Source organism: Grampus griseus, assembly GCF_964374135.1.
Source record: "Grampus griseus genome assembly, chromosome: 5".
Taxonomy (NCBI): domain Eukaryota; kingdom Metazoa; phylum Chordata; class Mammalia; order Artiodactyla; family Delphinidae; genus Grampus; species Grampus griseus.
Window position 1 is genome coordinate 2,050,685 of NC_138998.1, and position 72,089 is coordinate 2,122,773.

Sequence of the window (72,089 nt, forward strand, 5' to 3'; positions counted from 1 at the left end):
TCTCTAGTTGTGGCGTGTGGGCTCCAAGGCACATGGGCTCAGTAGTTGTGGCGTGCGTGCTTAGTTGCCCCATGTCACGTGGGATCTTAGTTCCCTGACCAGGGATCAAACCCACGTCCCCTGCATTGGAAGGTGGATTCTTTACCACTGGACCACCAGGGAAGTCCCAAGACACTACAGTTTTTGATGTGTGCTTTAAAGAGCTTTTAACGGAAGCTTTTGAAATAAAGCAATAATTTCCAAATACTTTTTACTATAGGTAAAAAAGAACCATTTAACTAAACAATGACACAAACTAATTTTAGGTGTTCTATAGAATTGACAGTGTGAATTTAAGAACTACCCTCTCCTTTCTAAGGAGGTGCTAATGATGAGAAGGCCATATCCTCATTTCCATTGTCTATTGTTGGTGCATTCATGACTTGTCTGCTTTTGTCAATTTCATAGAGCAACTGTGCTATGGGCTGAATTATGCCCCCACCAACAAAAAATTTCTTTATTAAAGCCCTAAGCCCCAGTGGAAATGTCTTTGGAGATAACGGCCTTTAAGGAGGTGATTAAGGTTAAATGAGGTCATAAGGGTGGAGTCTGACCCAGTAGAATGAGCATCCTTATAAGATGAGACACCGGAGAGCACGCTCTCTGTCCATATGTGCACCCCAAGGAAAGGCCATGGGAGTACACTGTGCGAAGAAGCCAGGAGAGAGCTCTCACCGGGAACCTAACAGGCCAGCACCTTGATCCTGGACTTTCCAGCCTCCAGAACTCTGAGAAAATAAATTTCTGTTTAAGTAACCCAGTCTGTGGGATTTGTTGTGGCTGCCCACACAGACAAATTATCTATGTTCATAGATTTTAAGTGGAAAGAAATTTATAGTTGATCAGTCCCACCATATCCATTCTCTTCTTATGCAGTAATAGAATTTTGAGTTGGGCCATGGCCACCCAGATAAAAAGTGTATTTCCCAGCGTCCCTTGCAGATATTACCATGACATCAATTTCAGCTTGCATGACTTGAATGGGGTTATCAATTCGACCACCAATTTGTACCCTTTAGGAGAAGGGTGTGCCTTCTGTGTCTGCTCTCCCCTGCCTGATGGCTGGAACACAGAAGTGACCTAGAGAGCTGGAGTGGCCATGCTGGACCCTGAGCAGTAAGTCATCATGGAAGATGGCAGAGCAATGAGCTCCTTTGTACAGGGGAGCTACCCACCAGCTCAGACCTCTGCCTGGGTGAGGAATAATAATAATTAAGAAATCTGCATTTAATGAAGCAACCTAGGGACCATATATTGAGAAATATGGCCATGGGAGATGGAAAGCCCTGGAGGCAAGTTAATAATAGCATTCTCCTACTTGAGTAGGGAGTTTTGTTTTTTTTGTTTTTACCCATTGTTCATTTTGGTTCCACTTTACAGTAACCAAACTGATATTTTCACTAATTCACATAGTCACTCATTGCAAGCACTGTCAAACATTATCTGTATAGGACCAGAGGATAAATATTTTAGGTCTTAGGAGCCATACATTTTCTGTTGCCACTTTGTCATTACAGCATGAAAGCTGCCATAGGCTGCTGTACATAAATGGGCCACAAGGCTGTATTCCAATAAAATTTTATTCATAAAAGTAAGTGGCAGGCAGGGTTTGGCTCCTGAGCTGTAGTTGCCAATCCTAACCTATTGTAAGTAATTCCTTTATCTTGTGAGTGATGAAACTAATACATACAGAGTTCAAACTGTGGTCACACACAGTAAAGGCAACACAAATACCAACACAGTTCCCTACATTCCCAGGTCAATATTCTGTCTGTTGCTCATTATAATGTGAGTCTTACTCTTAATAAAAAGTTTTCTACATCTTTTTCTCTCTATATTATCTTCACTGCATTTTTCTTTTCCTTTTTTGTTCCTTTTTCATTCCAAAACGTGTGCTTTTTATTATATGCCCATGTCCCCTGCTCTCATGGGTCACTTGTATTATGTATTAGACATTAAATTTTATAAGGCCAGGGGCTTCCCTGGTGGCGCAGTGGTTGAGAGTCCGCCTGCTGATGCAGGGGACACGGGTTCGTGCCCCGGTCCGGGAAGATCCCACATGCCGCGGAGCGGCTGGGCCCGTGAGCCATGGCCGCTGAGCCTGCGTGTCCGCAGCCTGTGCTCTGCAGCAGGAGAGGCCACAACAGTGAGAGGCCCACGTAACGCAAAAAAAAAAAAAAAATTTTATAAGGCCAAACATACCCAAACATTGATTTTTACTACTATCAACTGCCTCAGCTGTTTTTAAAAGCAAGGTTTTGAGTAGATAACTTCATTTATAACTACAGCAAAGACATTATTTGTAAGAACAAAAGAAAATCCCTGTGTATGTGCAATCCTAAGTAGAAAGCAAAACACTGTCCTTCCCCTGGCTCTTTGCACTACAACCAAAATTACTTGTGTGCAGTTACAAGCTTCCTGATCATCAACCCACTCAAGCAACTGAGGGTTAAAAAAACGTGTCACTTCTTATAACAGGGACACGTTTTCTACTTTTTACAAAACTGTAATCAACCTTGACCATGATACACAAACCCCTCCTTGAACTTAATATAGGAAAGTATTTCTCTCTAACCAATGAATGTCCTTTTTCTCAAACAATGCGAAATGTCTAATTCAACACAGTTTCTATTTTTCCCTGTGTTACCAGGAAATCGAAAGTTGTTCAAAACTCGTCTCTCCTAACTAGGCATCTAAGTCTCCACGTAGTAGCTACACCCGTTCAGCTGGTTTTACTCTCTATGTAAACCGCTTAATTGCCCCACTGCACACTGTATTTGGTACTGCTCATCAAGTCAATTACACTTTGGAGCTGCTGGGATCTACATCAGCTGTCAAGATGGCAACATGAAGTAGCTGTCTGATGACCCAACTGGAGGGGGGCAGGGGTCACACATGCACTGCAACACTCAGCAGCAGGTTATTTCAGAAGCATCCTTCAACTTTCCCTGAGTCTCACAAAAGGACGGGCAAATCAGAAGAGTAGAGAAGAATACAAAGGAGGGCAAATGACTACCCACATAGATATGTTCTTTGGGCACTGCCATGACTCCCCTCCAAGGCTTTCCATCTCCAGTGGCAGTATTTCTCAAATATGGTTCATACATTGCTTTTTAGAATGCAGCTTCTTTAATCCCATCCCGGACCTGCTGAATCAGAATGGCAAACAGTAGGACGCAGTCACCTGCATTTTCACCTGCTCTCCAGGTGATATGGATGCCTGCCAAAGCAGGAGACCATAAGCCTATAGATGAAAGCCAGATCCCGTCAGTGCAATACCCCCAGACCCAGGCACTACTTTCTGCCGTGACACCCCACAAACATCACCCTCCAGCCCTATGGAATGCCCTGAGGTTTTTGGGATTGTCCTGCGAAGCTCTCTACACTCTCTGCTGGGAAGTTCCTCCCTAACCTCCCCCTTCTGAGACACGACAACTTCTCCTGTAAGAAATAGCTCATACACCCCTTCCTCCGACAAAGTCTTCCCTGGCTTTGCCCAAGGCCCACAGTCAGGACCTGTTCCTGTTTCTTGATTCCTGCTCATTCTTGCCACGAAGCTCTTACATTACATCATGATTCTGTGTTTTCAGGACTTCCCTATTAAACTAAAAATTCCTTAAAGATCTGCCTTGTTATTTACTCATTGTTCCCTCGCATACAGTTTGAGGCTAAGAAAAATATTTTGAGTGATTGAATGAGTAAACAAATATCATGAAGCATGTTCTGCATGTGCCTCATGGCTGATGGCGTCTAATTATGCTCCAAAGTCAAATTAAAAGTCAAATTCTGCCAGCTTGGTCCCCCAGTCCTATACAATCATAAGCATAACTATAAGTTAATAAACTAGTGCATCAGACTCTTTGCTCGGCATTTATGCCTTCTCCATGAAACCACAGCACCTCAAATTTACGAACTGCCACTTTGAACTAACTCCTATTTCAGTTCAAATGGCTCAATGGTTATTTGAATAGCTCTATAAGTTTAAAGCTTTTTAAAAAACGATGTGGCATCTCATAAAACGATGGTTGATATGGTTATAAATTTCAGCAATGAGACCTTGGCTCTTTTTGCAACCACATTTCGGTTCAGGGAACATACCAGCCAGGGCATCTCATCCCTGGGACAGGGTGGAGGCCCCCACTCTACGCTAGTTAACAGGCCACGTTAGAATCTCCTCCTCTGATCATAAAAGCCTTGGCTGCCTTTGAATAAGGCACTTCAAGGTCTCCCTTTCGTAAGATTTTTGAAATCTCAGCCCATTGAGACTGTCACAGCCTGACATGCTTGTGCATTTGTCACACTTTCTGGAAGCCCGCCTCCAATCCTGGACTTGGGATAAGCTGAAAGCTCTTCTACTGATAACACTTTTAAGGGCGGAAAAAAAGACAGCAGATAAATTAAGGAAAAATCACTCCATTTGGCCCAGGAATTTTAAATGTGGAGGTATTTCCATGATATCAGAGGGAAAGGATTATGTCCATCTGAGAAGTTTCTCTGGGCAACGCATTATCAGGCTGCAAATAACAAATGAGTAAGTGGATGAATGTCAGCGTCCTGGCAGGAAACACTAGGGTGTTTGATATGAATTTAGTTAAGATTTATAATTTACAAAGGTAAACTCGGATTTAGGGAAACCAAGTTGGGATGGTACCCTGTGCCTACCTACAGTGAAGGAACCAGTAGCATCTGGCACCTGAAGTGGTAAGGAAAGGGAGTGGCTCCAGAAACCCAGGGAGGTGGTTAAATGGGGCTGACCCCCCAGTAGGAGCTGTGGTCTTCCCCTAGGGGACATAATCATCCCGTAGCCACTCAGCGAGGAGGCAGCTCGGGGAATAAACGTTCCAGCCTCACTCTCTCCCTGTCCTCCAAAATCCTGCCCGTGTTTCCCATCAACTGAACTTGCAGTCAGAAGGCAAGGGAATCCATGGTACTCTCCATGTGGGTCAGCCTCGCGGGCCACAACGCAGGAGGAAGAGATTGTCTTCCTGGGGCACGCAGAGGGTTACAGGCAGGAGTGAAGCGAGAACACTGGAATTTGCTTTGCTCCTGCTGAAGGAAGGACCATCCTCTTTCTCGGTAATAAAGATTTTCTGACCGTAAGAAATTCAGCGATTGATACTTTCTCTGATTTAGGTTCTGTTAAGGTTTTGAGAATCTGGACCAATGACGGTAGGTAGATGCTGCAAATAAATTTTTCAAAAGTGACATGCTGAAAGGTCACAATAATAAATGCTTAACTTGACAACTAACTAGGAATGGACAGTATCAATCTATATGCCAATCATGCAAATATCATTTTTAAATGTACGCAAAACAACAGTGGCTTCTCTGACTCATAAACATCTAGACATGGTCATGGTGGGGATCTCAGGACCAGTTCCAGCACAAACAGAACCAATGGCCACCTACGTGGTGTGACTCCAGCAAGAAGTGAGAATCTCCAGTGCCATGGTTCCCAACACAAAGCCAGCGACTCCTGCCTGGGAGAACCATCTTTGTGCTTCAGGTGCCCTGAATATGCGGGTAACCTTCTTAAAATGCACGCACTCCTAAAGCAGTATCAGGTTAGTTATTGACACATTGAGTCAATGAGTCATAGTAGTAGGAATTAGATTATTAGCCCCATTTTCCCCAACTACCTATAGTTTTAAGGCAGCAAAGTGGATTTGCTGCCACTGTCTGAGGAAGACAGGCTTAGATGAGACGTCACCAGATAGTAAGACTGCAAGACAGTCTCCGGGTAGTGAAGGGACCCCAGGTAGTAGTTGGGAGTCAGGATTAGAGGAACAGTAGAGAAAGGAATCAAAAGGAAAGAAGGGTATCAAATCAGTTCAATAGATTGCATTTGTTCCATGCCACTTATTTTGTGCAAGACATCATGCTAAGCTGTTTACATGCATTGTCTCGGTAATTTTTACATCAACCCTGTGAAGGAGGCCCCCGTTTCTCCAGATGAGAAAAAATGAGGTTTCAGGAGGCTCAGTAATCTGCCCAAGGCCACAGAGAAAGTCAACAATGAGAGAGAGTGAAGGTTCTGCATCCTCTGTCTCATTTCCTCTGAGATACGTTCACAGTCTCTCTTGCCCTCTCTGCCAGAGACTTAAAGAAGCATGAATTGGAACTGGCAGTGGATTAATAAAAGGAACTAGAAAAGCCCTGAGTGCAAAATACATGCACATTGTCCCCCAAAGAGATATCCAGTGATCAATCTGTTGTTCCACAAACTTTTATTGAATGCTTCCTCTAACCTGGGCTTCTACTAAGTTCTGGGGTTTCGAAGGTGAAGTAGTATTCCCCTACTTCATCAATTAGCGGTGCAGCAGAGATTTTTCCAAGTGTGTAGTGAGAACACAATCCAAAGTTGGTTGGGCTGTTACAGACCAGAGAGAAAGAGTTTAGATACATACAGACCCCTTAGGTCAGTATTTGGTGCCAGTGGAGGGGGGAGGGTGGGGAGATGAGGCAGACAAGGAAGCAGGTATATTAATTAGCATAAGCCAGGCTTTGCTGCAGTAACAACAAATCTCAGTGGCTTTACAAGACAAAGATGTGTTTTTCACTAATTCAATGTCCACTGTGGGTCTGGATGACTCTCTAGGAAAGCCACTCTCCAAATGATGACTCAAGGATCAGGGCTACATCCTCTTTTGGGGGAAAGTGAGGGGGGTTCACCATCCCAACACAAGGCCTCCTTCTCCATCTCGCCAGAGCAGAGGACAAGTGAGATGAGAACAATACAGGGGAGTTCTACTGAGTTGGCCTGGAGATGAGATGCATCACTTCTAATATTTTATTGCCCAGAAATAGTTACATAGTCCCATGCACCTATAAGGGTGATGAGAAGAAGAGAGCCCTGTGTTGGGGAACGCTAGTAAGGTCTACTACAGTGCTCTTCAGCAAACACATACTGGCAGCCTGTGATAGCACAACCTTTTGTCGTGCAGAGATGATTATTTGTGGTATCTCAGATTCTGATGTGGAGGAACCCTTCTTCAGAGTGTCAACAGAAACCAGGTAGAAAGTAGATCAGGTCAGGACGTCCCTGGCGGTCCCATGGTTAAGACTTCCCCTTCCAATGCAGGGGGTGCAGGTTCAACCCCTGGTCAAGGAGCTAAGAACCCACGTGCATCGGGGCCAAGAAACCAAAACATAAAACAGAAGCAATATTGTAACAAATTCAATAAAGACTTTAAAAATCGTCCACATCAAAAAAAAAAAAAGGAGACCATGTACTGGAAAGGGAGGCATGCACATAGCCTAGACTAATCTTCACTCCCACAGGACAGAAGGGCTCTTCTTGAGAACTGACACTTGAGACCAAAAACACCAGGGAGGGAGGTGCTTTCTTGTAGCTTCCTGGTTGCCATCAGAAATCGCAGGGCCCCCCTCGGCAGCAAAGGACTTTATCTCCAAGGGTAGCATTTTGAAAGATGGTTTAGCTTTGGTCAAATTGCAGAGGAAAAACTCCAAAAGTTGCAATTCACAAATCAGACACATGCAAGGCTTAAAACACACTAATTAATTCTTAGTCAATACAATAAAGCTACCCTGAAATTATGGCTAAATTGCTTGAAAAGAAACATGCTTGGAACTGAGTGTGGAAACTGAGAATTTGGGAAATTAAACTCATTACTCCATAAACTTCTGTTATGACTCAATTCTTTTTCATTGCCCCTTTCTGAACTTTTTCTGTGTCTGTTGTGCTCCTGAGATGAGTAATGGAATTTAATTTTAGGTTCTTTTTTTCCCGTTGCAGGTGTTATTTGGCCTTGCACAAGAGCAGCAGGACCTTTAACAAGCTACACAAAGAGGCTTAGACAATATTCAAGGAAATGTTTCTTCCTAGCAGGCTGAGGTAGAGCTGTTCACAGAATACTGAAACGCTCTGGAATGTTGCCAGCGGGATGAAATATGGACCAGGAGCAACAGACCAAGAGGCAAAGGGGGAAGGGAAAGAGCACTGAGCTAGGGGCCTGCAGACTGGGTCCAAGGCCCGCCGCCTTGGTAAATCACTACCTATGGTGGATGCTGTGATGTGCTCCCCAGATTCTCCCTTCAGGACTGGAGGACTCATCTCCCCTGCTTCTGGGAGTAATCCCAGGAGAGCATCTCAGTGTGGACCCTGTTAGGGATTGCCTCTGTGGAAGAGCACAGCTTCACCTGGGGAAGTCCAAATGCAATGACTGGTCAATGAGGAAGCCAGGCTGGCCCTCTTGCCCCGATGTGGAAAGACTCAGAAAGGTCATTTTACCTCCAGAGGTCCCCGCGAGGTCAGCTGAGGCCTTTGCTAATGCATTGCCAAAACAAAAACACTAACTAGAAAAGATACATGCACCCCAGTGTTCAAAGCAGCACAATTTACAGTAGCCAAGACATGGAAGGAACCTAAATGTTCATCGACAGATGAATGGATAAAGAAGATGTGGTACATATAGACAATGGAATATTACTCAGCCATACAAATGAATGAAATAACGCCATTTGCAGCAACATGGATGGACCTAGAAATTATCACACTAAGTGAAGTAAGTCAGACAAAGACAAGTATCATATGATATTGCCTATATGTGGAATCGGAAATATGAAAAACTAGTGAATATGACAAAAAAAACCAGATACAGAGAACAAATTAGTGGTTACCAGTGGGGGGGAAGATAATATAGGAGTTGGGGGGAGGGGAGGTACAAAATATTGGGGGTAAAATAGGCTCCAAGGATGTATTATACAGCATGGGGAACATAGCCAATATTTTGTAATAACTGTAAATGGAAAGTAACCTTTAAAAATTGTATAGGGCTTCCCTGGTGGCGCAGCGGTTGAGGGTCCGCCTGCCGATGCAGGGGACACGAGTTCGTGCCCCGGACCGGGAGGATCCCACATGCCGCGGAGCGGCTGGGCCCGTGAGCCATTGCCGCTGAGCCTGCGCATCCGGAGCCTGTGCTCCGCAACGGGAGAGGCCACAACAGTGAGAGGCCCGTGTACCACAAAAAGAAAAAAAATTGTATAAAAATTAAAAATATAAAAATGAAATTAAATAAAAAATTTTTAAAAAGAACGTATTTTGGCTCAACTTCTCCCTTTGCCCAATTCTGCTTTCTCCCTCTCCCTCACGTAGGTGTTGACCCAAGGACACTCCCTAATAAACTATCTGTATAAAATCCTGCTCACTGGTCTCCACCTGAAATCTCTTTCCTGGGAAATCCAATCTGCAATTACACATCCAACCTGAGTCTGTGAATCCAGGACTCAGGTCCCGTCCAGATAAGGAAAAAAAAAAAAAAAGAATCCATCAATCAAACACACAAACCCTGGAAGTTGTAGGCTTTGGATACGAGGCCCACACAGGGACATGAGAAGAGCCATGGACACCCTGAATTGTACATGACGTTTCATGTGCAGGTGGACAGAAGCACATTCCAGGGGTGATGTGTTGATGTTGACAGATTATCTCAAGTGTTTTTCATCCTAACAGGTTAAGGAGTCATTGATAAGAGATGATCCCTTGCAGGGGCTTTAAACGCAATATTCCAGGATTTCGCAAGACACAAGGTGATGTCTTCAATGTGCCACTATGAAAGTCCATTCCTATTTATGAGTCGATGACAGAGGTCCATCCTCAGAAAAGATGTGTGCATTTCAACAGTGTTCTGGAAGCAACTCCCTAGCCTGACTTGTTAAACTTTGAAGAGGGACATTTCAAGGATGGAAAAATGAATCCAAACAGGCTGGTGAGAAAGGCATTTTGGGGCAGGCTTGCATTCCTTGTCCCTGTATATCTAGAACTGATCTAGAACCAATTCTAACAACTCAGTGCCCCTCCCAGCCCCTACTATGGGAAATAGACTTGTTCCCAAAAGGGAAGAGGGGAGCTATAAATTATTGTGTGTCTACTACACGCCAGGTGCTCTGTATTCTGGTATTATTTAAGCCTCAGGCCAACTGTCACACTATCAATAAGATCTTACCTGAAAATTTTGGTTCTAAACTTCTCTTGGGAGATCTGGTGTTCCAGCAGCACTGGGCCTGTATTTTCTCCTGATAACCAAACTCTAAAACTGAGGAGTGGTTGCCACCTTTAAATCAGCTCTTAAAAAAGGTCTCTAGTTTTCTATATCCTTACAATTTTTTTTTTCTATCCAGTTTTCCGTAGGCAAGTGTTAAAAATCTCCCACAATGATTGTAATTTAAAATTTTTTCTCCATAAACCATGTCAGTGTTTGTTTCATATATATTCAAGGCTGTGTTTTTAGGTTCATATACCTGGCTGTAATACATGCTTGGTGAATTGCTCTTTTTATTATGATTTAGTGTCCCTTTAAGATCTATTTTTGGCTTCGTATTGCTACACTGCTACTCCTTCCATTATTACTTGCCTGCTGGAGTCTTTTCTATTCTCTCATTCTCCTTACCCCTCTCCTCCGTTCCAGCCTTGGCTCCTCCCTGACTAACACCCCACAGACCCAAAGAACCAGACCTGCCAGCAGCATCTGGGGCTGCCATCTTAGAGGTTACTGGGAGTGCTGAAGACCCGGTTAACACGGCTTGCAGGCAGCGGGGCAAGGCCCCAGGGGAAAGGCTGGGTCTGAGTCCCAGCTTTTCAAATTACTTGTCTTGATTTGTATCTGGCTATGGTCGTCTCTGTTTTTAAATTTTTTCTTTAGAAAATATTTACCTATCATTACTATGCATGGAATTTGAAGGTAGTTGTGGCTCTTTTTCAAGGCATGAATCTACAAAACATAGACTGAACATCCGGGATATGTGATAAAAATTGTAACAATACAGATAGTTCCTAGCTCTGTGAGAGGAAAGTGAGATCTCAGACCCTTCCTCAGCAAAACCAGTGAGGCTGGGTTCCCGGCACGCAGGTTCCAGGAACAGCCCCTCCTACCATCGTCCATCCATCGCTGGAGAGCAGGCACCAGAATGCAAAGATCAATCCCAGGGGCATAAGAAAACTCAAGGACAAATGTCTTGAAATACGTTGTATACTATCAGTTTAGGGGCCATGTAAGCACACTGGATGGTAATATGCTTAGCCTCAGTGGTATATCTCAGTTCATCAGCACCATTAATGTGTCATTTTATTAGTTAATAATGCAGTGATATTAGACAAAGAGACAGAGAAAAAGCAGAGACTAAGGTAAAAGAAAAAAGCTGGTAGAAAAAACAATTACCATAAAATTGAAAAATGCATGTAGTTTGAGACCTTAAGTTTAAACAATACGTCTATACACTGAGAATTAGCTGGCCCTGCTAAGTCCGTTCAACATATGCTAACATATATATATGGAATCTAAAAAAAAAACAAATGCTTCTGAAGAACCTAGGGGCAGGACAGGAATAAAGACGCAGACGTAGAGAATGGACTTGAGGACACGGGGAGGAGGAAGGGTAAGCTGGGACGAAGTGAGAGAGTGGCATGGACATATATACACTACCAAACGTAAAACAGATAGCTAGTGGGAAGCAGCTGCATAGCACAGGGAGATCAGCTCTGTCCTTTGTGACCACCGAGAGGGGTGGGACAGGGAGGGTGGGAGGGAGTCACAAGAGAGAGGAGATATGGGGATATATGTATATGTATAGCTGAGTCACTTTGTTATACAGCAGAAACTAACACACCATTGTAAGCAATTATACTCCAATAAAGATGTTAAAAAAAATTTCCCTAATCTAACTACTTCAATTTATTGTTCACTAATTAGATAGAACTGCTGTTCAGAACTGAGAAATCACCAGCCCGTAATTACTTCATTGTAAAACGTAATGAACATCCAAACACTGACACACACTGTAAAAACCACAGCACAATAAATAGAATGCTGTTTTCCAACAATAACCCAGCCATGAATTCTGCGAGTGTATTTCTTCGTGGAACATGTTTATGTGATAGTCTTCCAATTTTATGGTGGAAGTTTATCACCATAAGGTGCATTTCATGACAGCCGAATAACTACATTCAGTTAGGCTTGTCACCATGTGCCTTCCGTATCAAGACACATGCTGATTGTATCAAATACTGTTGACTGTCTTAGTGCCACGAATAGAAAAGATGATTATACTGTTCTCTGTAGATACGATGCAATATTATTCACATTGCAAGAAACTGAAGGTCAAGGTTGTCTAACAACATTAGAAAGATTCGGTATTGAAAGCCTCTTAATGCAGTGATGATTCACTAATGGGCACACGACAGGTTTACCTTAATGTGTGGATGATCCTTTATGTGAACAAATAGGATAGAGGTATATGCACATCAAATCACTGAGTGTTGCTGGGTGGGGATACGGGTTATTAATTTATCTTTTAAAAAATAAATCAAAGCAATGCTTTAAGCACGTCCCTTAAAAATGTATTTATTTATCTCAAAGGGTTGCACTAGAGGCCAAGAGATCTAAAACGTTGTCACTGTCCTGAATGGAAGCATTCTGTGATAACACTGGCAAATGAGTTTGCCCTACACCTTGGTGGTCACCTGAGTTTCTGATTTTAGCACAAGTACCACTGACTTTTACTCTCATCTAGCATGTACTGCAAAGCAGATCTTCATTAGGCCACACTATCTCTAAAATAGCAAAGATTATTAACAAATTTATCAAATTTGAAATTTATTTGCACACCATTGTCAAAGAGCTGTTATGGTCTGATTCCAGCTCTGCAACTGATACAAAGTATACGACCCTAGAAATTTAACTTCTCAAAATATCTTTTTGAGCTTTGATATGCAGTAACCTGTGATCTTCTCTGGGTTTTATAGTTCTTTTATAATCAAGTTGTGTAGATCAAAAAAAGAAAAGAAAAGAAATAGACTAGGATGATTTTTACAATAGCCTATTTTCTCAATTCTCCCTTTACATCCACCTACTCATGAACTAACTTAAAACATCATATCATTGTGATTTCAATAATTTACCAGATCAATGCACCATTAATTTACGAAACTGAGCGACCATCCAGATTAAATTCAACCACAGGTTCAATGCTATTGGACTGTCTGTTGACATAACAGCTATGTCATGGGGACTTCATTGGCTTTCAAAGGATAAAAGTTAGTTTGGAGAAACAGAGTCACAGATACAGAGAACAAACTAGGGGGTACCAGTGGGAGAGGGAAGAGGGGATGGGCAAGATAGGGGTAAGGGATTCAGAAGTACAAAATACTACATATAAACTAAATAAGATACAAGGATATATTATACAGCACAGGAAATATAGCCAATATTTTATAATAACTTTAAAAGGAGTATAACCTATAAAAATGTTGAATCTATGCTGTACACTTGAAACTAATATATTGTAAATCAACACTACTTCAGAAAGATAAAACTTAGTTTGGTGTAATTTACAACACACATGTGTCTACCACTTAATCACAGCACTTAAAGGATATTTGCAATTCTCTAATCCACTGCCTTTTCTAGCGTGAGCCACAAAGTGTCCTGGGAAGAGCCTGTTGGCAAGAGTCAAATGGGAAAAGTGAGAGGCGCCCTGATCTGTAATTAGGACAGGACAGATACTGGATAAAGGTCCAGCTGAGAATGCAAATTCTCGAGACTTCCGGGAAGATGGCGGAAGACTAAGACGCGGAGATCACCTTCCTCCCCACAGATACACCAGAAATACATCTACACGTGGAACAACTCCTACAGAACACCTACTGAACGCTGACAGAAGACCTCAGACCTCCCAAAAGGCAAGAAACCCCCCACGTACCTGGTTAGGGCAAAAGAAAAAAATAAACAGAGACAAAAGGATAGGGACGGGTCCTGCACCAGCGGGAGGGAGCTGTGAAGGAGGAAAAGTGTCCACACACTAGGAAGATCCTTCGCGGGCGGAGACTACGGGTGGCAGAGTGGGGGAGCTTCGAAGCCGCGGAGGAGAGCACAGCAACAGGGGTGCGGAGGGCAAAGCGGAAAGATTCCCGCAGAGGATCAGGGCCGACCGGCACTCACCAGCCCGAGAGGCTTGTCTGCTCGCCCGCCGGGGCGGGCAGGGCTGGGAGCTGAGGCTCCGGCTTCTGTCGGAGCGCCGGGAGAGGACTGGGGTTGGCGGCGTGAACACAGCCTGCAGGGCGTTAGTGCACCTCGGCTAGCCGGGAGGGAGTCCGGGGAAAAGTCTGGACCTGCCGAAGAGGCAAGAGACTTCTTCTTCCCTCTTTATTTCCTGGTGCGCGAGGAGAGGGGATTAAGAACGCTGCTTAAAGGAGCTCCAGAGACGCGCGCAAGCCGCGGCTAAAAGTGCAGACCCTAGAGACAGGCATGAGATGCTAAGGCCGCTGCTGCCGCCACCAAGAAGCCTGTGTGCGAACACAGGTCACTATCTACACCCCCCTTCCAGGGAGCCTGTGCAGCCCGCCACTGCCAGGGTCCCGGGATCCAGGGACAACTCCCCCGGGAGAACACACAGCACGCCTCAGGCTGCTGCAACTTCACACCGGCCTCTGCCGCCACAGGCCCGCCCCGCACTCCGTGACCCTCCCTAACCGCCCCCCCCGCCCCCGGGCCTGAGTGAGCCAGAGCCTCCGAATCAGCCGCTCCTTTAACCCCGTCCTGTCTGAGCAAAGAACAGATGCCCTCCTGCGACCTACACGCACAGGCGGGGCCAAATCCAAAGCTGAGCCCCTGGGAGCTGTGAGAACAAAGAAGAGAAAGGGAAATCTCTCCCAGCAGCCTCAGAAGCAGCGGATTAAAGCTCCACAATCAACTTGATGTACCCTGCATCTGTGGAATACATGAATAGACACCGAATCATCCCAAATTAAGGAGCCCTGTGGATGAAAGGCTCTTGGTGCTGCAGCCAGGAGTTAGTGCTGTGCCTATGAGGTGGGAGAGCCAACTTCAGGACACTGGTCCACAAGAGGCCTCCGAGCTGCACATAATATCAAACGGTGAAAATCTCCCAGACATCTCCATCTCAACACCAGCACCCAGCTTCACTCAACGACCAGCAAGCTACAGTGCTGGACATCCTATGCCAAACAACTAGCAAGACAGGAACACAACCCCACCCATTAGCAGAGAGGCTGCCCAAAATCATAATAAGTCTACAGACACCCCAAAACACACCACCAGATGTGGACCTGCCCACCAGAAAGACAAGATCCAGCCTCATCCACCAGAACACAGGCCCTAGTACCCTCCATCAGGAAGCCTACGCAACCCACTGAACCAACCTTAGCCACTGGGGACAGACACTAAAAACAACAGGAACTACGAACATTCAGCCTGCAAAAAGGAGACCTCAAACACAGTAAGATAAGCAAAATGAAAAGACAGAAAAACACACAGCAGATGAAGGAGCAAGATAAAAACACACCAGACCTAACAAATGAAGAGGAAATAGGCAGTCTACCTGAAAAAGAATTCAGAATAATGATACTAAAGATGATCCAAAATCTTGGAAATAGAATAGACAAAATGCAAGAATCAGTTAACAAGGACCTAGAAGAACTAAAGATGAAATAAACAATGATGAACAACACAATAAATGAAATGAAAAATACTCTAGATGGGATCAATAGCAGAATAACTGAGGCAGAAGAACGGATAAGTGACCTGGAATATAAAATAGTGGAAATAACTACTGCAGAGCAGAATAAAGAAAAAAGAATGAAAAGAACTGAGGACAGTCTCAGAGACCTCTGGGACAACATTAAACGCACCAACATTCGAATTATAGGGGTTCCAGAAGAAGAAGAGAAAAAGAAAGGGACTGAGAAAATATTTGAAGAGATTATAGTTGAAAACTTCCCTAATATGGGAAAGGAAATAGTTAATCAAGTCCAGGAAACACAGAGAGTCCCATACAGGATAAATCCAAGGAGAAATACGCCAAGACACATATTAATCAAACTGTCAAAAATTAAATACAAAGAAAGCATATTAAAAGCAGCAAGGGAAAAACAACAAATAACACACAAGGGAATCCCCATAAGGTTAACAGCTGATCTTTCAGCAGAAACTCTGCAAGCCAGAAGGGTGTGGCAGGACATATTGAAAGTGTTGAAGGAGAAAAACCTGCAACCAAGATTACTCTACCCAGCAAGGATCTCATTCAGATTTGATGGAGAAATTAAAACCTTTACAGACAAGCAAAAGCTGAGAGAGTTCAGCACCACCAAACCAGCTTTACAACAAATGCTAAAGAAACTTCTCTAGGCAAGAAACAAAAAAGAAGGAAAAGACCTACAATAACGAACCCAAAATGATTAAGAAAATGGGAATGGGAACATACATATCGATAATTACCTTAAATGTAAATGGACTAAATGCTCCCACCAAAAGACACAGATTGGCTAAATGGATACAAAAACAAGACCCATATATTTGCTGTCTACAAGAGACCCACTTCAGACCTCGAGATACATACAGACTGAAAGTAAGGGGATGGAAAAAGGTATTTCATGCAAATGGAAACCAAAAGAAAGCTGGAGTAGCAATTCTCATATCAGACAAAATAGACTTTAAAATAAAGACTATTACAAGAGACAAAGAAGGACACTACATAATGATCAAGGGATCGATCCAAGAAGAAGTTATAACAATTGTAAATATTTATGCACCCAACATAGGAGCACCTCAATACATAAAGCAAATACTGACAGCCATAAAAAGGGAAATCGACAGTAACACAGTCATAGTAGGGGACTTTTAACACCCCACTTTCACCAATCGACAGATCATCCAAAATGAAAATAAATAAGGAAACACAAGCTTTAAATGATACATTAAACAAGATAGACTTAACTGATATTTATAGGACTTTCCATTCAAAAACAACAGAATACACTTTCTTCTCAAGTGCTCATGGAACATTCGCCAGGATAGATCATATCTTGGGTCACAAATCAAGCCTTGGTAAATTTAAGAAAACTGAAACTGTATCAAGTATCTTTTCTGACCACAACGCTATGAGACTAGATATCAATTACAGGAAAAGATCTGTAAAAAATACAAACACATTGACGCTAAACAATACACTACTTAATAACGAAGTGATCACTGAAGAAATCAAAGAGGAAATCAAAAAATACCTAGAAACAAATGACAATGGAGAAACGACGACTCAAAATCTATGGGATGCAGCAAAAGCAGTTCTAAGAGGGAAGTTTATAGCAATACAATCCTACCTTAAGAAACAGGAAACATCTCGAATAAACAACCTAACCTTGCACCTAAAGCAATTAGAGAAAGAAGAACAAAAAAACCCCAAAGTTAGCAGAAGGAAAGAAATCATAAAAATCAGATCAGAAATAAATGAAAAAGAAATGAAGGAAACGATAGCAAAGATCAATAAAACTAAAAGCTGGTTGTTTGAAAGGATAAACAAAATTGATAAACCATTAGCCAGACTCATCAAGAAAAAAAGGAAGAAGACTGAAATCAATAGAATTAGAAATGAAAAAGGAGAAGTAACAACTGACACTGCAGAAATACAAAAGATCATGAGAGATTACTATAAGCAACTCTATGCCAATAAAATGGACAACCTGGAAGAAATGGACAAATTCTTAGAAAGGCACAACCTTCTGAGACTGAATCAGGAAGAAATAGAAAATATGAACAGACCAATCACAAGCACCGAAATTGAAACTGTGATTAAAAATCTTCCAACAAGCAAAAGCCCAGGACCAGATGGCTTCACAGGCGAATTCTATCAAACATTTAGAGAAGAGCTATCACCTATCCTTCTCAAACTCTTCCAAAATATAGCAGAGGGAGGAACACTCCCCAACTCATTCTACGAGGCCACCATCACCCTGATACCAAAACCAGACAAGGATGTCACAAAGAAAGAAAACTACAGACCAATATCACTGATGAACATAGATGCAAAAATCCTCAACAAGATACTAGCAAACAGAATCCAACAGTACATTAAACGGATCATACACCATGATCAAGTGGGGTTTATTCCAGGAATGCAAGGATTCTTCAATATATGCAAATCAATCAACGTGATACACCACATTAACAAATTGAAGGAGAAAAACCGTATGATCATCTCAATAGATGCAGAGAAAGCTTTTGACAAAATTCAACCCCCATTTACGATAAAAACCCTGCAGAAAGTAGGCATAGAGGGAACTTTCCTCAACATAATAAAGGCCATATATGACAAACCCACAGCCAACATCGTCCTCAATGGTGAAAAACTGAAAGCATTTCCACTAAGATCAGGAACAAGACAAGGTTGCCCACTCTCACCACTCTTATTCAACATAGTTTTGGAAGTTTTAGCCACAGCAATCAGAGAAGAAAAGGAAATAAAAGGAATCCAAATCGGAAAAGAAGAAGTAAAGCTGTCACTCTTTGCAGATGACATGATACTATACATAGAGAATCCTAAAGATGCTACCAGAAAACTACTAGAGCTAATCAATGAATTTGGTAAAGTAGCAGGATACAAAATTAATGCACAGAAATCTCTGGCATTCCTATACACTAAGGATGAAAAATCTGAAAGTGAAATCAAGAAAACACTTCCATTTACCATTGCAACAAAAAGAATAAAATATCTAGGAATAAACCTACCTAAGGAGACAAAAGACCTGTATGCAGAAAATTATAAGACACTGATGAAAGAAATTAAAGATGATACAAATAGATGGAGAGATATACCATGTTCTTGGATTGGAAGAATCAACATTGTGAAAATGACTATACTACCCAAAGCAATCTACAGATTCAATGCAATCCCTATCAAACTACCACTGGCATTTTTCACAGAACTAGAACAAAAAATTTCACAATTTGTATGGAAACACAAAAGACCCCGAATAGCCAAAGCAATCTTGGGAACGAAAAACGGAGCTGGAGGAATCAGGCTTCCTGACTTCAGACTATACTACAAAGCTACAGTAATCAAGACAGTATGGTACTGGCACAAAAACAGAAATACAGATCAATGGAAGAGGATAGAAAGCCCAGAGATAAACCCACGCATATATGGTCACCTTATCTTTGATAAAGGAGGCAGGAATGTACAGTGGAGAAAGGACAGCCTCTTCAATAAGTGGTGCTGGGAAAACTGGACAGCTACATGTAAAAGTATGAGATTAGATCACTCCCTAACACCATACACAAAAATAAGCTCAAAATGGATTAAAGACCTAAATGTAAGGCCAGAAACTATCAAACTCTTAGAGGAAAACATAGGCAGGACACTCTATGACATAAATCACAGCAAGGTCCTTTTTGACCCACCTCCTAGAGAAATGGAAATAAAAACCAAAATAAACAAATGGGACCTAATGAAACTTAAAAGCTTTTGCACAGCCAAGGAAACCATAAACAAGACAACCATCCAAATGGGAGAAAATATTTGCAAATGAAGCAACTGACAAAGGATTAATGTCCAAACTATACAAGCAGCTCAGGCAGCTCAATATCCAAAAAACAAACAACCCAATCCAAAAATGGGCAGAAGATCTAAATAGACATTTCTCCAAAGAAGATATACAGATTGCCAAAAAACACATGAAAGGATGCTCAACATCACTAATCATTAGAGAAATGCAAATCAAAACTACAATGAGATATCATCTCACACCAGTCAGAATGGCCATCATCAAAAAATCTAGAAACAATAAATGCTGGAGAGGGTGTGGAGAAAAGGGAACCCTCTTACACTGTTGGTGGGAATGTAAATTGATATAGCCACTGTGGAGAACAGTATGGAGGTTCCTTAAAAAACTACAAATAGAACTACCATATGACCCAGCAATCCCACTACTGGGCATATACCCTGAGAAAACCATAATTCAAAAAGAGTCATGTACCAAAATGTTCATTGCAGCTCTATTTACAATAGCCCAGAGGTGGAAACAACCTAAATGTCCATCATCGGATGAATGGATAAAGAAGACGTGGCACATATATACAATGGAATATTACTCATCCATAAAAAGAAACGAAATTGAGCTATTTGTAATGAGGTGGATAGACCTAGAGTCTGTCATACAGAGTGAAGTAAGTCAGAAAGAGAGAGACAAATACCGTATGCTAACACATATATATGGAATTTAAGAAAAAAAATGTCATGAAAAACCTAGGGGTGAAACAGGAATAAAGACACAGACTTACTAGAGAATGGACTTGAGGCTATGGGGAGGGGGAAGGGTAAACTGTGACAAAGCGAGAGAGAGGCATGGACATATATACACTACCAAACGTAAGGTAGATAGCTAGTGGGAAGCAGCCGCATAGCACAGGGAGATCAGCTCGGTGCTTTGTGACCGCCTGGAGGGGTGGGATAGGGAGGGTGGGAGGGAGGGAGACGCCAGCGGGAAGAGATATGGGAACATATGTATATATATAACTGATTCATTTTGTTGTGAAGCTGAAACTAACATACCATTGTAAAGCAATTATTCTCCAATAAAGATGTTAAAATGAAAAAAAAAAAAAAAGGTCCAGCTGAAAGAGGGAAGAAAATATTCAGAAAGACCAGTCACGAAGAGTAGGAAATTCAGTATTGTCCACTTGATGGTAATTGGAAAGAGTGTCTTGGGAGAGTTCAGAGAGAAATAACAAGCTGTCCCAACAAGAAGTGGGAAGTGCTGGGGAATCTGAGGAACGCAGTTGCAGTTCCAGACTCCTGACCCGTCGCCATTGCTACAGACTGCTCTGGGTACTAAGGCCTCAACCAGTGCTACAGGTAAAGGGATGGAGAAATCTCAGGCAGAGACAAACCGTACCTGTGATGGTCCTAGGATGGGGTTAGACAATGACGTGCGTCACCGCAGGTGGTAGACCTGAGGAAGCCGGGCTGGGGAGGAAGAGGACTGTGGAAGGAAGCCAAGGAAATCATTTCTGTTCTACAGAGAAAAGAAATGGAGGGACGTAGAAGAAAGAGTAAGGTTGGGCTTTACCAGGTAAGAACTACATAGACTGAAGCTCAAGGAGTGGATCATGGTCACAGCTCAAAATCAGGAGTCTGTATCAGGGAAGGTTCTCTTTTCTCCAGGGTCTGATCTAGGTGCTCCTGGAGTGGGCTATTTGGCTGAATGGAATCGGTCAGCTGAACATGTGTAATGAATCAGGAAACCTATTTCAGTTGTTTTTAACAGCCTAACTGCCCCCCCACCATGTAGTGCTTTAATAAATCTTTGCCCATCTCACCATTATGCCAATCACAATTAATTAAATTAACACAAAAACAGTAATAGTACAATAAAGATGCAACATGTTCACGATATTTGAGTATTACGGGTCTTTGAGAGCAGATGAACTGGGACCTTATTCTGCGCTTTGTGTGTGGTGAGGTGTCTCCTCAGTATTTATAAATTAGAAATGCGTGGCTTAACCCCAGAACTCAACAAGTTATCTCGTGGTTAAATGATGCTATTTTGGTAGCTGCATATTTTACAAGTTCAAAATAAACGCAAACTTTACTTTGTAGGGAGCACTACTTTGGATAGTTACTAGAAAATAAATCTTTAGTTAATGGATTCACAGTCCCTAAAGCTTCAGTTAAGAAGTATAATTTAAGTACTTTCTGGATGATATCATTCTACACTCTTAGAGAGTTTAGCAAAGTCTAATCCAGGAATGATACTCACAATTTAAAATAAGTAGTTCACACGGCTCTAGGGCTGGTGTCAGGAAACTTTTCCTGGAAAGGGTTAGAGAGTAAAGATTTTAGACTTTGTAAGCCAGAGAGTCTGTGTTGCAACTACTTGGCTGTTTTGGCAGGAAAGCAGCCACAGACGATATGAGAATGCATGAGTGTGACTATGTTCTAATAAAACTTTATTTACATAATCAGTAAAAATTTAAAAATAGGTAGTTCAAAAGAGGTTTGTTGGGACTTGCCTGGTGGCACAGTGGTTAAGAATCCGCCTGCCAATGCAGCGGACACGGGCTTGAGCCCTGGTCCGGGAAGACCCCACATGCCGCAGAGCAACTAAGCCCATGCACCACAACTACTGAGCCTGCACTCTAGAGCCCGCAAGCCACAACTACTGAGCCCGCATGCCACAACTACTGAAGCCCGCGTGCCTAGAGCCGGTACTCTGCAACAAAAGAAGCCAACACAGTGAGAAGCCCACGCACTGCAACAAAGAGTAGCCCCCACTCACCGCAACTAAAGGAAGACTGTGCACAGCAACGAAGACCCAACGCAGCCAAAAATAAATAAATTAATTAATTAAAAAGAAAAAAGAAGTTTGTTGCAAGCTTAAACAGATACATTTAGTCCATGGACAGATGAATGGATAAAGAAGATGTGGTACATATATACAATGGAATATTACAGCTATAAAAAAGAACAAAATAATGCCATGTGCAGCAACATAGATGGACCTAGAGATTATCATACTAAGTAAAGTAAGTCAGGCAGAAAAAGACAAATACCATATGCTATCACATACATGGAATCTAAAACATGATACAAATGAACTTATTTACAAAACAGAAACAGAGTCACAGACATAGAAAACAAACTCATGGTTACCAAAGGGGAAAGGGGGTGGGGGAGGGATAAATTAAGAGTCTGGGATTAGCAGATATAAACTACTATATATAAAATATATAAACAACAAAAACACAAGGTCCTACTGTATAGCACAGGGAACTATATTTAATATCCTGTAATAAATCATAATGGAAAAGTATATATAAAATATATATAATATATAATATATATCAGAGTATATATATAATATATATACATATATCGCTGAATCACTTTGCTGTACACCAGAAACTAACACAACATTGTAAATCAACCATACTTCAATTAAAAAACTACCTATCACAGTGCCTGGCACATCATTAAGTACCCAATAAATATTAATTATTATTGTGAAAAAAAGATACATTTAAATTAATGTTTTCTGTATCAACTAGATTTTTCATCACTGATCTAGCATATGTTCTTCCAATGGGGTTTGTCAATCCAGATATTTCTCTAATATAATGTAGATTTCTCTGTCTGTTTGCTCCTCCAAGGATTAAAAATGTCAATGTTTGCATATGTTCTCAGTGAAGTGGCCAGAGTTTGATTTGGGAAAAAGAAGTGACCAGATGGTTGAGCTAAGAAGTCACCTACCCCAGCCAGGACCTGCCATTATCCACAGTGAATCAGGAGCAATTACCTTCATCGGTCCTGTCCCTGAAACTGACTGACCCCAGTCAGAAGTGTCAAAAACATGAAAGTATTGGCTGAGACTAGCTCCCTGGCATAAAATGGAAACATACTTATTAATTACATACATCTCTTTATTCATTTTTAACCACCTACTTATCTTTTGGAACTTCATATCCTCATTTGTAAAATCATAATTCTTTGAAGCCTGATACTTTATAAATTTTGTTAATAATTTTTCATAGTAAGAATCTCTCAAACATTTAAACATGGGATTAGAGCTGTGAAGAGAAATACAACAGATTGTTTTATTGAACACTTATTCCCACCTTAACCAGCCTTGGGTCATTAACTGATATACAAGGATGGATGATTTCCCACCTTGCCTGAGTGAAGTTAAGTCCAGAGCTATGGAGTAAACATTCCCAGAACATGAGAATTCATTATGGAATGCTGTGGGGAGAAAACTATGTGTGTAGAGAAAAGGGGAGAAGATCATACCCACATTCTGTGCAATAAATAGAACAGAAACATTTAACCACTGAGAAATGCTTATTTGAAGGAGGAAAAAGAGAAAGAAAAACAGGGAGGAAGGAAGGAAGGGAAAGGAAGGAAAGACAGGCAGAGAGAGACAGAAGGAGGAGACCTCAAAGTGAACGGACAAGCCATCCAAGAACTTGCCATCTGTCAACGGCAGTGCAATCACTGAACTTGAGTGTGGGCTCCGAGAGGTCACTGCCCATTGACACAGGCATGACAATTTGACCCTCAGGGTTTTCATTAACAACCAAGTATCCATCACGTCTCAGGCTGTGTCTCAAGCTCAAAAAGAGCTGTTTCTGCTCTCCAGCTCCGTGGCCCCTGTGAATTCAAAGGGGGGTTGCTGCCCAGAGGGAAGTGCTACCAGGAAAAGCAGAGAATAAGCCCTCATTTCCTTAGGAGATGAGAATTTATTCTGTCATGTATCATTATTAGCTCACAATCAGCAGCAGCTGGAAAACAGGGCTAAAACACAACGGGAAGAAAGCCACTGTTCCCAACCAGGTTTCCCCTTCTTCCTGTGCACCAGCTCCTCCCTACGGTCGATGCAATGTGTTCCAGAGCTGGAGCACAGACAGTCTGCTTTCACCGGGAGAACACCCCCGGGCCAGCAAGCTGGAGGATGAACACATGGAGCAGAAGTGAGTGGCCCCAGTTGCCTCAGCCTGTGCCATCGCTGATAGCTGACTCATCCAAGATCAGCAAAACCACCAGCCACTAGTGCCTGTAGTGGAGCCAGAGGAACCACCCAGTTAGCCCACAGATTCTCCATCAGTGCATATGGTTGGAGCCACTGAGTTTTGTAGTTTGTTACTCACCATTACTGTGGCTGCAGATAACTGATACACTGCCTAAAGCTATCATTGTATTGTCAACAAGGGTTTTTATATAACTCTTGAATTGATTCTTGGTACTTTATACAATAGTCATAACAATATCTTATATGTCTTGAAGGCTTTCTATGTGCCAGACACAGTGGGTGTTTTTTTATTCATTCATTCATTCAACAAACATGTATCTGACACTGCTATGTACTAAGCACTGTGTTACATGCTAGGGATACAGTCATGAAGAAACAGAGGCAAGCCATTACAAGTTTAGTCTAGGTAGGAAAAGTCCCAGTTTGGTTGGGAAAAATGTGCATTAAATCATCTTACAAATGTATAACATCTATGATAAGAGCTAGGAAGACAAATCGTAGGCAGTTAGTAGAGCTCAGAAAGGGGATTTATTTCATCTGGATGTCAGGAAAGGAAGATTTCCTGGAAAAGCAACATTTGAGGGGAAAGGGCAAGAGTGTTGCAGGCAGATGAATCATGCATGCAAAGGCCCCGAGGCAGGAGGGAGCAGGGCTCATTCACAGAACCCAAGGAAGGGCTGGCACAGCTGGCCTGCGTGGAGAGGGGTAGGCAGGAGCTGGAGTGAGCCCTACGTGAGTTTTCTTTGTGTTTATTCTTATGCAATAGAGTCCCTGAAGGGATTTCTCATTCAGCACTCACTACTCCCCTAGCAAGGAGGAAATTTTATTGTGTCTATTTTACAGATAAGGAAACTGAGACTTAGGAAAGCTAATGAACCTGGCCAAATTCATCACGCTCAGAGCCAGCACTGGCACTCAGCCATCCATCTCCTTTCCTGATACTTTTGTTAACATCTTGAGGGCCAGCTGTATGTTATCCTTGGTTGTTTCTACCTGCTCTGGTCCTTAACAGAGGCCTAATGTGCTAACTGACCCACAGGTTGAAATCAATAGGACAAACATCACAGGCCTCAGAGTTGGGCAGACACGGGTTCAAAGGATGACCTTGCCCCTGGGTAACCGTGAGCGAACAATTCAATTTTCCTAAACCTCTGTGATTGCATTTTTTCAAGCTAAAAAAGGGATCATGATATCTCTTTTGAGGCAGAGGCATGGAAACATATACCTAGAGGACTTAAAAAAATAGTGGACACTCCATAAATGCTGCTCATATCATGATCACCAGAGATTCAGCAATGAATGTGGCTGTAATGTTTACTCATTACCATTATCAATACAAGGCAACCAGCCTCATGACACTCATAAGTCCAAAAATGACACTGACATTGAACTTCACTGGGGATTAAATGGCTCAATTAGTAAGAAGCCTTACTAATTTCCCCATCTACATCCAAGTCTGGAAAAGGCCTCAGGGCTTGTGCCTCAGTTCTTAACAGTCTGCACATGTACCCTATCCATCTGACCCCTTCAACATCCTCTGATGGGGAGGGTGGCCCGGGGCGTCTTCAAAGCTCTCCTCCCAGGAGAAGCTTCAGTCTCAAGGTGACTCCAGGAAAATGCAAGCCTCTGACCTTCTTCTCTCCTATTCGCCATTTCTGTACACATCTTGCTTCCTAACCACTGTCTCCCAAGCTTGGGTTAGAAAGCCTAAGTTTACCTGCTGTGTAATGCCATTGGGAAAAGCAGATAGACAGCAGGAGATACACATCCCCCTAGGAATGTGCTAACTGACCCACAGGTTGAAATCAATATAACAGCCTCCTGCCAGCACCGAATGCAGTGTTTGGTCCACTAGGGACTCAGTGAGTGTTCGAATGCTGAGTGCACACTGCCTTTGTTTCGGGCCCGGCAGTGAAAGCAGGGAGTCCCAACCACTGGACCGCCAGGGAATTCCCGAATGCTGCCTTTGGATGTCTGCATAGTACAATGGTGAAGAGAAGCTTCTAGATTCAGACAGACACCACCTTCTTATGAGCAGTGTGACCTTGGGCAAGTTACTAAACCCCTCTGAGCCTGGCTTGTCTGTAAAACGGGCTTTTGTAAGGAGCAAACGAGATCACGTATGTCACATCCTTAGTAGAGTACCTGGCGCTACTCCACACACACTGCAGTTACTGTTACCGTGAATATTGTCGAGGCCCCCAGCAGTCAGTGTACTTATTTATTTACTCAGGTAGGGGAGTGCAGCATAAAGAAGTTTTAAATTAATATTGAAAAGGCTTCCTTTCTGCAACCCCCGACCCCCCTCCCCAGCCACTGCTTCGTGGTTCCTCTTCTCAAGCCATTACCGACCCTGAAGACACATAAGTCCCTTCACTACTTTTTCCGAAAGTGGATCAAAAGAGAAAAAAGCAACTTAAGTTCTCTATAATGAAATTCACAGTATGCCAAAAATATTAAGAAGAAACTATGAAATTTCTGTTTTTGTAGGTCAATATTTGACTATTTCTAAGCTAATAAAAATAATCCAAAGATGCCCCACGGCTAACCAGACCAGGACAGTCAAGGGTAAGTCAGTAAAAGTTTGTTATTTTTTTAATTATTTGTTTGTTTTAATATTCCTCTTTCATAAATTCCTTTTGTATTAGCCATGAACTAAACAGCCTAGGTTTCCGTAACAGCCACTTCACCCCACAAGACCTGCCTCAGACCGGCTCTCCTGGCCTTCATGTTTCCCTTCTGTCCTCACAGTCCTTTCTGAGAATCAAAGAGCCCCAGGGAGGTGGGGAGGGGAGAGCCCTCACCAGGCAAGCCCCTTCCTCCAAACACAAACCACCCCTGGCACATGCCACCCACTCTGTGTCCCCAAAAGTCACCTCACTTGGATGATTGCTCCCAGGGATCCACAAGCCAGGCCGCACATGGGGTGCGTTCAGATTCCTCCTCCATCACAACCTGGGGTTCAGAGTAATTCTCACAGCCTTAATCTGGACTCCAGGAACCCACCCCTCTGTTGTCAGCACCGGGACCCTCAGTCAGTGGAGAGTCCCAGGGAGCCTCAGGTCCCCAACTGGGAGGTTGGAACAGTGAAACCCACTGCACTCCAACCTCACAGAGCTGGGAAGAGGCTCAGATCCCAGCTGACATGCAAGACGTTTTGAAAAACTCAGTTGCCCTTCAAGTTTACTATTACCCATACCTGGACAAGTAACTAAAATACTAGGAAAGCCTGTGCCTTTACTCACGTGAGCTCTGCAACCTAGTTTATTTTGAGAATGCCAATGTGAAAGTCCTGAATGTGGGAAGCACGTGAACCCTGGGTCAGGATTAGAAGGCAGCGTAGCACACATGTGAGGGTTCCAGGTGCTACGCAGGCTCTGAGAGTGAGGATGCCATGGGCGAGGTTAGAGAAGGGTCTTCAGGGCACCTGGCATACCCGTCCAGGCCCTCACATACTCGCCTCTCTGCTGTCATCCCTGACCTGCTCGGGTATGGAAGCCAGCTCTTCTCTCTGGCCACTCTGCCTGTTCCAGACCAGTGGATGCGAGCGCTGGGTGCCAACGCCAATTCTGCCGCAAGAGCTGTACGGCCCGGGGCAGCTACACAGCTGACCTGTGCCTCAGTGTTCTCACCCATAACATGAGCATCAGAACAGTTATCTACTGCAAAGGCTTGCTGTCAGAATCAAGTGAGTTTCTTATCTATATTGAGGGCTTGGAACACATATTAAATGCTAAGTGTATGATATTATTACCTGGGAGAGGGGCAACCAGGGAAGGAAGGAGAGGGAAGCCCATCTGAGCCTAGATCCACACCAGGTTTTCCATCCAATGTTGCCAACAGTTAGGCTGACTTTTGGACCCCCGCCTCTGCATCCAATTCTCATGTGGTTTAGAATCTGTAAGAGGACAGTGCATGACTAATAGTCCCCTTATGCCACAACACAGGCCACTTGTAAAACTCCATTTTTCCTCTTCTCCAGTCCCAATTCACTGTGCACATGGGTTATCACCAATCCTGAGACGCTCCCCTCCTCCAGCCTACGATCTAGAAACGCCTCCCATGAGCCTGGCATCCTAGAGTAAGAGAAGCTTTAGAAACAGAAGGGAACTAGCAGATCATCTTCCAGAAGGGAAGACTGGGCAGAGAAGTCCAAGGTTGCCCAGGTTGTCAGTGGCCAATGAAGAATGGTCCATCCTCCATGGTCCAATCGAGGCCATGGTCCAATCGAGGCCATGGTCCATCTCCACCAAGCCATGCCTCTGGGCACTGTGGGAAATTCTCCCACCTCATGGGAGGGGATGGAGCATGCCTCAGTGTGTGGCATCCCTCTTCTTCCCACAATTGCTGCAAGATGATGGCCGTCAGGGGCTAAGTTTTTCCACAGTCTTACATGTGTTGAATGTTGAGAGGGACAGAAGAAGACCTTAATTTAGCAATGTAAAACCAGGAGGGGAGAAGGGGCACGGACAGAAGAAAAAAGGACAGGCAGTCCTTCCCTTTTTGAAATGACGCTTTCAAGTCTCGATACTGAGGGAGACCTCACACAGGCAGTGTGGTGAGGAAGGCAGGTCACACAGGGGTCTCCCCTCCAGGAAATAACCCTTGGCAGCACCTTTCTAATACGGAGGATAACGAACAGCACTGCTGATCCAATTTGCTCTTTTTCTCCGCATAGAACTTTCCCCCATGCTGTCAGCCCTTTGGATTTATTGATATTACAGGGAGTTTGGAGAAATATAGACATTACTTTGGCTTTGGGGCTCTTTGTTTCAAAAGAAATGTTTGAATTGTCGTATTTGACAAAAATAAAAGGAAAAAAAATGAAAATAGGCTTGCTGGTCAGAATAGCTATTTCTTACACTGAAAGAAAGAAAAGGAAAGATGAAGGAGGGAATAAAATGGGTTTTATTCTATGTTTTTTCAATTAAGGATATACAACACCAGCGATTTTGGTGGGAAAAGTATCATAATAAAAGAAAAACCCCACACCTAATAATGGAACAGTCTTTGTTATTAGCTTGATAGCTCTGCCCTGCAAATATTGTTAGGGCAGCTGGCCAGACTATTACTGGAATATATTTAAAATATATATATCCCTACCACTGATAGTACAGAACAACTCAGGTCAGGACCCATTACTGAATATACCTAATATTGTTTTCTAAATTTTCAACACCTATTCAAATAGAAGCTGGAAAAGAAAAATTGCCTCTCACTCCAAAGCTTTAAAACACACAAAAAGGCACCATATTGCCACTTTAGGGACACATTTGTTCCCTGCTGTTGCTATTTTATATGTCATTTCAGTCCTGCAGTTAGCTATAAAGCAAATCTTTGCTTTTTCCAGAGAGGAGTAAGAGCTGCCTGAAGAGAAACAAGAATGAGAGGCATCCTTAAAATGACTGATTTACAATTGGTGAGGAGATACAATACGAAAATTACAGCTTTCTCATTCTGAATGTGGGAGCCGTGGCTCTTACTCTAAAAGTCCTGCCTAGGGGCCCCCTATTGGCACAAGAGCGAGGCTATCATGAAGAGGCCATTTGGGTTTTCAGAAGACCTGGAGAAAGCGTAAGAGGTGTGTGTGTGTGTGTGTGTGTGTGTGTGTGTGTGAGCTTGTGTGTAGTAAGTATGTCTGAATGTGCTTGTGTGTACTGTGTTTGAACTGTACCGTGATTGGGGTGGTGGTGTGTGTAGTGTGCGGTTAGGGGATGAATTCAGCAAGGATTAGGTAGAGCTAAAAGGAAATTCAGAGAAGTCGGCACTTGCTACCACTCATTATGCACCCAAGGTGGTCCAGTCTAAACATGGAATTCAGATACCGTGAGTTGCAGTCCCTCTTCTGACAGTGACATATGGTGTACCCTTGGGCAATTCCCCTGACTGTGTTTTGACCCTAACTTATCGTCTGTAATAAGGAAAATAACACCCACCAAAGAGGGGCGTTGTGGAAATTTATTTGTATTACAAAGGTCAGGGGAGAACATAGGTGAAAGGTGGAAGATAAGTCAAAGACTCTTTGCCTGTCAACAACTCACGTGTAGCTCATGTGCAGTTTCCATGGGTTTAACCTTCTCTTTACGACCTTCCCAAACACCCCTCTGGGGTATGGCCAAGTGAAAAGACTCTGATTCCCCTCTCGAAGGGGAGACTTCACACAGCCTGTTAAGATAACAGAACTCCAAGATGGCCCCATGACCCTCGCCTCCTTGTATTCTCTCCTTGTCATGTTCCGTCCCACACTGAATCACAGCCACCTTATTTATAGAACGCGGCAAAGCGTGTGACTTCCAAGGCGACGTTACAGAAGGCACTGCAGTTCCCCTTTGGTCTCCTAGAGTGAGCAGTCAGCTACCACGTGATTAGGATATTCAAGAAGCCCCAGGAAGAGGCCCAAGTGGAGAGGAGCCGACTTACCAACTCCAACTTGCCATCAACATGAGCGAACCTCCCGGGAAGGGTATCCTCCAGCCATAGTCAAACCTTCAGATGACACAGCCCCAGGCTACATCTGACTGCAGGCTCATGAGAAACCTGAGCTAGACGCACCCAACAAAGTGACTCCTAAAGGCCTGGCTCACAGAAAGTGCAAAATAATGAATTGCTCTTCTTGTTCTAAGCCACTAAATTATGGAGTTATTTGTTACACACGATTAGGTAACTAATACACCTACAGTAGACTGGCTTGGGATAATCTTTGTGCTATTCTATTGAAAAATCTGCCTTTAACCTACTGTCATCTTTGAGAGACTAGTTGGACTTAGATATTGTGAATGTTCTCGGGAGGCCATGAATCTACCAATTATTCATTCATTTATCCACCCATTCATCCTTTAATTCACCAAATACTTATAAAGCATCTGCTGTATCCTAGACCCTCCAATAGATAATAGGAGAATAGGAGTCAGTGAAACATATTCCCTTAAGAGATCTCATCTAGTGAACCGTGGAGACAAATATATAAACAGACAATCACAACACAGTGTGGCAAAAATTCTATTATGATGGGGAATTACAGACAGGAAATGGTGGGAGCCCTTGCTTGAGGGAGAAGCTAACTCAATCTTGAAGAATCAGGAAGGACTGCTCTGAGGGAGGGGTGTTTAAGGACATTCCCAAAGGTCAGGTAGAGGTTATCAAAGGGAAGTAGAGAAAAGTCAGCAAGCCCTTCAGCAAGAAGAACCAACAGGATGTGCAAAGACAGAGCCAGCCGCAGTGTGTACATCCGAAAGCCCTCGTGGCTGGAGGGAAAAGGATTGTTTTCCCCCTTGACTTACATCTTAGGTAAATGGCCCTTTCTAACATAATCACCTTTTATTCTGTAAAGTCAAAGAAATGTTTAACCACACAAACTCTAGGACAAGAAAGGAATCAAAAAGCCTTCACGTCTATATTCAGACACCTTTTCATTCTTTCCCCCAGTTCGTTCTCCTCCTCTGGGACCCAGGTGCTCTTCATTTCCTTTCACAGACAGTGCCGGGAAGTCATTTATACCCCAGGAAAAAGTGCTCTGTGCACGCTGGTCATTGATTAAATGATTAAGTTCTTTCAAGGTGATATGTTACCTCCTCCAAGAAGGGATATCCCCCTTTGAGTTGTCAGCTCACCACTGCCCATTTAGCCCTGGCTAACCGGCTGCACTAATCCTTTCTATTCTTCTATATCATTACTTGTTCAGTATTTCTCACCCCTACCTGCCCCTCACATAGTAACTGAAGTTCTCTGATACTCAGGGTTTGCATGCCTGTTTCCCACCATTTATAAAGCCTACCACAGTGCCTGGCAATTTGTTGGCCCTCAATACATATATCTGGAATAAAAACCAATATAATTTAGTGATTGCTGTTGAATGAAGAGAAATCAATTTTGTTCTGCATTCTTGCGCCTTTGTGAATCTTTCTTCTAGCTTTCTTAGAAAATTAATCTTAAATGCCAAAAACATGGATGCCATTTCTTAGTGAAATATAGTGAGTTTTAATTTGGTTGAACAAATTTGTTTTAATAGGTTCGTTCCCCCATTTTGGGGGAAAAATCATACAAACTCTCCTAAACATGCAAAACCAAACTGTATATTTTTCCATGAGTTAGAACATTAGACATAATCATATATTTTAATAATCAATTACTGTGTAAGTGTTATATTAACACTTAACAAGACAGCAATGAACTGGCACGTAAGATGACAAAATGCCCCAGCGTGTGTACCAGCCACTGTGTTTTCGCACCATGCATAATGAAAGTAAATAATGCCTTTGACACAGATCTAATGCTATTAGTCTCGGATTTCTTTCTGCAAACTGGGGGTGTGAAAGCAAAGCCGCAGGTTGTTTTCTTAAGAAGGAATGTGCTTGTTTGCGACTGGCAGCAGAACAGCAAGGACCTGAGCAGATATCGCCTCTTCACCCTGCTGACTGGCAAGTAGAGGTGAGAAAACAAACAGCAGGCCTTCCTGGGGCACCGGAGAGGGGCCAGAGACAACGAGGCAGGAGCTCATGTCGCAGAGCCTGGGGGGAAGACAGTCCCTCCAGAACAAAGCGGGAAGTGCTGGTCTTTAGCCTCAAGGAACCCAACTCAAGTGTGACTGGCATTTCTTACAAGAAGAGAGAAATGGAGAAATGAGAGGAGCTTCAGCCTTGACCAGAAGGAAGCCCTCCTCCTGCCTTTCTGGGCAGCTACTCAAAGGCCAGAGCTAAATGGGTGGTGGTGAGCTGACAATTCAAAGGGGGATATCCCAGGAAACCCAAATATGCTGGGGCTGGATCAACGGAAAGCTGAACATTAGTGTCTCCTAAGGTTTTCCTCAAAGAAGAAATTTGCACATGGGATCACTCTAATGTCTGATTCCACCCATCAGAACAGCAGAGTGGGACCTGTAAAGAGTATTCTGACAGGTGAGATATCAAGGTCTGGTTTGTTTTTCTCTTCAACTCTAGTGTGAATCATATAATCTCAAGCAGTGTTCTCAAACTTGTGGCTCATGAACTACCTAGATCAGAAATATGAAGATGCTTTTTCAGTGCAAGTTAGTCATGATGGGACCCATGAATCTGCATTTTCTACAAGTGGCCCTAGTGATTCAAGGTACACTGAAGTCAGAAGACATCTAAGCTAAAAAGAAGAATATTTGGGCTAATTATTTTTGTAGAATAGAGATATTTCTTTAATCTACTATCCAGAAAACTAGGTAAGATCTCCTGGGATTGAAATAGTGTAGAAATCCTCTTTGGAAAAATGTCTCATTGTGGTGACATCTCAGGTGAGAGTAAATGCAGATGGCCAATAGGCACGTGTAGAGGTGCTCAACATTGATAATCATCAGGGAACTGCAAATCAAAACCACAATGAGATATCACCTTACACCTGTCATAATGGCTACTGTCAAAAAGAACACAAACAAATGTTGGCGAGGATATGGAGAAAAGGGAACCCTCCCTCGTATACTGATGGTGGGAATGTAAATTAGTGCAACCACTGTGGAAAACAATATGAAGCTTCCTCAAAAAACTAAAAATAGAACTACCCTATGACCCAGCAATTCCACTCCTGGGTATATATCTGAAAAAAAACAAACACACTGCTTTGAAAAGACACATGCACCCCAACGTCCATAACAGCATTATTTACAATAGCCAAGAAATGGGAGCAACATAAAATGAAGAATGGATAAAGAAGATGGTGTACATATGTACAATGGAATACTACTCAGCCATAAAAGAACAAAACTTTGCCCTTTGCAGCAACATGGATGGACTTGAAGGGCATTATGCTGAGTGAAATAAGTCCGACAGAAAAAGACAAATACTGTATGATCTCACTTATACATGGAATCCCAAAAATACAACAAACTAATGAATATAGCAAAAAAGAAGCAGACTCACAGATACAGAGAACAAACTAGCGGTTACCAGTGGGGAGAAGGGGGAGGGGCAATATAAAGGTGGGGAGGAGGTACAAACTGTTGGGTGTAAGATAGGCTATAAGGGTGTATTGTACAACACGGGGAACATAGCCGGTATTTTGTAATAACTGTAAATGGAAAGTAACCTTTAAAAATCGTATAATCATCAATCAATCGATTAGTTCCAGAATTAGTATAGAAATCCAAAGATCTGCAGGGTTTGTTGCGGAAATTCCAATGAAAATTTTCTGGAAATTCCGTATTTAGAATTTCTTTGACAGAGGTGCTGAATAAAATTCTCTTACCAGCCCACAGATCCTGATCTGTGGAGAAGATAAATTGAAGCTCTACTAATGATAAGAGAGAGTGTGCAGGCAGCTACCACTTCAGAAATTCTTAAACAGACCCGGGTATAAAATTCATAGACACTATAACCCAAATAAACACACAATTCCTTACAAATTAATAAAATGCCCTAATTTTAATAAAAAGTAATTGATAACAAACCAAAATGGATTGCCATCCTTAAACAGTGGTCCTGTGAATGACACAGTAGTTGTAGAGTTGGAAAAATGAGAGTATAACAGAACTAAAAAAAAAAAAAGCTGCTTATACATCAGAGTTCAGTTTTAGGTTCAGATAATTACCAGGAGATTTGTCCACCGAAACAAGTGACCAGCAAGACATTCAAAAGTTGTGTGGATGTAACACAGTTGCTCACTGTGGGGTCTCCCATGCAGTGTAAGATGTCTAAAGGAAACTGGCCCCTGCCCACCACGTGCCAGTACTCATCATTCCAAGAACCATAAGGAGGTCCTGTATCCTTTGACAACTGCTACATCCCTTCCTTATAAAGTCCCTTTCTCCAGGCCCAAGGTCTCCAACAGGAAAGGGACCTCAAAGTCCACTTTACCCCATTTAGTGCCTGAATCTCTTCAGCAACGACATCTCCACCAAGTGGTTGTCTAACCCCGCTGTCCTAAAGTTGGCTATTCACATACCACCATAATGATATTTAAATAATCAAATCCCCCTCTTTTCTTATATGCCTGAAAGACATGTGAAGATGAATGTGGACATTCTATTTACACAGATCCACACTAGCAGTCCACGTCATCTGAACTATGTATATTACAGATGGTTTTGGTGAAAATTTCAGTTATCCAAGTCTTGAAACAACTCTGGACATGCTTGAACACATCATGTATAGTTCCTGCTATTTAGATGGACACCTGCGTATGAAATCATGGGTTTGACTGACTCTTTATTTTCTATATATTTTAGTAAACACAAATGTATAAAAAATTAAAAGATGAGCTGTGTACCACCTAAAATATCTTGTAGTCCACACTTTGGGTAACACTCGTCTATTCTATCCTCAAACAGTCATGATGTAAACCACAGTTTTGCTAACGTGTTAACCCAAGGGCCCATATATGTAGTCTTAATTCCGCTTCCAGCACACTATGGCTGAGTTCATGTCCAGACCTGAGGCTGACATCCTGGTCCTGATGCAGGGCCTCTCTCCAGCTCAACAGCACTTGTCTACACAGCATCTTACCTCCCAAATCTCTTGAGGCATAAATAGACATCTCCTCTCCAGTCCTGTTCTGGAGAGTTCTAGCCTCCTTTTTAAGGCTCTCTCCTCCAGAATCCAGCTGTTCTTATGAAGAACATGGGCTCTCTTTGCCCTCTGGGATGGGAAGCTTCAGCTCTTCACCCTGTCACAAGGGAAAAGATGGAGCGACATGACTTGAATTGCCACACGAAGGGACTACTCCCTAGCTTTTGTGTTTATCCCTGAGGCTGCATATTCACACTGCTTGGATGTGAGTGAAAGTTCAGCATTCCTTTAATACCCATGACTTTTCCACACAGTCAAGGCATGAGAGTTAAGAGAAGCAAAATCTTCCAAGTATTTTCCAGGCTTGAGATTAGAGTAATGAACTTCCTAGCGATTATCAGCTGTAACTGAGGTTACTGGTTGAAGAAGTGGTAGCGGCCAACTTAAGAAGAGACATCTCTTTAAAATGCTTCCACTGTTAGTAAGACTAGATCCCTGTATTGTGTAGTCCTGCTGGGGTGGTATCTTAGTCCACTTGGGCTGCTGTAACAGAACACTGTAGACTGGGCAGCTTATAAACAACAGACATTGATTTCTCACAGTTCTGGAGACTGGGAAGTCCAGGATGGAGGCACTGGCAGATTCAGCATCTGGTGAGAGCCCATTTGCTCACAGGTGGCCATCTTCTCTCTCTAACCTCACACTGTGGAAGGGGTTAGGGATCTCTCTGGGGTCTCTTTCACAAGGGCACTAATTGCATTTGAAAGGGCTCTGTCTTCAGGACCTAATCACCTCCCAAAGGTCCCACCTCCAAATACCATCACCTTGAGGGCTAGGATTTCAACATATGAAATCTGGGGGGGACACAAGTATTCAATCTATAGCAAGAAACCCTCACCATCTATCAAAATTACTTCTACCATCAACAAGTATTTTGCATCACCAGGCAACATTTATTAAGTGCCTATTGTATACACATTATGGCAATGCCAGTTGCTAGTCTGGGAAAACCAAAGCAGACAGAGGTTGGAGAATGTTTGCACCCAAATTATTTGTTTCTGCAGACTTCTTTTTTATCGCTGCGCCTTGCAGCTTGTAGGATCTTTGTTCCCAGACCACGGATCAAACCCAGGCCCTGGGAGTGAGAGCACTGAGTTCTAACCATTGGACCGCCAGGGAAGTCCCCTGCAGACATCTAAGGAGAGTGGAAAAGACCCAAAATACCAGAGAGAGAAGAATCTGGAACTCTGGATGGGCTCTCTAATAACGGCAGAGGGGAGGGCAACAAGGTAGGAAAGGAGGTGAAGTCATATGCATTCTCTGCCCTGTTACCACTCATTATCAGCCTTCCCCAAAATGATGTGCGCATTTTTCTGAAACTCATGAAATGCCTGTTGTAAACGGATCTCTTAAGGAAATCATCAGGGCATCTGAGCTATGAACCTGGAATGATACGGGGGTAAAACTGAGACAACATTTATAGACTTAGGGGTCAGAGACAGAAGTTGACCTATGGATTGCAAATGAGTTCTTGCCTAAAAAGAGCTTAAAATCTAGTGAAGGGGAAAGGTATATACTCATAAACCTAAGATACAGTGAAATATATAAGTGCCAAAAGTGTGACAGTTAAATTATAGGCATTCAGTGGTATTCAGAGGAGGGAGAGAGTCCCTGTGAGCTGAATGGTGGGGAAAAGCATCATGATGAAATACCTGAACTGGCTTTAGGATGAATTTCTTACTTTGGAAATCAAAGGCTCCACCAAAATGCACTGGTAGAATGGGGAGAGGGCTTAAAGTGCTTGTTAGAATAAATTCTTTGACTAGAATTATTTCTGTTAAATCGTTTTTGTGAATGTGATTTGATTTTAAATTGGAAGATATATACGCTCATCACAAACACGAAGACATGAATCCACGAGGAAATTTCCAAAAGGGAATTCTCCAGCAAGAGGAATATTTACGTTTCTTGAGGCTTTCAATACATCAAACACATAAAAAAAATTTGGAGAAATGCCCTATCAGGTTAAAAAAAATTGCAGTGTATTTTAAATACTTACACTTTATAAATTACCACTTTTACTGTAACATACAAATAGTAATGGCTTATTGTTTCCATTGCTTAAAAGGTGTATTTTCATTGCACCCGCAACAATTCCATAAGGTGCCTGTTATCATTCTCCCTATTATACATATGAAGACGCTGAGTCACAGAAAGACTGCGCGTGGCCTAAAGTCACACAGCACCAAGAGGTAGAGCCAGAACTGGAAAGCAGGCAGCCTGACTCCAAAACCCACACTTTCAACTACTATGCCATAACATTATCTATCTGTATATCCTCTTCTGGAGAAAATGTCAGAGTTTAAATTTAAGATCTTTCACGAATGTGAAACCACTTCCCTATCACCACCCATCACTTTCTGTGATAGGCTTTGAAGGACACACAAGCAAACCACTTAATACATGCACATGTCTGGAAGAACTACATTCTTAGACTCAGGAAGATAAGGAGGTGGGGATCAACCCCTGATGCAGAGAAACATCAGAAGAAAAGTTCCCTGTATTCAGAGAGCAACAGTGAACACCTAAACTTCCTTTCCTGAGCTCCCCACCCCAGGCATCAAATCCTACAGCCACGTGAGCATGGACTGAAATTACACCAGCTAATTGTGTTCTGCAGCTCCGCATAGGTTACTCCAAGTGCAAAGGGACAGTGTTTCTGATAATTAGGTCTCAAAATTAACTCCCCATTAAGATAAATGAAGAAACGACTTTCCTCCCAGTGAGATTATTTTAGTCTGGCTGCTGATTCAACAAAATTAGCAGAGATTAATTGACATTCTCAAGAAACTCCACATTGGAAAAGGAGGCAAATTTAGGTCACGGTTTGATATCCCAACCAAATGGGCCCAAATATAGTTTATTTACGTCCATTAACTCCCAACTGCTTAGCCTCTGACCTTGGCACGATAGGTTTAAAATGAGGAAACCTGGGTCACGTCCCGCTTCTGCCACTTAATGGCGCCATGACCCTGGAAAGGACATTTGACCCCTCTGAGTTTCATTTTTCTCACCATTAAAATGGGGATCCCCTGCCAACCTCCCCACACTAGGGGGTGGTGTCCTCATGGATATAATACATGCAGAAGCCCCGTGGGGACTCCACAGGCCACAGATGATGTAACCTTGTTTATTTCATCATCACTGTGAACGGGGCCAACGATTTTTGTATTACTAATATTTCTTCCATTTGAATTATTCAATTCAGATGACAAATTTTACAAACAGCTCAAGCCAAGAGCTGAGGATCAGAGTCACTTGGTTCTTATGGCCACAGTACTTCTGAGCCAGAACCAAAGGCTGTACTTTTTTTTTTTTTTAAACATCTTTATTAGAGTATAATTAAAGGCTCTACTCTTAAAGCAGACCACGCTGGCCTTCTGTTTTCTAGATTAACACGAATTTCCTAATTCAGAAACTGAGTTCATTCCCTGAAAGTTCCTTCATAGCGGATGGATATGAATATTTAAATGTGTGTGTTTATTACATAAATGTTATAACAAGAATCAATGTACAGTTGTTGAATTAGAAACAACTGTCTACAACTCCATGCTGCCACTCCAACGATTATTTTACAAACCACGTATTTATATATGAATAGTGATAATCTAGCTTAATTATAACTTGGGGTTCTATTTGTATATGTAACACTATATTATACATATTTCCACATAAAATTTCTCCTAATAACATTTACTAATCTTATTGGCCATATCTTAGGCAGCAAGTAGATTAACCAGCTTTTTGGAATACTTAGGATACTTTCTCCTTCTAAGGATACCATTTTGAGAAATAGACCAACATTAATAATAATAACGAGAATGATAACAGTGCTTCACAGACAGAGCTGCCACATATGCTTGTGTGGGTCAGATGTGGAACTGCTCTAAAGGCCACCACTGACACTTCTAATCACCACAGATTTATCCTTTTCTTATGCCAATATTCCAACAGACTGCAGGAAACTATTGGGGTAAGGACTCAGTTTCTCTAACGCACAGGGTGAGACTAATGGCAAGCTGCTCTTATTTATGAAATCTGTACCGTGTGCCAGGCTCTGTTCAACTAGCGTTTCCCGAATTACCTCATGCAATCCTCTCAACAATTCTATGAGTATAGAAACTGTTATTGTCAACCACGTTTCACAGAAACTGAAATCTTAGTTCACTCAGGGAGCAAGTGGCAGGGTGAGAGTTGATTTAAGCTCTTTCTGATTCCAAAGCCTAAGTCCACCCAAATATTAAACTTTATGTCATACATAATTCTACTGACCATCGATGATACCTGCATAGCCACACATTATCTACATGTTACATAGTGATTTTCTTCTCTTAGATTCTTTCCTCAAAGGTAGAATTACAGGGTCAAAGATTAGATCCATGTTTAGGGTCATATAAATCTACTGTTACCAATAATGTAGTTAAGTTCTACTATATCTTTTTTCTTTTTTTTTTTTTTTTTTTTTTTTTGCGGTACGCAGGCCTCTCACTGCCTTGGCCCCTCCCGTTGCGGAGCACAGGCTCCAGACGCGCAGGCTCAGCGGCCATGGCTCATGGGCCCAGCCACTCCGCAGCATGTGGGATCTTCCCGGGCCGGGGCACGAACCCACGTCCCCTGCATCGGCAGGCGGACTCTCAACCACTGCGCCACCAGGGAAGCCCCCTACTATATCTTTTTATCCTTCATTCAGAAAATATTTATTGATCCCCTGCCATGTTCTAGGCACTGTTCTGGAATTTGGAGAAAGAGCAGTGGACAAATAGCACACTTTCTTGTCTTGAAAAAACTTAAAATTAAGTGGAAAGCTGACAAACCAGCATTGTATGCTGTTATTCATATTTCTGTTTCCTAATTTGATCTGTATATGTGTTAACTTCAACATGTGGATGTACGTTTTTGATAAATGGTAATGGTGAATGTGGTCCCCATGAATTCGAGTGATTTTTTCTCCAGTGTGCATGGAGGAGAGGTGGAATTGAAACAGAAAAGGCAAAAAGTTGTTCGGAATTATTTCCCTCTTCTGAACACTCCTATGGAAATTTATTTATACATTATCATCACGCTTTATGATTTAGCTACTTTTGTGAGTGTCATACCTAGAATTCTTTCAGGCAGGAGTCATATTATGTAAAACTTTTCAATAATACAGTTCTTTGTGGGCACTCAACAGGTCTGTTAAATGAATGAAAACATTACACGAATGACCAGTAATATCAAAGAACTGAAAAAAATATAAGTGTTAGTAATTACCTCTATACACACACACCCACCAGGCCATTTATTGGGTGCCCAAGTCTTTTTTTAAAGGGAGCCTCAGAAATCATGACTCTACACATATCATCGTTTGAATGTACCAAATATGCAACAATTTGTAATACTCTTTCTCACTGTTTCCAAATCTTGCCTGATCATAAAATCAGTTTTGAAAAAGTCATTCCCAGATTCCTCCTCATAGCGTCTGATCTAGTTGCACTAGAAATCTATTTTTTTAACAAGTTTTGTGGGTAAGTCTTATAATAAGGCAAAACATTTGAAAGCTACTCTTAAAAGAGGTGTGACATGTCATACCTTGCAACAGATTAAAAATATGAAGAATAGAGAGTTCTGAATAGGTGAGCACAGTTTCTATTATCTTATTTAATGTGGGCATAACAGCTAAGACTTAGGGATTACCTACGCGCCTTTTAGAAATGGATCAGGTGCTACTTTGTTACATTGCCCCCCTTGCCTTTGAAAATGGGTTCATGACGTGTCCATGTATAGGAGAAGAAATCATTTAAATTGCTTAACAAGATAAATGCTAGGTATAATAGACAGACTATAATTCCACTAGCATAAGGGGTTACCGTATTAGAAAATGCTCTCCTGAAAATGGAATTTGAATTAAATGATACCCATGGTATGAGAGGAGGCATCTTGCCTGTTTTAAGCAATCCTGTCCTGAGTTGTACATAAACAATTCTACTCATAAACATACAAATGTCAATAAAGCCCTGTAAACCACAGCAATTTAATTCCTATGTATAACCCAGCAGGTCTTTGTATGTCCCCAGACATGTCCTAGAATGCAAGAATGTGCACACACAGGAATATTCATAGCAGCCATATTCCTAACAGCCCCAAACCAAAAACAAACCAGTGTCCATCCACTGTAAACAGTGGAATAAATTGGAGTATATTCACACAGGAGAATATTTCACAGCAATGAAAAAAAAACAAATTATTATCGCTATAAACAACATATGAATGAATCTCACAAACATAATATCTGTGCAAAAGAAGCCTGACAGAAGGGAGGACATATTGCACAATTTCATTTATATGAAGTACAAACCCAGGCTAACTAATCTATGGGATTAGATGTAGGCAGAGTGATTGCCTGCTCACTGCAAGGAGGTGAAAGGGGGCTTCTGGTGGTCATTCCTGATCTAGATGCTGGCCATACGGGTAATTTTGTGAAAATATATTGAGTTGTACACTTATAATTTTTGCACATTTCTAAATGTATGCCATATACCAATCTGTCATTTACTTCCACAAAAAAAAAATGATTATGTTTCTCCTCCAATTTGGTGGTTGTTCATAGGGCAGGGGGATTTTTGCTGGTTATCTTCACTGATAGACAGTCTCCCACACCACAGAAGAGCTACAGAGATTCCGTATAGGAAATGCGTGACAATGTTCAAATGCAAAGATTATGCCTTTTCTCTACTTCCAGTGTATTACTCACTTTGAATGTGTTTTCCAATCATGGCTCTATATTTGTGCTGATTCATGCTCTTGTCCCTGCCAGATCCCCTGTATGAAGAGACAACAGAGAGAAAAATCCATAACTCATTAAGGTCAGTGGTTCTAATGAAGTCTGGGAAAGAAAAGACAAGGGTTGCTTTCTCTGTCAGCCCCACCCCACCCTGGGCAGCCATCCCAAACAGCATTCCTTCTAGGTCAAGGGCCCCTGTGAGGGAGTCTGCCGACAGTACGTGTGTATCACTACAATTGGGATAACAGGTCACTGAGTCAAGAGAACAATTGCGAATGAGGACATAGAGATTGGTGCAGGGATTGAGCTGAGGGGTTTTTGAGAGATTATTATTGGAAATAATAGCAAATTATGTGGGTGTTGTCCCCAGATCTCCATCAATTCTTCTCTACTATTTTGGGTACCTCTCCCCAACCCTTTGCTGTGCTCTCCCATCCAACAGCCAGCACCTATAGTTTATCCTCAGAAAATCTGGGGTGCTCCTGGAGCTGCTTCCCCAGCATTGGCAGAGAGCTGGAAGTCTGGAAACATTCAGCTCCCGGGGCAGTCCCGGCAGTGACAGCCCCAGCTCCCAGCCTCTATTCAGGAGCCATGGTCAGGACAAGAACAAGGGTAAGGTGAGGGCGGAATGCAAGTTAAGGGGCGCCAAAACACTTGGCAAAATAAATAGTATTTCAATGCAGTATCTTTACAAATAAATGCCTCAACTTCCGATGTGGTTCCACCCAGCACTACTTTCAGATGTAACATGCGTCAGCGCTCCCCTCGAGATGTTTCCCCCCTCTTTGAGGGAGAAGGTGTGATTTGGGGTTTTCTTTTGCCTCACAGAAATTAAACTCCTCCCTGGCCTACCATTGTCTTGTTTCCTCAGCTCCACCTGGTTTCCAAATGGTCCTCTCCTGGAAGTGCACCCACGCAGCTGTCCCATTTTCACCTATTTCCTTAACGCTTTCTCATATACCCAGGCTGACAACATCAGAAGTAGAAAATGTGAAGTAAAGAAGAGTGCGTAGACCTTAACATTCAAAGTATAAGATCCTTTTCACAGAAAATAATAACCTTCCCTAAAAATATTGCACAATTCATTACAATTCATGAAGGTCCGCTATGAAAATCAAAACCCCGTCACGCCAAAGCTCTAACAATACATGTAAACAAACGACTACAGGCTCTAAGCGGAGTATGATGTCGGATTCATGCCTTTAAATTTCTTTCATTACTCGCTCTACGGTAGCAAATGAAATGCCAGGAAGCCGCAGGGAAAATGCATTGCAGCAGTTAGCTGGTTCCTGAGGTTCACAACATACATGTCAGGTGCCATCTCCTGGCGAGAGTGCCCCTATACCTCTAAACCACGGATGCCTTTTACCTTTAACTGTGTGCTGGAACAGGCTGTAAGAATGACATTTGGACTAAATAAAGGACAGTTATTTGTAACATAAATATTAAAAAATTTTAAAGTCCTGTGTTATTATTTAATCAGTTACAAATATGAGTCTTCCGAAAAAGCTCTGCGAATTATATGGATGTCAATTTCCTGGTTTTGATACTATACTATCGTGATGCAAGATGTTACTTTTGGGAGAGACTGGGTGACAGGTGTAAGAGGCCTCTGTGTACTTATCTTTGCAATGACCTGTGTATCTATAACTATGTCAATAAAGCGTGTTAAACGTTTGAAAAACAACAACAAAAACAGGGCAGTGCTTATTACCTGAGATCTAAGAAGCAGGTTGTGAAGATACATTGCCCAACAACCTAAATTCCATGGCAGACGATGTCATCTATAAATACCCTATAAATGGAGTAAGGCTTCATGCACCTCTGAGAAACGGATCTGCCCTGATACCCTGTGTTACATGAATGGCTGTCTCAGTACTTCAGCTGACAATTGTCCCATGACCGCATGTCTTACCTCTGACCTGCCACACTAGTAAATCTTTCTGAGCATACCTCAGGAATTGTGCAAAAGTAGTTAGCTGTGTGTGATGGGCTGAATAAAAGCCCCCCAAAATATCAGGTCCTAATCCCCAGAAATATTACCTAGTGCAGAAGAAGGGTCTTCACAGATGTGAGTAAGGATCTTCCAGGGAGAGATCATCCTGGATATTCTGTGTGGGCCCTAAATGCACTCACAAGTATCCTTATAAGAGACGGACCGACAGAGATTCCCCAGAGACACACTCAGAGAAGGCAATGGGAAGACAGAGCTGGCTCTGAAGACTGGAGTGATGTGACTACAAGTGCCGGAAGGCTGGCAGCCACCAGAGGCTGGACGAGGCAAGGAACAGATTCTCCCCTAGAGCCTCTGGAGAGATCATAGTCATGTGGACACCTTGAGTTCTGCCCAGTAATAAGGATTTTGGAATTCTGGCCTGAAGAACAGGAAGAGGATACATTTTTGTTGTTTTAAACCACCACATTTGTAATAATTTGTTATAGCGGCCACAGGAAACTAACACAGCAGGATGCGAGGGGGTTTGCGGCAGCTGCCCTGATGCTGAACACGAGAAGGGGGCCCTTTGGACACTGTGGATGCAGCACTGGGTGTGGAGGCAAGATGCTTACCTGCTTGTTCAGCTCTGAGTCTCTACTGACGCAAAGATAACAGTATATTACCAAATTCTGCTTCTGTTGTAACTGCTATGCTCAGTGGGAAAAAAGAAATGAGTCTTCTAAATGCAAGTGTCTTTTTTATCTCATATTGCAATAGGCACGTTCAAATGCTAATTAAAGTCCGTCATTTTATTCTACGATACCCTGTGTATATAATCTAATTTGTTCCAAACCGCCCTCCCCTTTTCTCATTATGTTGACATAATGTGGTCTAGAACACTGCAACTCCAAATGTGATTTATGGGCCAGTACCATTGTCATCACCCGGGAATAGGTAGAAATGCAGAGTCTCAGGCCTCACCTAGATTTGCTGAATCGGAACCTGCATTTCAGCAAGACCCTGGGTGACTGTGTTGTGCACATGAAAGTTTGAGAAGCTTTGTTCTAGGATTCGGAAAATCAGTAACATCTTAAAATGACCCCACACAGCTGAGCCAGCACATAAATCCTCAGCCTACCGAGAAGTGCCAGTGTTTTAAAACACCTTACCATACGTGTGGCTACAGCATCTACTTCTGCACTGGCTAGCAAGAGACGGTTTTGACATAATGCAGCCCATTAATGACACTGTAAACACATAGTTTCTTTAACTAATAAAGACTCTGTCTTTTCCCCTGCGTCTGCTAGAATGCAGCTTTCATTTGTGGCTCCCTGACTGCCAGGCTTCATCTTGCTTTCTTCGAGCAATTCTGGGCCCACCTGAGAAGGGCAAGCTCATCCCGGCTGGGTTGTTCCTTTCCTACTGTTGCTTGCTTGGAAGTTGGCAGCCTCCGCCTTCTTTGGTACCCAGTTTGAGAGCTCCATGGGTGTTCTCTGGGCTTGTAACTGCACAGAGTTTGTTTGGGAGCAGTCAGGTTTCCATAGTTCCGATTGCTCTGTTTGCCACCCCATAACCAATGTTTTCAATCTCACTGAGGCTTGGGAGGCAAACGTGTCCATATTGGTTCCCCTTGTTTACAACAATGCAGCATTTTGACCTGATTTCACAGAAACACACAGTGCGTTTCTCCCCATCTTGCCCTAATTCTTGAGTTTAAAATATTTAGAGTTTGCCCTATTTTATCAGGATTAAAGCAAAAGTTAGATCCAATCTTTTAGCTATTCCAACCCACATTTCACTGACATGAAAGAGGCATTCTTGAAGCTAATACATGTGGACACACTCATTTTTTTCCTATTTGTTTTTAGAGAAAATAATTCTCTGGTCTGGGTTTGTCCACTAGAAAACAGTCAATGATCACCAAGAGAGAAGGAACTAAAAGAACAGCTAATTACTTGGAGAAAAACTCTTTGCTAATGATATTAAGTAAGAGAAATACGAACCAACTTTAAGAGAAATCAAACCAACTTAAATTATAGCTCTCTCCTCTGGAATAAGGTCTCCTAGGGCTAAGACTATGCCATCAAAGCCACAAACAGCAAATAACCTAGGAAATCGTCAGGGCTGGAGGATAAACATGAGCCAGTCAAATTTAATTCTCCTCTCTTGGCAAGGAAAAGCAGTTAGAGGAAACATAGCAATGGATTCAAATGCTACCCATTCTTCAAACCAAATAGTTATTTAAAATAACCATATGGCCAAAAACCCTTTTCTTGTTGATTTGATATTTGTCCTTGCTTTCTCCTTCCTCCTGGGGAAACTAAGAAATGAATGGCTATGTTTTTAAATAGAATAAAGTGACTTTAAATGGAAACTATATGGCAAAGTCAGATTTATTTCAATGTGAGAATCTCATGAGAGCCAATGTGGGCATCATTTTTGCTCCAAGGGAAGATAGGTGCCAACACCTCTGAAGTTGCTATTTCTGATGAGTATTGCTCCTATTAGTATAATATTTCATATCATATATTGCTAGACAAGAAAATCTAACTCGAAATTAGTATAGATACTATTATTCATATGGTAATCAGCCATCAGAAAAGCCAAAATGCCTTTATTACTGCAGATGGGTATTTTGTTCAAAACTACATATGAAATGAAGGATGAGGTCAAAAGAGTTCGAGTATTTACAGAAAACTGTTAAAACCATGTGGCAAATTCTACAGGACCCATTTGATACAAGGAGGAAATAATTATCAGTCTGACCTTGGCAAGGATGGATAGCCTTGGGCCAAACAGCCTTTCTGAGACTCCATGTATTGCAGCGCGAAAGTACAGTTCCATCGGCATGCCTGGCAGTGCTCTTGAGAAGACTAAAGGAGATTCCCCAGGTCATGAGCCCAGTCCTCTGTCTGGCCCACGGTAGCTCAGTTCCTTGCTTGTTGTTCTTGTTGTCAAAGCAACTACATTGCAAGGGCTTTCCCTTTAGTGTGTAAATAACATAACAATATAAAAAAGTTTCCATAACCTGCTTCACTTCTGTCCCCAAAATGCCCACGCAGAGCCCCAGTGCCCTTGGGGCCATAGCAAATTTTTCCTTGAGTGTGACAGATTATTTCTTTTTCTCACCACTCTTAATCCTCAGGCTTGACCCTGTTGAGGACCTTGATTCTTCTGGTTCCCATCTCTGAAGAAGATGGAAAATGAGCTCTATTTAGCCTGAAACCGAGGGACCTGAGGTTCCAGCCCAACTGGGACACAGGGGCTCTCAGAGATTCACCCTGTGACAGTGTCTTCTGTGTGAGGTCCCACAGAAAAACACAGCAGCTCTGAGACTCACCCATGGGTTGTACTGCTTGTCAATGGGTGCAGTTAAGAACTTGTCAAATACCTACCTGTGAACTGAGTCAGTAAATGTAAATCGTTGGCTCATATAAATAACTTGCAGTTATGACTTCTTTTTAGTTTGCATTATATAGATCTGAAGTATCTTTAGAAACAGGTTGTTATATTAATATACCACCAAAGGTAATAGCAACTGGTCCCAAGCAATGCGTGCCTTCCTATGCCAATAGTTTGATTAGCCCATAGATGTTATATATACGTTAGTAATCTCTTATTTCTTATAATTATTGGACTTGTGCACGTTACTTAACTTTTTTGCCTTTCATTTGAAAAATAATAATAATATCTTCTTTAAAGGGCTCTCGGGAAGACTAAAATAAGGAAGAGGGAGATAAAGGACCTATACATAATGGTACTTGAGTATTACTTCCCGTTTATTCTCAGTTAACAAATATTTATTGAGTAACTATCATATATTAGTTTAGGTGTTGGCTTACTAGGGCCAAGAGAGAGCTTACTTTATAGTGGTAGAGTCTAACAAATGAATAAATATACAAGGTATTTTCAGATAGTGATAAGAACTATAAGGCAGTGAATATACCAGCTATTACTATGTAATAAATTATCCCAAAATTCAGTGACTTAAGACAATAAGCAAAATGACTATACTACACAAAGCAATCTACAGATTCAATGCAATCCCTATCAACCTACCAATGGCATTTTTCACAGACCTGGAACAAAAAATTTCACAATTTGTATGGAAACACAAAAGACTCCGAATAGCCAAAGCAATCCTGAGAAAGAAAAACAGAGCTGGAGGAATCAGGCTCTTGGACTTCAGACTATACTACAAAGCTACAGGAATCAAGACAGTACGGTACTGGAACAAAAACAGAAATATAGATCAATGGAACAGGACAGAATGCCCAGAAATAAACCCATGCACATGCAGTCACCTTATTTTTGATAAAGGAGGCAAAAATATACAATGGAGAAAAGACAATCTCTTCAATAAGTGATGCTGGGAAAACTGGACAGCTACATGTAAAAGAATGAAATTAGAATACTCCCTAATACCATACACAAAAATAAACTCAAAATGGATTAAAGATTTAATGTAAGGCCAGACACTATAAAACTCTTAGAGGAAAACACAGGCAGAACACTCCATGACATAAATCACAGCAAGATCCTTTTTGATCCATCTCCTAGAGAAATGGAAATAAAAACCAAAATAAACAAATGGGACGTAATGAAACTTAAAAGCTTTTGCACAGCAAAGGAAACCATAAACAAGACAAAAAGACACCCTCAGAATGGGAGAAAATATTTGCAAATGAAGCAACTGACAAAGGATTAATGTCCAAAATATACAAGCAGCTCATGCAGCTCAATACCAAAAAAACAAACAACCCAATCCAAAAATGGGCAAAAGACCTAAATAGACATTTCTCCAAGGAAGTATAAAGATTGCCAACAAACACATGAAAGGATGCTCAACATCACTAATCATCAGAGAAATGCAAATCAAAACTACAACGAGGGGCTTCCCTGGTAGCGCAGTGGTTGAGAGTCCGCCTGTCGATGCAGGGGACACCGGTTCGTGCCCCGGTCCGGGAAGATCCCACATGCTGTGGAGCGGCTGGGCCCGTGAGCCATGGCCACTGAGCCTGTGTGTCTGGAGCCTGTGCTCCGCAACGGGAGAGGCCACAACAGTGAGAGGCCCGTGTACCGCAAAAAAAAAAAAAAAAAAAAAAAAAAAAAAACTACAATGAGGTACCATTTCACACCAGTCAGAATGGCCATCATCAAAAAATCTACAAACAATAAATGCTGGAGAGTGTGTGGAGAAAAGGGAACCCTCTTGCACTGTTGGTGGGACTGTAAATTGATACAGCCACTATGGAGAACAGTATGGAGGTTCCTTAAAAAACTAAAAATAGAACTACCATACGACCCAGCAATCCCACTACTGGGCATATACCCTGAGAAAACTATAATTCAAAAAGAGTCATGTACCACAATGTTCACTGCAGCTCTATTTACAATAGCCAGGACATGGAAGCAACCTAATTGTCCATCGACAGATGAATGGATAAAGAAGATGTGGCACATATATACAATGGAATATTACTCAGCCAGTGAAAGAAACGAAATTGAGTTATTTGTAGTGAGGTGGATAGACCTAGAGTCTGTCATACAGAGTGAAGTAAGTCAGAAAGAGAAAAACAAATACCATATGCTAACAAATATATATGGAATCTAAAAAAAAAAAATGGTTCTGAAGAACCTAGGGGCAGGACAGGAATAAATACGCAGACGTAGAGAATGGACTTGAGGACACGGAGTGGGGGAAGGGTAAGCTGGGATGAAGTGAGAGAGTGGCATGGACATATATACACTACCAAATGTAAAATAGATAGCTAGTGGGAAGCAGCCGCATAGCACAAGGAGATCAGCTCGGTGCTTTGTGACCACCTAGAGGGGTGGGATAGGGAGGGTGGAAGGGGGACGCAAGAGGGAGGAGATATGGGGATATATGTATATGTATAGCTGATTCACTTTGTTATAAAGCAGAAACTAACACACCATTGTAAAGCAATTATACTCCAATAAAGATGTTAAAAAAAAAGTGAAAGTAGGCAAACCCCTCTCTAAATTAAAAATGCTATCTGCAAAAAAAAAAAAAAGACAATAAGCATTTATTGTTGCTACAGATCAGCTAGATGATTCTCCTGCACTCAGTCAACCTCACTTACTTATCAGTGAACAGCTTCACGTTGGGTCAGTGGCTCTACTAATCTTGGCTTGAGTCTCTTACATGTATGGGGATCAGCTGAACTATGCTGAGGCACCTGGGTTCCCCTCTACATGGACTGTCATCCTCCAGCAGGCCATGCTTATTCTAATGTCACTTTGGTTTCATCCTATCGGGCAGATCAAATCTACAAGATTCCACCTCTTAATGGGAGGAGTTAAAAAGCTAAGAGGTATGGATACAGACCGGGATGAAAAACTGCTAACATTTTGAAATCAAACTATTCTAGTGAGTTTATGGCCACTTTAAGGACAGCAGTCAGAGGAGCCTCTTCAAGTAGATGACATTTGTGTTGAGAATAACCTGGTTAGCATTACCCTGATACCAAAGGCAGATGAGGACCCTACAAGAAAAAGGAAACTATAGATCAATAACCCCTGATCAATATAGATGCAAAAGTCCTCAACAAAATAAGAGCAAACTGAATTCAAGAACATAGCAGGAGGATTATACACCATGACCAAGTGGGATTTATCCCTGGAATGCAAAGGTGGTTCAACATACACAGCTCAATAAATGTGCTGCACCTCACTAACAGAATGAAAGTTAAAAATCACATGATCATCTCAATAGATGCGGGAAAAGCACGTGACAAATACAACACGCTTACATGATAAAAACCCTCAACAGATTGGCTATAGAAGAAACATACGTCAACATAATAAAGGCCATAGAGGACAAGCCCACAGCTACATTATGCTCAATGATGAAAAACTGAAAGCTTTTCCTCTAAGATCAGGATGAAGAACTCAAGAGTGGAAGGTGGAAGAACTAAAGATATAAGATTCTAGGGTCCACAGCCGGGTTGATCCTTTTGTCAAGATCGAAAGCAATGTCACTGCTTCCACACAGAACCCCCAAACTTGTAGATGCTTCCCATCTCTCAAAATCTACAGATGCGTTCAGGGTTGGATTTCCAGATGTAATCCAAGGCAGAGCATTTGTTATTGCAGAAAACATTACACATTTCTAAAGTAGATCACGTCCACCCTTCCCCAAATACCATGGGGTATTTCTTTCTATGGTAGGATTGTACAATTTTCCTAAATAGTTTCATTTGATTATTTTTTTGGTTCTATCCTCACAAAATTCTCCTTCCAGTAACTCAAAGTATAGAAAGTTCTAACTCTAGGCACCATGGAAATAGTAAAAGAAACTACAAAAGGCAGAAGGACAGGTCAAAGTAAAGCAAGCCTTGGCCCCATGTCTCCAGAATATCCCCATGGCCAGTGGTGTATTAGTTGCTTTAATATATAAGAAATGGAGTATCTAAACTAGGAGTCAGAAAGCTTGGTTCCTAAGATGTTCCCCAATCTGAAACAATCCAGCATCCTTCTAACAAATCCAACTTTCTTGTTCAAATTACTATAAGCCACTTTAAGTTGGATTCTACGACATGTAATAGAATTTTGGAAGCATGGATTTTCTGAAGCATGGGATGCTGGGGCACAATGGTTTGAGTTCTCTGTACCAATCTAATGCTTGTACTTCCAAGATCCACAGAAGTGTGGATGAACATGCCATTCCCTCCTCCCTTCCTGCCTTCCCACCTGCCTGGCTCAAACTTGAGTAGGCATGGTCCTCATGCTCCCACCCTAGCTCTGCCTGAATTTCCTCTACCCCAAGCACCTGCTCCTTGGGCCAGCTCCTGGGTTTATGGTTGCCCAACTGGTCCTGTCCAGGTGGGTAAGAGTCTTGGCTAAACCCACTGTCCAGGAAATCTCATGTTTTCTTTGGAAATAAATCTTACTTGCTTATTTATTCAAATCTTTATTTTGTTTAACATACAAAATAAATCTTATTTTGGATGTTAAGTTATAATGGTAGTCTTCTTAAAATTAATATCTTGGGGGAGTTATCAGTTTTCCTGGGTCTCTCCCACATATACAGGTTATTAAACTTTTGTTTGATTTCCTCTTGTTTAAAAAAAATGTTTTTTACATGGTGTCTCCAAAATGAATGCTCATAACAAGAATATTCTACTCTGCTGGTAGGTTCCCAAAATTTCAACAGAATGTTTCAGCCAGCTGCTCTCTTTCTCTCTTTTGAATTCAACATCCCTCAAGCTGGGCTAAAGATATCCAATCTTTATTGGCCTTTTACAAGATGATAAAATTTAAGCTCAGATAGCCAACGGACACAGACCTGGAGGAGTCCCCCTCTTTTATCTTATTAACTCCTGCCATTCCTCTGGAATCTCAGTGTACATGTTGCCTCCCCTGGGAAGTTTCTTCCTGCTTCAAGACTGTTATTACTGCCCTGCTGTAGTTCCCATAGCAACTTCTTCTGCTTCTATTATGACCTGCTTAACAGAAATAAAATCTCTTGTCTACTTTCTGAATTTTCTCTTCTCTCTGCTAAACTCTAAGCTTCTTGAGGATACTTTTACTATGTCCCCGGTACCTTAGACAGTCCCTTACCTGCTGCAGGTATTCAAAAATATTTATTGAACATTGTGTAGACATAAAATTTATCATGCTGTGTGTGTCAGGTGGTATGATAAGCATCAGGTACAGCTTGTCTTTGCCTAAATGTCCATTTCCCCTTTCTGGTAAATTCACCCTGGTATTCCTTTGGTGAAATCACTTCTCCCACGTCCCTGATTAGTGTGCTTTGGATAGGGCAGATCCCACTCTAGGCTCCTAGGAGCAGTATATGAACAAAGGCTGGTATTTTAAGCATCGCTGACCAAGATTCAGAGTAAATTTTCTGCCCAGCTCTAATTAATGAAATGGTTCTCTCATAAATATATTTCAAAGGGGGTTTTCAAGAAAATTCCTTTAAATTTCTGCCTAAGGAGAATTGTCACATAGCATGAGTCCAAAAATACTCTTTGTGGTGTTTATAAGCCAAATTTTCTAAGAGTCTGCTGGCACACCTGGCCAATCGTCAAGCCCCATCCTTCTCACCACAATGAATGGTTTGGGAATGGAAATGAGACCCAAGCTGAGGACTTAGCTAGGACTCTTGGCAAAGAAGATCCCTCTTCTCACTGAGCTGACTAAGCCTGGAGTTGCTCCTGGCCACCTCTGTCTCCCCTTGAGAAGAGCTTGCCTGAGAATTAGAATGAAAAAGCAGACTTGAAACTGGGAGGAGAATGATTCTGATGAAACCCTTCCAACACCTGGCTCTAACTATGTTTGAAGTGAGACTGGTCTTAGACTTGTTAAAATCTCTTTTTTCCTTAAGCCAGGTTGAGTTCAGTTTCCGTTATTTTCAACGGAAAAGTCCTAATGAATGCCATGTGCAGTATCACATTTAATTAACATCTTCAGGTAGCAGTTATTAACTTTCTGATTTAGAGGTTTAGCAATTGGTACATAGGGGCTGCCTCCCACTATGTGAACTCTCCCAAGGTCACATCCCAAGGTCACATCCCAAGGTCACACAATTAGTAAGTGACAGAATCAAGAATCAGAACATGGTTTATCATGGCTACAAATGCCGGGTTCTAACCACTACTCGCACTGCCACCCACATGGGGGGAAAATAAAGCAGAAAGGGCAAATGAATCCATGACAATAACAGCTTATTAACAGAACTCAGTCTCTGGATTCGCATGGTTCCATATGCAAGATGTAGTGGGATGGAGATGGGGAAGGAGGTCTCGTATGTTTCCTTACTTGCAAAAGGGACATATTACAGACATTCATTGACAGTGAACCATGATTATTTACTTATCATAACACACCTCCCTTCTCAGTAACTTTTCATCCTTCTTGAGATTCCACAGAATCAAGCATTTCTGGAAGGCTCTTACAGATTATATTCTTATCCAATCATTTCATATGCCATGAGGGGCCCTGAAAAAGGAAAATAAATTGGTTGTTGCAGGTCACAACATGGGGAAAACAGGGGCCAGGTCTGGAATTCTCCACCCTTCCTGCCCAGCAACATGGGCCTGTTTCCACTATGGTTCAGAGTCCCTATTGGATGGGCTGGTTCTGCCCACAATGACTGAGAATTGCTAAGGAATTTCTACCATTCACTGAGGGCCAGAACCATACCAGGCACACTTAGTTACAAGTCTCTCCGCCTTATACCCTAGTCCTCCCAATGCAACTCCTAACACACTCTGGCTTTGACAAGACAGTTGGCATAAACTTAGCGGCCATCAAGTTCATTGGTTTCCAAACCGTAAAGACAAATCTCCCAAGAAATCTATTTGGGGGACTTGGAGACCCAGGGAGACAGGGGAAAGCAGGTCGACACAAGAGGGGCACAGCCGGTTTGGCCCTTCACTTGGATGCAAAGCATCTAATTCATTTGCACTGAAGCACCATGGTGTAGAGTAGATAAATACTTAAGCACTGGTGTCTGTCAGGGTTAGGTGCAAATCCTTGCTGTGTGACCTTGGGCAAGTAACTTCACGTCTCTAAGCCTCAATTTCCTGATGTGTAAAATGAAGATAACAAAGGAACTGCCTCAGAGTATTGTTGCAAGGATTAAATAATTTTCTGGCACAAAGTAAGGACTCAATACGGATTAGCCATCATTATTAGTGTGTGTGTCTACTGCACATGCATTTTGACTGATAGGCAACAAAAGGAGTGTCTGAGTTATTGGTACCCAAGAGACCACTGTTCCCTGAAATGTCTTTTAGTAACACTCTGTATTTTTACATTGTTTGCTAGAGACTTTTCCTTTTGTTAGAACCAATCGCCAAGATCCCTCAATAATTCCTTCTGTGTTTACTTTTCCCTTTCTTTACTGATAAAGCACACACTAATTGCAGTGGCTGCTTTAATACGAATGTTTTTACTTGTGGAACTGACCACAGATGTACACGATTGCTAGTGAGACATTATCTGTCTGCTTTCCTCCATTCTGCCCAAATTTTAAACCTTACCTATGTTCTCCTGGGCATCTTTCATGCTAATGCTTGTGGGTTTTATGTTATTCCCTTGTACCTAAGATGGTCTGATTTTCAGGAAGACCCTTCTATCCCCAATTCCTGCTCCATCCTTTGTGCGACATTGTGATTTATAAGAAGAGATATATATTTGGTCTTGAGAGGGATGAAGTTGTCTTCTGTTATGCTAAAGAGGTGACTTCTGGTCCACACTTAAGGATGGGGGCTGGTTGCCAGGAGAACCAACCATGTGATTAGAGGGCTGGAACTTTCAGTCCCACCCCCTGAAAGTGAAGATGGGTGGAGGGTGACTTAATTGCCAATGGCCATTGGTAAACCAATCAGGCCTGTGTAATGAAGCCTCCATAGAAACCCAAAGGGAAGGGGATCAGAGGGCTTCCAGGTTAGCGAACGTGTGGGGACTCTGGGAGAGAGGGTGATGCACTTGGAGAGAGCAGGGGAACTCCGAGCCCTTTCCCCACACTTTGCCATATGCATCTCTCCCATCTGGATGTTCCTGGGTTACACTCATAATAAACTGCTAATCTCATGAGGAGAATATTTCTCTGAGTTCTGTGAGCCACTCTAGCAAATTAATGGAACCCAAAGAGGGGGCTTAGCCGGTCTGTCAGAAGCACAGGTGACCTGGTATCTGAAGTGGAGTGCGCGGCAGCCTTGTAGGACTGAGCCCTTAACCTGTGGGATATAATGTGGTCTCCAGCTAGACAGCGTCAGGTCTAAGCTGAATTGTAGGACACCCAGTCAGTGTCCAAGAAGTGCTTGTTGGTGTCAGAAACTCACCCCACCTCCCACTGGAACTGGGTACAGAACCTTTTACTTTGGTAATTTGTCTTCATACAAATACCTTAGTGGCAGGTAATACCTTATACCACTTAACAGGCGTTGCCTCTTTGATGCAAATAATAGGTTAAATAGAATCTAAAAAGGTCTTTTGACTTAGGAGATTGCTTAAGACCATGGGATATCACTGAAAATTCTATCAAGTAGAAAATAAACAACCTAAAATAGAACGCTAGAACTTCCAAAGACACAATCCTGATTATGTATGAGCAATTTTATTTAAATGATATTGATGCAGCTAGATAATGATGATGGAATTTAAGCCTCTTCAAGCACTAAGAAATACTGGTGATATATAGCATCATTCTCCCTACCCATCATTTTCACTCCCCTTTGCTGATGACTTTTGTTAAGTTGTAAATGTCTCTTCTATGTTTTTCATTCATACTATAAAATTCTTCTCTTGTGACAGTCACATGCAACTTGTTATTTTCCTAAAATGCTGTACAATTTCATTAGAACTAGAAAGGGCTTTTGGAATGTTATCAACCTGGTACTGTTCATCTGTCAGTAGATCTTGGCCTTACTAGGACAGGATTGGATTGAATAAAAAGGCTAAACTTTCTGAGTGAATGATCTAAAACTTTTGGAGGAATAGCAAAAGTGTTGGCCAAACTAAAACAGATACCTGTGGGTACAGGCAGGTGAAAGATCCTTTTACCCCATTCACTTTTAATGGCATATTATTTATTTTGGAACCTAATAAAATGGCTTCTTAGAAGTGTTATTATTTGACTTCAGAAATTTCAAAATTGTCGAATGTCCTCTTGCTCAAAAGAATGATACCACTGCCTGTTTTTTAATTTTAAAATACTTGCTTTATCTTAACATATGGTTAAAATTCAAAGAGTTTTCTGTGTGGTATTTGCTGAGCCCTTAGAGCAGGGGCTCTCAACTGGGGTCAGTTTAGCCCCCAGGGGACATCTGGAAACATTTCTGGATGTCACAGCTGGGCATGGGTTCTATTGGCATCTACTGGGTAGAGGCTAGGGATGCTTCCAAACATCCTTCCCAGGACATATCCTCACAACAAAGAATTATCTGGCCTAAAACTAACAGTGTTGAGGTTAAGAAACCCTGCTGTAGAGCATGTCAGATCCCAAAGGTACAAGAGCCTACTCTTGTCTTGGAGTTGCTTAGGATCAACTTGAGTAAGACGGTCCTCTCAACGTGTGGTGCTTGTATGTGATGCCTCGCATCGGTCTCTTACTCTGCATTTGTCTACCCAGCTGGACTGCAAACCCTTTGAGGCAGGGACTGTCCTTACCATTTCTTTGTCAGAGGCGATGGTTAGTGAGCTGTTCTCTGGACTTGAGGGAGAACACAACAATAAGAGGACAGTTAACTCTCAAATGCTCAGCACACTAAGGGTTGAAAGAAGTAGAAGGTCCAAACTCATGGTTGAAAAGTATGAGTCAAAGTGTGCTCAGATAGATTTACGTTAATGTAGGTAAAGTTATATCCAGTAATTTCAAATATACTTGCCGTTCTAACATGCCCATATAATAAAGGTACTCATTAGCCTCAATAATTCAGAAACACTAAATATAAATCACTTGATAAAAATTCCCCCAAAGTTACTGAATATTAAAATAACACGTTATCACCTACTACTTAGGTGGCCATATCAACCCCATCCCACACCCAGGCATTAAAAAGGAAGCAGAAAGAGGTCAGAGATGCAATCCCAAGTATTTGTTCCTTTCCTTCCTCACCTAATCCCTCCATTGCCTGATGCAGCCATAGCGCTGATGCTACAGGAATGTATACTTAGCTACATTCCTGCTCCTTTCATTCTCTGTGTGGCCAGCCTCAGCTTTGGTCTCAAGAGGAGTTTTGATCAAAAAAGGAAGTGGTACTCTGCCTGGCTGTGGAGACGAAGGCATATTCCCAAATTATAGTGCATACCTTATGGCAATGATTACTCTGAAGCAATTGGTATTTCACAAGATAGAATTTTTATTTCTTGCTGGTTTGTAATGATATTAATTTTTCCCAGGGTACTTGCCTGTTTAAAGATAAAACTTATGTTAAACTGCAAACGTATATATCTTCCCATGTCATCAAAAGTTGATTATTTGTTGTTGCCTTTGGGGCAAAATAAATTTAGTTTTTATGTTAAAAAAGAAATATCAGCTGAGGATAAGCTGTTAAATCCTGAGAAAAACATCCTAAACAATACTGATGAAGGAAATTTCCTTTAAAAAAATTCAGTAAACTGAGTTAGGTCCATACTTGTCTGCATGGTTTAAAACTGAAGCCATAGGATGTTACAAAAAATGTCCTACAGTTCCATACCTCTTGAATCTCTCTGCGGTTGCTTTGTACAATAATACCACTATAAACCTGCTGGTGCTACATTCCACACATGCTGTGGACTTACTTATCCCTGACCAGAAATGGAAGTATTACATTGAAATAAGATAACATTGTCTTCTGAGGAGGAGATAAAATATCAAATCTCTAACTTCCTAAACAAAGAGACAGTAGAATTTCCTCTGGTCTGAGATGCTTTCACCTGGTTATATGAATGAGTTATGAGTTACATAACAAAAGTACTGTCTAAATCCGCTACAGGTCTCAGATCACACCTGTTTAATCTCCTACTTATGACTACTGATAACATATCCACCTACACATGAAGATTCCCAAGAGAACTCAAAATCTTATAATCACACGGAAAATGTCCAAAGGTAAGATAATTGTTTGTGAAGAACATGGGAAATCCCTTTAAGAAAATTAAAAAATATGCACTGAAAACAGACATTATACTCACTCAGTCTACAATGCTTGGGAACATTAACTCTTGGAAAGGAAATTAAGAAACTGAATTCCATACCAACTCAAACTTTAACATTTTAAATAATTTTATAATAAAAGAACATAGTTTTAAAATTAAACTTCAGGACTATGAACCAAATATTTAGCTTCTTATAGTTGAAGCTCAGAGGAAAGGAGAGAGAGAATGGAGCAAAAAATATATATAATTGAAGAATTAATGGCAAAAATGTTTCCAAATCTGATGAATTACATAAATATATGGATTCAAGGAGTTCAGCAAGGCCAAACAAGAGAAATACAAAGAAAACCACACCAAGGTACACCTTGGTCAAACTGTTAAATTCTAAAAACAAAGAGAAAAATCTTAAAACCAGTCAGAGAAATGATGTTACATATAACAAACAGTTCAAAATACTGCTGCCTTTTCATTAGAAACAAAGTCAGAAGAGAGTGAAATAAATCTTTGAGAGCTAAAATAAAAGGTAAACTGTCAATGCAGAATCCTATATGCAGCAAAAATATCCCCCAGAAATGAATGTCAAATAAAGATATTTCCAGACAAAACAAAACAAAGAGGTTTTATCACCAGCAGGCCCGAATGTACTACAATAAATGCTAAAGCAATTTCTTCAGGCTGAATGCAAATGATATCAAATAGAAATGTTATTTTTCAAAAAAGAATGAAGAACACTGGAAATAGTAAACGTAATGAGTAATTATAAAAAACAATTCCCCCTTAATAACTTTAAATACATACAACAGTTTGAAGCCACAATTATCTATATAGTGGGCTTTTAATATAATGTGATGTGGTACATATGAAAAATATACAATAAATGATTAGGGAAGGGGTAAATGGACATAAATGGTTATAGGTTTTTTAGCATTTTACATAAACGGATGCAACATCAACCTTAAATTGACTGTGTCAAGTTAAAGTTGTTTATTCTGATCCCTAGAACAATCAACAAAATTCAGAAATAGTTTAAAAATCAGTGAGTAAATCAAAAGGGAATTATAAAAATGTTCAATTAATCCAAATGAAAGTACCAGGAGAAACAGAAACAATACAGAAGAGATAAGTTAAAATTAAATTATAAAATAGTAGACAAATTTAGTGATATCAATAATTAGCTTTAAATATCAATGAAATAAACACTTTAAAGAAAAATACTTCAAATGAATGTAAAAAGTGTGACCAAATTCTGTGCCTCCTACAAGATAAGTGGGAAGTAAACAGATGGAAAAATATATACCTTGAAAACAGTAAGTTTAAGAGGGTTGAAGTGACTATGCTAATATCAGATAAACTTTTGACAGAGAAAAGAAATAATGATAAATGGATCAGTTTATCAGGAAGACAAAACAATCACAAATATGTATGTCCCCAACACCACAGCATCAAAATCCATGAAGAAAAAATGACAGAAATAAAATAGGAAATAAACAATTCCACCACCATAATTGGAGATTATAACACCTCTTCTCAGAAACTAATAGAACAACTAGATAAAAACATCAGGAAAAAAAGAGAAGATCTGAACAACACTACTAACCACTTTGTCCCAGTTGGTATTGATAGAACACTACATCCAAAAATTGTAGAAGTCATACATTCTTTACAAATGTACAGGCTATATTTACCAAGATAGACCACTAAAAAAAATTCAGTAAAATTCAAAGGACTAAAATCATAATGCTTATGTTCTCTGAAAATAACATTAAACTAGAAATGAATGGGAGATTGGTTCAAGATGGCAGAGTAGAAGGATGTGCTCTCACTCCCTCTTGAGATAGCACCAGAATCACAACTAACTGCTGAACACTCATCGACAGGAAGACATTGGAACTCACCAAAAAAGATACCCCATATCACAGACAAAGGAGAAGCCACAATGAGATGGTAGGAGGGGCACAATCACAATAAAATCAAATTGCATAACTGCTGGGTGGGTGACTCACAAACTGGAGAACACTTATACCACAGAAGTCCGCCCACTCAAGTGAAGGTTCTGAGCCCCACGTCAGGCTTCTGAACATGGGGGTCTGGCAACGGGAGGAGGAATTCCTAGAGAATCAGACTTTGGAGGCTAGTAGGATTTGATTGCAACTTTGAAAGGACTGGGGGAAACAGAGACTCCACTCTTAGAGGGCATACACAAAGTAGTGTGCACGTCGAAACCCAGGGGAAGGAGCAGTGACCCCAGGGGACACTGAACCAGACCTCCCTGCTAGTGTTGGAGGGTCTCCTGCAGAGGTGGGGCGTGGTTGTGTCTCACCATGAGGACAAGGACACTGGCAGCAGAAGTTCTGGGAAGTATTCCTTGGCATGAGCCCTCCCAGAGTCTGCCATAAGCCCCACCTAAGGGCCTGGGTAGGCTCCAGTGTTGGATCGCCTCAGGCCAAACAACCAATAGGGAGGGAACCCAGCCCCACCCATCAGCAGTCAAGCAGATTAAAGTTTTACAGAGCTCTGCCCACCAGAGCAACAGCCAGCTCTACCCACCACCAGTCCCTCCCATCAGGAAACTTGCACAAGCCTCTTATACAGTCTCATCCACCAGAGGGCAGACAGCAGAAGCAAGAAGAACTACAGTCCTGCAGCCTGTGGAACAAAAACCACATTCATAGGAAGTTAGACAAGATGAAAACGCAGAGGGCTATGTACCAGATGAAGGAACAAGATAAAGCCTCAGAAAAAAACTAAATGAAGGTGGAGATAGGCAACCCTACAGAAAAAGAATTCAGAATAATGATAGTAAAGATGATCCAGGACCTCGGAAAAAGAATGGAGGCAAAATTCGAGAAGATTCAAGAAATGTTTAACAAAGACCTAGAAGAATCAAAGAACAAACAAACAGAAATGAACAATACAATAACTGAAATGAAAAATACACTAGAAGGAATCAATAGCAGAATAACTGAGGCAGAAGAACAGATAAGTGACTTGGAAGACAGAATGGTGGAATTCACTGCTGCAGAACAGAATAATAAAAAAAAAAAGAATGAAAAGAAATAAAGACAGCCTAAGAGACCTCTGGGACAACATTAAACACAAAAACATTTGCATTACAGGGGTCCCAAAAGGACAAGAGAAAGAGAAAGGACCAGAGAAAATATTTGAAGAGATTATACTCGAAAACTTCCCTAACGTGGGAAAGGAAATAGCCACCAAAGTCCAGGAAGCACAGAGAGTCCCATACAGGAAAAACCCAAGGAGAAAAATGCTGAGACACATAGTAATCAAATTGGCAAACATTAAAGAGAAAGAAAATTTACTGAAAACAGCAAGGGAAAAACGACAAATAACACACAAGGGAACTCCTATAAGGTTAACAGCTGATTTCTCAGCAGAAACTACAAGCCAGAAGGGAGTGGTATGACATATTTAAGTTGATGAAAGGAAAGAACCTACTACCAAGATTACTCTACCTGGCAAGGATCTCATTCAGATTCGATGGAGAAATCAAAAGCTTTACAGAAAAGCAAAAGCTAAGAGAATTCAGCACCACCAAACCAGCTTTACAACAAATGCTAAGGGAACTTCTCTAAGTGGGAAACACAAGAGAAGAAAAGGACGTACAAAAACAAACCCAAAACAAATAAGAAAATGGTAAAAGTAACATACATATGTATAACATACATATCTAATTACCTTAAACGTGAATGGATTAAATGCTCCAACCAACAGACACAGGCTTGCTGAATGGACACAAAAACAAGACGCATATATATGCTGTCTACAAGAGACCCACTTCAGACCTAGGGACACATACAGACTGAAAGTGAGGGATGGAAGAAGATATTCCATGCAAATGGAAATCAAAAGAAAGCTGGAGTAGGAATACTCATATCAGATAAAATAGACTTTAAAATAAAGAATGTTACAAGAGACAAGGAAGGACACTACATAAAGATCAAGGGATCAATCCAAGAAGAAGATATTAACAATTATAAATATATATGCACCCAACATAGGAGCACCACAATACATAAGGCAACTGCTAACAGCTATGAAAGAGGAAATCAACAGTAACACAATAATACTGGGGGACTTCAACACCTCACTCACACCAACAGCCAGATCATCCAAACAGAAAATTAATAAGGAAACACAAGCTTTAAATGGCACAACAGACCAGATAGATTTAATTGATACTTATAGGACATTCCATCCAAAAACAGAAGATTACACTTTCTTCTCAAGTGCGCATGGAACATTCTCCAGGATAGATCACATCTTGGGTCACAAATCAAGCCCTGATATATTTAAGAAAATTGAAATCATATCAAGCATCTTTTCTGACTACAACGCTATGAAACTAGAAACCAATTACAGGGAAAAAAACGTAAAAATTCACAAACACATGGAGGTTAAAGAATACGTTACTAAATAACCAAGAGATCACTGAAGAAATCAAAGAGGAAATCAAAAAATACCTAGAGACAAATGACAATGAAAACAAAATGACCCAAAACCTATGGGATCCAGGAAAAGCAGTTCTAAGAGGGAAGTTTATAGCTATACAATCCTACCTCAAGAAACAAGAAAAATCTCAAATAAACAATCTAACCGTACACCTAGAGGAACTAGAGAAAGAAGAACAAACAAAACCCAAAGTTAGCAGAAGGAAAGAAACCATAAAGATCAGAGCAGAAATAAATGAAATAGAAACAAAGAAAACAATAGCAAAGATCAATAAAACTAAAAGCTGGTTCTTTCAGAAGATAAACAAAATTGATAAACCATTAGCCAGACTCATCAAGAAAAAGAGGGAGAGGACTCAAATCAATGAAATTAGAAATGAAAAAGGAGAAGTTACAACAGACACCACAGAAATACAAAGCATCCTAAGAGACTACTGCAAGCAACTCTCTGCCAATAAAATGGACAACCTGGAAGAAATGGACAAATTCTTAGAAAGGTATAACCTTCCAAGACTGAACCAGGAAGAAATAGAAATATGAACAGACCAATCACAAGGAATGAAATTGAAACTGTGATTTAAAATTTTCCGACAAAGAAAAGTGAATTCACAGGTGAATTCTATCAAACATTTACAGAAGAGTTAACACTCATCCTTCTCAAACTCTTCCAAAACATTGCAGAGGAAGGAACACACCCAAACTCATTCTATGAGGCCACCATCACCCTGATACCAAGACCAGACACAGATACTACAAAAAAAGGAAATTACAGAACAATATCACTGATGAATATTGATGAAAATCCTCAACAAAATACTAGCAAATGGAATCCAACAGCACATTGAAAGGATCATACACCATGATCAAGTCGGATTTATCCCAGGGATGCAAGGATTCTTCAATATACACAAATCAATCAATGTGATACACCATATTAACAAACTGAAGAATAAAAACCATATGATCATCTCAATAGATACAGAAAAAGCTTTTGACAAAATTCAACACCCATTTATTATAAAAATTCTCCAGAAAGTGGGCATAGAGGGAACCTACCTCAACATAATAAAGGCCATATACCACAAACCCACAGCAAACATCATTCTCAATGGTGAAAAACTGAAAGCATTTCCTCTAAGATCAGCAACAAGACAAGGATGTCCACTCTCACCACTATTATTCAACATAGTTTTGGAAGTCCTAGCAATGGCAATCAGAAAAGAAAAAGAAATAAAAGGAATATAAATTGGAAAAGAAGAAGTAAAACTGTCACTCTTTGCAGATGACATGATACTATACATAGAGAATCCTAAAGATGCCACCAGAAAACTACTAGACCTAATCAATGAATTTGGTAAAGTTGCAGGATACAAAATTAATGCACAGAAATCTCTTACATTCCTATACATTAATGATGAAAACTCTGAAAGAGAAATTAAGGAAACACTCCCATTTATCATTGCAACAAAAAGAATACAATACCTAGGAATAAACCTACCTGAGAAGGTAAAAGACCTGTACTCAGAAAACTATAAGACACTGATGAAAGCAATCAAAGATGATGCAAACAGATGGAGAGATATACCATGTTCTTGGATTGGAAGAATCAATATTGTGAAAATGACTATACTACCCAAAGCAATCTACAGTTTCAATGCAATCCCTATCAAATTACCAATGGCTTTTTTTTTTACAGAACTAGAACAAAAAATCTGAAAATTTGTATGGAGACACAAAAGACCCTGAATAGCAAAAGCAGTCTTCAGGGAAAAAAACGGAGCTAGAGGAATTAGACTCCCTGACTTCAGACTATACTACAAAGCTATAGTAATCAAGACAATATGGTACTGGCACAAAAACAGAAATACAGATCAATGGAACAGGATAGAAAACCCAGAGATAAACCCACAGACCTATGGTCAACTAATCTATGACAAAGGAGGTAAGGATATACAATGGAGAAAAGGCAGCCTCTTCAATAAGTGGTGCTGGGAAAACTGGACAGCTACATGTAAAAGAACGAAATTAGAACACTCCCTAACACCATACACAAAAATAAACTCAAAATTGATTAAAGACCTAAGTGTAAGACTGGACACTATAAAACTCTTAGAGGAAAACATAGGAAGAACACTCTTTGACATAAATCACAGCAAGATCTTTTTTGATCCACCTCTTCAGTAATGAAAATAAAAACAAAAAAAAACAAATAGGACCTAATGAAACTTAAAAGCTTTTGCAAAGCAAAGGAAAAAAGACGAAAAGACAACCCTCAGAATGGGAGAAAATATTTGCAAACGAATCAGCAAAGGATTAATCTCCAAAATACACAAACAGCTCATGAAGCTCAATATTAAAAAAACAAACAACCCAATCCAAAAATGGGCAGAAGACCTAAACAGACATTTCTCCAAAGAAGACATACAGATTGCCAAGAGGCACATGAAAAGATGCTCAACATCACTAATTATTAGAGAAATGAAAATCAGAACTACAATGAGGTATCACCTCACACCAGTTAGAGTGGGCATCATTAGAAAATCTACAAACAACAAATGCTTGAGAGGGTGTGGAGAAAAGGGAACCCTCTTGCACTGTTGGTGGGAATGTAAATTGATACAGCCACTCTGGAGAACAATATGGAGGTTCCTTAAAAATCTCAAAATAGAATTACCATATGTACCAGCAATCCCACTACTGGGCATATACCCTGAGAAAACCATAATTCAAAAAGACACATGCACCCCAATGTTCACTGCAGCACTATTTACAATAGCCAGGTCATGGAAGCAACCTAAATGCCCATCGACAGATGAATGGTTAAAGAAGATGTGGTACACATATACAATGGAATATTACTCAGCCATTAAAAGGAACGAAATTGGGTCCTTTGTAGAGACATGGATGAATCTAGAGACTGTCATACAGGGTTGAGTAAGTCAGGAAGAGAAAAACAAATATTGTATATTAAAGCATATATGTGGAACCTACAAAAATGGTACAGATGAACCGGTTTGCATGGCAGAAATTGAGACACAGATGTAGAGAACAAACGTATGGACACCAAGGGGGGAAGCAGCAGAAGGGGGCGGTGGTGGTGAGATGAATTGGGAGATTGGGCTTGACATATATACACTAATATGTATAAAATGGATAACTAATAAGAACCTGCTGTATAAAAAAATAAATAAAATAGGGCTTCCCTGGTGGCGCAGTGGTTGAGAGTCTGCCTACCGATGCAGGGGACGCGGGTTTGTGCCCCGGTCTGGGAGGATCCCACATGCCGCGGAGCGGCTGGGCCCGTGAGCCATGGCCGCTGAGCCTCCGCGTCCGGAGCCTGTGCTCCACAACGGGAGAGGCCACAACAGTGAGAGGCCCGCGTACCGCAAAAAAAAACACTCCAGTGCAACAAAGTTGTTCTGACCAAGGATATGGACTCAACTGCACAGGCTCACAAAGGCTGACATACACAGTTTCCATACCAATTAATTCATTTGCAGTGAGCTACATATCTGTCAAGGAAAAGCGGTGGGTTGCCTATCTATAATCAGAAACTTCTTGCGTAGCGTGGGAACAGAAGAAGCACAATCAGTCATATAATTTGGATGTCGAATGGCCAACATCCACAGAGTAGACTAGAGTCAGATCTGGGCCGGGTCTTTACTGTAATAAAAGTGTCATGTCTGCCATATTATGGAGCAGTTAAATTTCTTTCTCCTACATTTTAGGCTTTCTCACTTCCTCCTTCTTGTCTGTAGTAATTAAACTAAAAATATTCCATAACCTGACTTGAGAGACAGTCAACACTCTGTTCCCCTGAAGATATCAAACAGAATGATGAAACCAGTGAAGCAGAAATAAATGAAGCCCTTTCACCCTTACGATACCAGGAAGCCCTTGCCCTGGACTTGTGAGAATTTCAGTTCCCTGGGCCCTTTTATGCTGGACTGCTAAAATCTAAAGCATCACTATTTATCCACTAGCACTACGAAGTGGAGTCAGAATCTGATTGTGTAATTAGATATGATGAGCAGGCCATCCAAATGCCATCATGGATGTAACAAACAGAATAAGATTATTCAGAAAGGACACGAAGAATAACAGTGTAGAGCATGTGTGTAGAGTATGTTTGGGGCGAAAATGGATAGTTTTGAGGGGGGATGTGGTGATATTTTTATTTCTGAAAATAACTCATCCCTTGCCAAGTTCGGGACTATGCTTTAAAATAATGTTTTTTGCTCGCATAAAAACATAGATAAATTTCATCTGCACGTTGAGCTAAACACAAAATAGGACATACCGTATTATTCCGTTTCTATGAAATTTAAAATTCGATAAAATTATTTGATGGAGCTAGAGGTCAGATTAGCAGTTACTTTTGAAGGAAAGTACTGACGGGGCAGAGAGCAGGAGTGAGCCATCTGTGGTGCAGGAAATGTCCTCGGCTTCAATACGAGTGGTCACATGGGTGTATACATCAAGCTATGAACTTAAGAATTGTGCACTTTTATTGCATATAAGCTATACCTTGAAAGGAAGTAAAAAGTGAATAAAAGGTTTAATCTGTTCTTGTGTATCATGTATAATTTACAAATTTAAAGGAAATAACAAGCTCTATGTAAAATTTAGGGTAAAGGCTTATACTGTGTTTATAACAATCAGAGTCTTAGAATCACAGAATGATGATTCCCTAGATTATTCATCAGGTGACTGGAATTGGTTGATTTCCCACTATATGGTAGCATTTTGTATGTAACTTATTTGAAACGTCACAGTTATCGTCTTCAATTTACAGTAAAAAAAAAAAAGAAAAGAAAAGAAAAAAGAAAGAAATAATAAGCCCTACAATGGTTGAATGAGGTCACTGATTTGGTAGGTGGCAGGATGGAGATTTAGTTTCAGACTGGCCGTCTCCACGTCATTCTGTTCTCTTCGCTCCACACTCCACAGTTCTACTTTGCTGGAATCCACTCATACGCCACTGATTCTCCTTCCTATAAAGAGGGGGTTCTTCCAGATGTCCAGAAAATGGGGTCAGACACATTCACATAAACCAATCACCCTCCTTTTGAAACCAAAAGCACTTGTTTGAGACGATAATATGAATTAGCAGAGAAGTTAGTATCCCACATGGTGTGATTTGAGGGATGCCAGAAAATATCACCATCTAAAAAACTCATCCCAATCCCTGGCCACTGCCTGCCTGTCATGACATCCTAAACACAACTTGCAAAATCAATTAACTCCTTGGGATCTTAAAGGTGTGTGTGTGTGTGTGTGTGTGTGTGTGTGTGTGTGTGTGTGTGTGTGTGTGTGTGTGTGTGTGTGTGTGTGTGTGTGTGTGTGTGTGTGTATGAGGGGGTACTTTCAGAGTTGTCCTTATTAAAATTCAAATATTTCTGCTGTGTCTAGAAATGAGAAAGAAGAAATACGACAGGGGAATTACCACAGCCAAGCTTTGTTCTTGATAAACTTACCCACGACCATCTTTCCGTGTTTATCTAAATAACACCAGTGAAATAATTCTGGTGGTTCACCTCCCATATTATACCTTCAATTTCTGCAGCAATAGTGTGTACTGTTACTTCAGCTATGAGAATGAGGCTATAATGGTCTTGACACTGCATTACCAGCAGTTCACTGATAAGTTTTTATTGAGCAACTACTTTGTATGCCTAGAGCTATGCTTGACGTCTGTGAATCAGTAGCCAAGATAGCAGAGCTGTCCCCCCTGCACCAAAGAGCTTACATCCTAGTGGGGCTAGTAACCAAATAAAAAACAGTAATCACAAAGCAGTAATTATGAAATCACAGAAAATTTTAAATTACCGCACTTACAAAATTGAAATTAGTGCTGTGAGGGAAACAGATTGCTGAGATTTTTTTCAAAACGGAAAGAGTCCTACTTTAGACAGAATGACTTTAAATGGAGATTTCAAAGATGAATATAAACGAGACACGTGAAGAACGAAGGGAAGACTGCCAGGCAACTGTAGAGACCCGGATGAGCCTTGCTGGATGAGGTTAGCCACCCCCCCACGTCCTACCCCTCTCTTAGCTGCATCCGTCTTATTATGTAACTGAAGTCAACTGCTTTTCTATTTCACAGATGTGAAATTTACTAAACAATACTTTCTCCAAACTCAATCATTTTAAGTTCGTTCTCTTCTTCTGGATGTTCTCCACAATTACCGTTCTCCAAATTTCTTCTAAATAAAATGTCCATAACTGATGCAATTTAAAAGGAAGCGGGTGGCATTGGTAGTGTTTTGAGAAAAGAGAAATAAACGTGGCAAAAAAACGGGAGGGAAAACATCATTGAACAGCAAAGAGAACAGGGGTGGATTCAGGCCCAAGAAGTGAGGCGAGTAAAAGAGAAATACAGAGATAACGATGGTGTCGGCTCCAGGGATGGGCAGGAACAGAGGGGCACTGGCAGTATCAGAGACATTCATGGGATACCTCAGTTAGAGTGATGCCTCACAGGAAAGCCAAAATCACACAATGACAACAGACACTTTGATAGGGTTATGTACCAAGGGGAAAGAGACAGAGGGAAAAGATTGGGGGACGAGAGAGTCCCACTGATTTTGCTTTAAAAGGTAGAAATGTAAGAGTTATGTTTGAGATTATTATGGGTTTATAAGATGTAAGTGTTTCTACCACTAACATCAGTGCTCCCTGGATCCTTCACCGACTTTTAACTAGTATCCTGTCCAATCGCCCTATAAAATTCTCTCTGGGCAAAATGCTGGGCTGGGCAATTCTCACCTCGGATTTCTCACGTGGCAGCAGTGGATCACTTCTGGAGCTGTGGTCTTCTTAGGGCTCCACTGAGCCGGACGCCCAAGAAGGTCCACCCACGTGGCTGGCAGTTACACTAGCTACCAACTGGGGCTGAGCTGGGCTGTCCGCCAGGGGGCCTGTGCGTCCTCTCCAGTGCGGCAGTCTCAACATGGTTACTAACCCATCTTACGTGGCAGCTGGCTCTCACGAGTCCTCTGAGTTTCCAGATGTAGGGCAATACAACCCAACTGTCCATAACTGGGAAACGGCTCTGATTTTTTAAAAAGGGGGAGGGGAGTGGGATGGGATGGAGGATGAATGCACTTCTGCATCAAATGCAGAGGACAGGCTGCAGTGTCAAACTGGGTACATTTTTTTTTTTTTTTTTTTTTTGCGGTACGCGGGCCTCTCACTGTTGTGGCCTCTCCCGTTGCGGAGCACAGGCTCCGGACGCGCAGGCTCAGTAGCCATGGCTCACGGGCCCAGCCACTCTGCGGCATGTGGGATCTTCCCGGACCGGGGCACGAACCCATGTCCCCTGCATCGGCAGGCGGACTCTCAACCACTGCGCCACCAGGGAAGCCCCAAACTGGGTACATTTTATAGAAAGCACAGGGGAATCCACCCTCTCTAAGGTTTCAAAATACCTGAACCAGGAAGCACAAGATTCATATTCATATTAAGAGGAAAAACAGATAGCTACGCCTAGTTGTTTGACTGGAAAGGCTTTTACGTGTCAATAAAATGCTGGTTTGTCAACATTCTGTGGCACGTAGGCCCATAAAGAACACTTGCTGAAAGTCTTTGCACATTTAGATGAAAATAAAACTGCTGAATAAGAGCTACATTGTACATAGGTCTAAACTTGAATCGCTAGAGGGAGGTTTATATGAGCGTTTTTAGTGACAAGCACTGAGAATATACCTATCTCTGGTTCAGTGCTTATTGAAGGGTCAGGTTTTTGTGAGCAAATGTATTTGACTGAGCTGTGTGTGTTTTCTAAAGGATTGCTTTCTACTTTAAACTACATTAAATTCACAACTAAAAGCCAAAGTTATCTGCTGAAAAACAATATGCTGGTGAGAAAGTGGACAAGTCATTTAATGTTTTATTTTTAAAAACATTATTTCTGTCCACGGTGTCAAAAATACACATGCAAACCAGGGGCTTTGTAAGCTTTGGTGAGAGAGTAACTCACAGCTTCAAACTGTCCCTGATCTCAATCCACAGCCCAGAGACTTGGAAAATCCTCACTTGACATTGTTTTGGGACACCAGGTGAAAAAGGCAATTGTAAAATAAAGAGTTAGAAACATATAAAAATAACCCCTATACAATGTCGCCCTTTATCCACAGAGACAGACCACTCTGGGGATCTCAGAGTCAGGCATGTGCCCTGTCCCGGCTCCTGGCTGTGGGTCTCCCCGAGCATCCTGTCCTCCACACGATCCAGGAAGAGGCTGCAGAACCTGGGGAATTCACCAGGTAGGTGTCTGGGATCTCTGGATCTAGCGGTGAGTTCACGAAGACGTCCAAGGTGTGTAATCCTTAGAGGAGAGTTTCTGCCATTTTCCTGGGCTGCCAATGCTGGAACCTTAGTGAACCAGCTTATAAATCACAGCAAA